This window comes from Lissotriton helveticus, chromosome 7 (genome assembly GCF_964261635.1).
Source record: "Lissotriton helveticus chromosome 7, aLisHel1.1, whole genome shotgun sequence".
In the NCBI taxonomy this organism is placed as follows: domain Eukaryota; kingdom Metazoa; phylum Chordata; class Amphibia; order Caudata; family Salamandridae; genus Lissotriton; species Lissotriton helveticus.
Genome location: NC_136068.1, coordinates 1,633,169,624 through 1,633,241,712, shown reverse-complemented (window position 1 = coordinate 1,633,241,712; position 72,089 = coordinate 1,633,169,624).

Sequence of the window (72,089 nt, the reverse complement as noted above, 5' to 3'; positions counted from 1 at the left end):
GACTTATCCTCAACCCACTAAGTCGGTCGCTGCAACCCAGCTGAGAAACTGGGCTAAACTGAGATCTGAAATCTGTTAGAAGCTCTGCAATCATCAGGCATTAATGCTGGCACAAATATTGACGAATCTTACATTAAATGGGAAGAGTGGGTCCATCAGGCACTGGAGGGAGCCGCTCCCCTCATGAACTCCTGGCGCTTGGCCAGCCCCTCAGTAGAACCGATGCTGACAGTACTTAGGGTAAAACTCATTCACTCCATTACGTATGGCCACATTGCCTACCCTGGTGCACTCGAGAAAATGGTCAAAGCGGCCCAGGCGAAAGCGTATAAGATGGTGCTACAGGCCCCCAGACAGGCCAGGAATAACAGGCTAAGGCTTGAAATAGGCCTGAAACGACCAGAGTTGGTACTACTGGGGGACCAGATAAAATACTACATCAGAGCACTGAAAGCTCCTGAAAACACCCTAAAGCACGCCTTAAAAACTGTATTTGGTGAAGTGGGCTCCCCATGACACTCTAAGGTGGCACAAGGCATTGACCTACTGAAAATCGAGGGTAGGAGTTTGCCCCTTCATGAAATTCCATACTCTGCCTGGGCCCAAGCCATAAAGCGCCAAGTTCAGTCCATCTCGTTCGAGCTTGATCTCTTATCGCTACGGCACAATCCATTAACCTTGGCCCTGGATAAGTCTTACATGCCTGGCAAACCCCAAACATATCTGCAAGACGCAGTAACAACTCATGCGAGAAAGAAAATCCTGTATCTGCGCCTCCTGGCCCTCATGATCACGGACTTCAACCCAAAATGGGCACGAATGGATGCTGCCATCACCTGCCGATTATGCAACTACCGCAGAGAGTCTTGGTTACACCAGCTGTGTTGCTGTACAAAGTTGGCTAGCGACCGCCATCGCTTGTTGCGCCAGGCCTTACGGAACCTAGGCCATAGAACATGCAGAGAGGCCTCGGACTGGTGCTTCTCAGAAACTACGACCTGTCTATTAGCTAGGGTCGGCAAGTTCACCCACCAAGTCAAAAGGGCTCTCAACCTCCATCAAAAGGCCACCGATCCTAAGGGTCCCTACACTGTGTAAGGAGCGCTATCTGGAGCCCTAACGATGTCAGCTTACAGTTAACTCAGGGTGTTCCCGTAAAGTAACTGGACGTATTGGATCCAGGAACTAAATCAGGGTTGGATAAGGGCCAATGAAGAACCCATCTACTGTGATCTGGTGGTGCAATGTGCACAACCACGTGGAATTTCCACACTTCTCCTAGAAGAACCCACTCACTGTCAACTGGCCGTGCAGTGTGAATGACCATGCCGAACTTCCACACTTCCCCCAGTCTCTAGAAGGCGTGAAGTTAAGGAACACATAAAACTTTGTTCTCTTTTAATAGTACTTTGATTGGACAAAAGTGGTAAAAACAGTCAGTACTTTATTTTAATATTGCACATATGGTTTTATTGGCCTGTTTGGGGGGGGGGGGATGTTTCTGTGTTTTATACTGTAAAGATTTTAAGTAATCGCACAGTTTAATAAAACATTTACAACCCCTCATGAACTCCAATTCAACTAATCAGCCCAAAAAGACCCTGTGATTTAATGACCAGCTAGTATTGCTGAAAAGGGTTGCAAAAAATTGGAAAGGGATTTGGGAAAGACCTTTGATCCCTTACTTAAAGAGTTAAGTTTTTAATATTGTGAGTTTTAATTAACTGTACAATAAAGCTATTCTATTCTATTCTTACTGAAAGAGAAATATAGACAGGTGATTAGAAACTACTGTATGAAAATTAGAGAAGGCTCAAGCAGTGTTCTTCGAGAAAAAGATCATGCAGTCGCACAATTCCTCTAAGGAGTTGTTTAGAGTGGTAAAATCTTTAACAACGATTAATCAAGACACTCCTTACCATCAAGCTTCTAAAGATAAATGTAATGCTCTAGCGATTTATTTTCATGATAAGTCTGCAAATATCTATAGCTCTTTTCAAGGAAATTCAACTTGGAATGACCCTTCCATTCCAGAATTTGGTCAGCAGGAGGTCATAAGTCCTGTCTAATTCCCTCTTCCCAGATCTGGACACCGACACTGTACAAATGATTATTAAAGAGATTAGATCAAGCTCCCCTTTAGATCCAACGCCCCCACATATGCTCACAAAAGCCATGGTAGTCCTCCTGCCCTCAGTAGTCGAAATGCTAAATCTCTCTTTTCAGACAGACAGAGTCCCTTTCACTTGGAAGCAAGCAATAGTGAAACCGGTGCTAATGAATCCAAACTGGATGCAGTCTTACCAGAGAATTTTCATCCAAAATAGTTTCTTCGGACAGGAAGCCTTTAAAGTGTGGAGTACCACAGGGCTCGTCACTAAACGCCTAATTGTTTATTGTTTACAAGCAGCTGTTGGGTGATATAGTACGGGAACATGGTATCTCCGTCACGTCATACGCCAACGACACTCAGTTGGTGGTATCATTGGAGGTAGGCAGACAAAATATTGATTCTTTAATATCGATCAACCATAATATCGATGTTTTAATATCAAATGGACAGAATAAAGAAGGTAAGTAATATCGATTTTTTTAATATCGAAGGGACATAATTTCGGAGGAAAGTAATATCAATTTTGTTAATATCGATGTAATTAATATTGATATTAATAATATCGATTTTTATATGATTTTTATGTATATTATTATGTATTTATTATGTTTTTTTTTTAATGTAATTTAGTACCATAGCAGGTTGTGGGTTTATAAGGGAATAGGGTGGGAAGTAATTTAATTAAAGTAAATTAATCATAATTTATTTTAGGAATGATAAACTAATTGTAATTAATTGGTAATTAATTTGTATTAATTGGTAATTTTTTTTCATTCATTGATTAATTGATAATTATGTTCTGTAGTAGGTTGTGGCTTTATAGGGGAATAGGGTGGGAAGTAATTTAATTATACAATTTTTTTTTTAATTTTTTAGGAATTATAAATTAATTTTAATTAACTGGTAATTAATTTTTATTAATTGGTAATTTATTATAATTAATTGATTAATTGATAATTATGTTCTGTAGCGAGTTGTGGGTTTATAGGGGAATAAGGTGGGAAGTAATATAAATGTAATTAAGCAATAATTCATTTTCATTAATCGTTTTTGCTAATTGTATTATTGTTAATTAATTATTAACTGGTAACTCATTTTTATTAATCGGTAATTAATTTTAATTAATTGATTCATTGATAAATATGTTAAGTGTATTATTTTATTATTGGTGTTTGTTGTGCGTTTATAGTGTGTAAAGTATTTGATATGTAATTAAGTAGGTATTACATTTATAGTTGGGTATTGATAATTAATTTATTGGATATTAATTATTAATTGGTATTTGTAAATAATTTAGATTAATTTAATAATTTAAAAAAATATATATTTTAAAATATTAGTTTATTTATAAGTATGTTATTTTTACCCCTACGCTATCCAACACTTTCCCTACTGTTGCACTCTCTGGAGTTGGATTAGTAATTTTTACCCCTACGCTATCCAAAACTTTCCCTACTGTTGCACTCTCTGGAGTTGGAATAGTAATTTTTACCCCTACGCTATCCAACACTTTCCCTACTGTTGCACTCTCTGGAGTGAGAATAGTAATTTTTACCCCTACGCTACCCAACATTTTCCTTACTGTTTTTTGGGGGGGAGTTGGAATAGTATTTTATTCCCTCTGTTACTTAACATTTTTTGTATTGTTTTAGTTAATGTAGTATATACTTAATTTTATATATATATATGTTTTTTAAAATTTGTTTTGCATAATTATTAAATTTTTATTTATGTTAATATTGTATGTTTATAGATGAATTTGTAATATATAAAAATGTTAATTATTTATAAGTTATTACAATAAATATTACATCTGAATATTAAGTATATATATTATATATTATATGTATATGTTTAATTATTTTTTTATTACATTATGTATATTACTGATTAATTTTAAATAATATATTATATTTTGTACTATGTTTATTATATTTTTAAGTATTTTTTAATTAATTTTACATATTATTTTAAGGAAAAAAACGATATTTAAAAAAAAACGATATTTTTGACATCGATATTTGTTTTCGATATTTGTATACTTACCTTATTGTGGATAGGATGTCGATATTGTTGACATCGATAATATTGCTCCGATATTTTTGTAGGTCGATATTTTGTCTTTCTATATTTTGTCATACATCCGGGAGCTGTCTGAAAGTGAACGGGGATAAGACAAAATGATGTTCTTGGTAATGTAGGGATTCCTAGACCCCTATTAAGCTGTCCCAGCTGCCTGGGGCCTGCATCAACCCCCAGCATGGCCATCAAGAACCTTGGCTTGGTTGGACCATGAGCTAACCATGGAGACCCAAGCACACACTGTGGTAGGCACGTGCTTTAGGCTACTAAGAATGCTGTGGAAGAATCTTATGCTTATCTCTGCACAGTTAAGGAAAATGATCACACATTCCATGGTCACCTCACGATTTGATTACGGGAATTCACACTTTTTGGGTTCGCCCAAATGTGTGATTAGGAAGTTACAGGTAGTTCAGAACGCTGAGGTCAGACTCCTGTATCAAATCCTAATGAAAGAATCACTCTCTGCCCTCCGCAGAAACTTACACTGGCTTCCGACCGAGGCCAGAATTAGGTTCAAAGCACTTTGTCTAACCCACAGAGCTATAAATTACAAAGGGCCCAGCAAGATTAGGAAGCTGGTGTGCCAACATCTCCCCAACAGATGTTTGAGGTCAGGCTCTTAGTGCCTGCTAAAAACCATCAGAATAAAAAGGGCCAGATGGGGTGGGAGAGCCTTTTACCACTTGACGCCCAATTTGTGGAACTCACTCCCTTGTGAGTTGAGATTTATCTCCGCAGAGACAACATTTGAAAAAAATTTGAAAACATGGTTGTTCACCAAGGTCAACTAAGTGCCTGATCTCCCGCTGTCATTGCATCAGTCCACTGCTTAGTGCTGGGAAGTCTTTGGGTAGGCACGCACTCTATAAATCCTCTTAACATTTTAACATATAATATTGTCTTAGCCTTGGGTCACTTCATGGTCCTGAAGAAAGTAGTGTTCCTTCACATCATCTGGGCTGGGAAATAGCCTCAGGTTCTCCATGTTTAGCTACCTACTTTAATTATTTCGGTGCTAGAGTTCAATTCAGCACATTCGTCAAAACAATACAAAAGAAACAAAGGTGAGTAAAGCAAGATCCAATGCACATAATATTCCCAGATCAGGTCACCCAAGTGAACTACTCTCATCCACGGTGGTGAGGTGTTTTTAAGCCAGTTATGATGCATGATCGAATATCCCGGTCTGCCAAAAGAATTCTCCCACACCTCTTTACATTTATCATACTGGCCATCGATCCTATAGACAATCCCCTCATAGGATGCCATGCGGTGCATTTTCTGCAGACAGGATTCAATCATCAGGCATTTGCCTGACTTCCACAGTCTCTATATACAGACTTTAGCTTTTGCAAGTGCAGTTGTAAACCACCTGCTTCTTCAGGCCATAATTTAGTGCAGTGGCGTAGCGTGTGCAGAGACACAGGGGCGGTTGCCCAGGGCCCAGAATTCTTAAGAGTGCAACATTTTAAAAGAAAAAAAACATATTAGTTGCTTTCTCTGATTTATACACACCATTGAGGATTTACTAGCGGTTCACAGGTGAGGGGGCGCAATACTTGCCTTGTCCCGGGCACTGGTAGACCACGCTACACCGCTGATTTAGGGGTATGCTGAGGTATTATGTAACAATACAGTCATTATATTAAAAGGAGTGGTTATCGCTAGAGACCTTGCTGCACTGTCTGCCAATAGCTTCTAAGCACTAAACAATCACATAATATGTGCACTATATCACGATTTTAGCCGGGCTTCAAACAAGTTTTCTATACCTTCAATTGGTCATTTAGAAAAATGAGGCTATGTTCAGGATCATGTTTTCACTCTATGAGACAACAAGACAACAGTTCTGAATCAAATTCTTGGAAAATGTAGGACCATGAGAATAATTCCAGAAGCTCTGGTTTTATATGACTTGTCAGAGCCAGCTATAACCCTGCATTGGAGGAGTTTATACCAAAGTGAATGCTTTGGCACATTTTATTGACTTGTTAAATTAACTTATCTATATGTTATTGCTTTATTTGTTATATGCATTTTGCTTTAAAGGATTGGGGGGTCCAAAAAACAGATTTAAAAAAAATTATTCTTTAAGAATTATATTTGAGGAGGGTCGTGATTCTACATTCATAAAATATGCATCACTCCTTAGGGCCCAAACACTGTCAGACTATGAGAGCTTGACAGAAAGTCTATTCAAATGGAGCCAGTGAGGGCTCTCTGTGGACAAATCAGATAAGAACTAGTGCTCCTTAGCAGCAATTGGAATTCACAACCATCCCGTTAAATGTTCCAGCGGAAGCAGCCCAGGATCATGTGGTGCAAAGGGTGATCAGCGCAGAAGAGTACCAAGGAAGGGAACGCTGGAGAGGGTCACCTTCCAATACTGGAGCAAGGCTCTGCATTTAATAACCGTGAAGCAAGAATCAGGGATGTGTCCTGGGTTTACAATTCGCACATCTCAAGAGTCAGAAGGCCTTGGATGTCAGAGCACCAAAAATAGCAGAATTAACATCACACTTCCTTTTAACCCCTGAATGAAATCACAATATTGACACCCTGGCCCACCCCGCAGCATCCTCCTATTTGCAAATGAGAGATTAGAGGGAGACAATGAGTAGAAACTACGATCCTGCTGTCTTGATCTCTGATAATAGGGTTAGCAAGGGCAGTGTCAGGGGTGCCAAAGGGCAGGCCAGAGGGAGCAGCTCTCACCACTGCATGCTGTGACTGTGTAAAAGCATGGAACCAGCAGACACAAGAGCTCTATAGTGTTGTACACATGCTGCAATGAACATTACTGGAGCTACCATAGGTCCTTATCAACAGCACACACAGAAACCCTCTGTATGCATTATTCGTTCTTCTCAACTCATTTATCTTAAACATTAGGCTCCTTTACTGATCTGTGCTGCAGCACCCAGGACAGATTTCAGCCTAATTCATGTCCTAAGAATTTATACTCAGCTACTGCATTAAGAACAGTTTATTCAAGAAACCAAGGAAACTAAACAAGTTTCTTCCCCCAGGCCGCAATCTGAGATGGGAGTTTTGCATTACAATAACTAATAATACACATTTAAACTAGATGCAGGGGTGTGTGCGCTTAATATTTACAGTTGTACTCCCACAATTGTCCCCCAAATTGTATCTCTTTGCCCACAGTAATGCATTTCAAATTTCACCACTGGTTCTCCTCCGTCGACGGTCTCCACCTGCTACAGCAGGTACGAAGGCGGGAATGCCATGGATCAAACTTTGGCTTCTAGACTAGTCAATTTGTTGCTTAACCTAGAACTAATTGCAATACAAATTTGTGACTGGATTCTTATTGAAATTTTTCCGTAGAAAATTATGGTGAAAAGTCTACCACTCTATCATGACGCGTTAATCCAGTAAGGCAGATTTTTCAAAATGGCTGCCCATTATTTGAGATATAGGGTATAACTGTTTATATGCCCATGTGTGGCATCATTTTATATGTTTTTAAGGACGGGAAAGTAAAAAATAACATAAAAAATTGTTTCTGATGACCATAACATCAAATATTTGCGGAATATGTTATATAGACAAAGTTTGTATAATTTTTTCGTTGACTTATATGACAAAGTGTGAAGGAACGTAAATATTACAATTAACTTTTGAAATAAAAAGTTTGCTATTGTTTGTGTTTTGTTTTTTAACTTTGTTATTGTTTGTTTTTTTGTTAATCAAAAATGTTTCATTTATGTGTTACAGTTCTTGCGAGTTGCTGTGAGATACAGTGAAAATGGACATGGAAAAGTTTTTCATTTGTGATGTGGTGTTTCAAGAAGATAACAATGTAGCTGTACTCACTGAAAGAGGAGTGACTGGAATTCAAAAAACATGCAAGGAGAGAAAAATATCTAAGTTCCACTTTTGTGTTGGGCAGAAAGTTCACAAGAAATGTAGAGCACGTTTTGTTAACTTGAAAACTCCGTTCCAGGAGAAAGAATCAAATCCCACAACTTCTCGTGTTCTACGGTCGTGTGAAACCCCGTTTGATTTTAGAAAAAATAGTTTTTTCTGTGGTACTGAGTTAAGTTTAAACTTCAAGGAGAGGAAAAAAAATGTGTGGTTTAATGCACGAACAGTTGAATTCAAATCATCAGTTTTACAAAAATGCAACAAACGCACTGATGAATGGGCAGACAAAGTTAAGAGACGTATCTAAAATGTGTCTGATTTACATGCTGTCGATGCATGCTACCACAAACAGTGTTTCGTCAATTTTTATACTGGAAAATTCATTCCCGGGCGGTTCACTGATAACCCTCCAATAACTTCAGGTCAACTAGAGGACTCAGTTTGCCAGGAAACTTTTCTTCAAGTAGTTAAATATATGGAGGAAAATGATGAAAAACAAACTACTTTTTTTTTTTTTTTTTACTTTTTATTAAATATAAAGTTACAAAAAACAGACACAGAAACAGAAAACAAGCACAAGGCAGTACTATCATCACAGAGTTACAGCGTGTGGGGGGGGAAGTACATGTCAAAGAGGAGGTAGAGACATTTCTTAAGTGCGGGGGGCAGAGGGACCAGAAGCAATCAAATATGTCTAAGTCTGTGTGGAGGAAACATCGGGTTGGGGAGATGGCGGGTCAATATCAAGGTCTGGAAGGGGGGAAGTACATATCTCACCACGATACACATTCCATTGAGTCCATACCTTCCCCCATTTCCGGGGCGTGCCCCGGGAGACATACACCGTTTTTTCCCTGAACATACACCAGTCCAAGTTCTGTTTCCAGAGCTGAACTGTCGGCGATCTCTGGGCACCCCATAGCCAGGCAATGTCTCTCTTGCAATCATATTTCCTAAGGTCACCCAACGAATTTGCGCCACACTATAATCATTCGGTTCCCAAACATTCAGCAAACAACGCCTCGCCTCAGGCATCGACCGCACACCCGTAACCTCACTCATAACTTCATGCACACGAGACCAATATTGCATCACTACAGGACACTCCCAAATGATATGGAGAAACGTTCCCACGAGGCCACAGCCACGCCTGCACAGACCATCAACAGAAAAGCCCATGCGTACTAGACGAGGACCGGTCACATACACCCTGTGTAGAATCTTAAGCTGGACGAACCGGAGACACGCCGGGATCGCCACTTCCTTAGGGGAGGAGATCGCAGCCTGCCAGTCTTCATCATCAAGTTCCAGCCCATCGCTAGTCCACACCTCTCGGAGATGACATAAGAGATCAGCCCTGGAGTTCATCAATTTTTTATATATAAGCGAGATCGTGCTATCAGGAACGTACCCATCCAGTACCCTATCTTCGAGCGGGGACGCCTCTGGTACTTCCGTACCCGAGGGAAAGACTGAGATTACCGCGTGTCGAATTTGCAAGTACCGAAAAAATTCCCTATCATTTAAATCATATTCGGTTCTCAACTCATCAAACGTCTTAACTCTCCCCTTGGTCCACACGTCATTCACCTTGCTAATACCGATGACATCCCACCTGTCAAAACCCTTCGACCGCCAAAGGGACCCAAGTTTACCCGACGTGTACAACGGAGTCGCACGGGTCAACCTATCAGCCCAACCTAGAGCCACCGTAGTGCGATGCCAGACCTGGACTGCCGTCCTAGTCGGGCCCGTGAGGGTCCTACCGGCAGATCTAGAATAGAGAGCCCTATTGTAATCTCCGCCAGGCAGTAGCCACTTATCCATCTCAAAGGCCGGATTCGGCGAAGGAGCATAGGTACAGTGATTAATAGCCCCTAACTGAGACGCCCAGTAGTATCGGTGAATATCAGGGAGTGCGACACCGCCATCGTACCATGGAAGCGTCAATTTAGCAATAGCAATATGAGAGCGGCCCCCCCATACCAATTGTCTCTGAATACTTTCAATCTCTCGGAAATAACTAGCAGGCACGGCGTCTAATGTATTCTGCAACGCGTAGAGGAAACGAGTTAGCGACATCATCTTGAACAACGCCGCCCTTCCGAGGGGAGACAGAGGGAGTCTACCCCAAGCAAGGACATCGGCACGGGGGCGCTGGAGAGGAGGTAGCAAATTGCGTTCATATCGAAGTCCTGGGTCCAGGGTAATAAAGATTCCCAAATATTTAAACCCCTCCCGCACTTCTGTATTGGGACAGCCGCGGGGCAAAATAGGAGCGTCTCCCGAAAGGACATAGACACAAGACTTCGACCAGTTAATGACAAGGCCAGAGTTCTTGCGGAACGAAGTCAAAACGTCAAAGAGGACTATCAGTGATTTTCGCGTGGAAGTAAGATATAGCAGAATATCATCCGCATATAGGGATATGCGACCTTCAAATTCTGGAGTCCATCTAATGCCCTTCAAGGACGGCTCCCACCTCAACCAGGCCGCCAGTGGCTCCAAGGCAAGGGCAAACAAAAGAGGAGACAAAGGACAGCCCTGTCGCGTGCCCCTACCAAGCGCAAAGGAAGCGGAGACTCAACCGTTCACAACCACTTGAGCCAAGGGGTCGGTGTAAAGCAGTTTCACCCAGTCAATGAAGGCCGAACTGAAACCAAATTTAGCAAGGACCGCCCATAAGTATGGCCATTCTAGCGTATCAAACGCCATAGTGGCATCTAAAGATGCCAAAATGGCCGGTTCAAGCAACGTTCCCACTCGCGCGAGAACGCCATGCAATCGCCGGAGGTTAAGCGCAGTGTTGCGACGCGGTATAAAGCCGGATTGGTCCGGATGAACCAGGTCGCTTATAACAGTGACTAATCTATTAGCAAGCAATTTAGCGAGGATCTTCGGTTCAGCGTTGATCAAAGATATAGGTCGGAAGGAGGTGCAGCGATCACGAGGCTTACCTTCCTTGGGAATCACCACTATAGACGCCAGTCTCTGGTCAGGAGGGAGGGAACCTGTCTCTAGTGATTCTAGAAACATCGAGCGTAAATGTGGGGCTATCGTATCTGGGCGGAGTTTGTAGAGCTCAATAGGAAGCCCGTTGGGGCCTGCGGCTTTACCGGAATGAACAGAGCGGATAGCAATCGCAACTTCCTCCACCGTAGGCGGCGCATCAAGAAGTTCCCTTTCGGGATCAGACAGACAGGGCAGCGCAATGTCGCGCAAAAGCAAGCGGGAATCCTGCTCAGGTCTATCGGACACAGGGGAATACACTTCCCGGAAATAATCAGCAAAACATTCAACTATTGCAGCCGGCTCAGTGTGACTCACACCATTCACATCCACAATAACAGGAACCACTCGACTCGCACTCTCCCATTTATCCAGCCAGGCAAGCAGCTTCCCCGCTTTATCACCAACATCATACAGGCGTCCCAGTTGTTCCCTGCTCATCACTTTCGCAGCATCCGTGACCAACGCTCTATATTCAAATTGCTTAAGACCCAATAGGTGTAATCCATCTGGGGTGACCTCGGACTCCAGTTCTCCCTCCAGAGCAGTAATTTCACCCTCAATACAGACGATGTCCTCTCGACTATTCCTCTTAACGTTACTAATCAGGGAGAGGGCCTGGCCCCGGATAACAGCTTTATACGCCTCCCACAATGAGACCGAGGAGGATACAGATCCGACATTCTCCGCAAAATAATGGTCGAGCGTCTTGATCAAGTCTACTCTAACTTTGGGATCACGGAGGTACCAGGGGTTAATCGGGGCCAAATGGCCCTCCGTCCCCAGCTGCGCATCTACCACCAACCAGATCGGGGAGTGATCTGATATACCTCTAGCGAGATGCTTTACCTCCCGTATTGCGGAGGCCTGGGCAGAGGGCATCAGAACATAGTCGAGTCTCGAGAGACTTCTGTGTGCCCCAGAATGAAAGGTGTACTGCGAAGTCCCCGGCTGAAGCAATCGCCAACAATCGGTGAGCCCCAGAGTCTCGAGGAAGTCGCTCAACCATGATTGAGCCTTCGGAAGTTCCCGGGGAGGATAGCGATCACACATCCCGGAAACTACGGAATTAAAATCCCCGCCCACCACCAACAAACCCTCTGGGACTCCCAGGATAACCCTTCCCAGGTCAGCATAGGTAGTAGTCTGTATGCCAGGTGGCATGTAGATAGAGAGCAGGGTTATCACCTTCCCCTCCCAACGCCCAACAACGGCGGCATATCGTCCCCTATCGTCAAGGATGGTCTCATCAATAGCAAGAGGGAGGGAGTTCCGGACCAGAATGCCCGCCCCCCTGGATCCAGAAGTGAAACCCGAGTACGCCAGGAGACGATAGCCACGCCTATTCAGCGCATGGCACGTATTACCAAGCAGGTGCGTCTCCTGGAGCAGAACAACATCAGGGGATAGACGTCTCAACAGTTGCAACACCACTCCCCGTTTAATCCTATCCCCCAACCCGTTAACGTTCCAACACAACAATCGAAGTCCCCTACCCCCCATCCCAGTATGTAGCCCCGCCCACATCCCACACCCAGCGCAACGCTGTACAAGAAAAGCTCGACATTACTGTGCCTTGTGAATAAATATGAAACCTAAACTTCAACCCCCCTTTCCCTAAGAAAACCCCAAACATCTCACCCCCCTCCCCGCACCCCTGCGTGAGACTAAAAAGCCACCCCAACTTGCAGTGTGCCTGTCGCCCAAGTACCCAACTAATCTACGAAAAGAACCCCAGAGGAGGAAGGTTCACCCACCCCCCGCCCACCACCAAAAGGAGAAACATTTGCAAGCAATAATATTGTGGCATCAAACCACAGCTGAAAGTCAAGTCCATGGAAAGGGGGCCGATCTCGATCTCTATTCTTGTTCCACTGGGCCACCTTCTGCACCACCGGAATGTCCAAAGTCCCCAGAATGTTCCTGCCCCGTAGGCAGGGAGTCCAGCCAGTCACTTGCGGCCTCAGGATGGTCGAAGAAAAATGTCCGCTCTTTATACACCACACGTAGACGGGCCGGGAAAAGCATAGCATATTTCATATCTCTGTCTCTCAGCCTCTTCTTCACTCCTTGGAAACCAAGTCGCTGTTTCTGGACCTGCTGGGTAAAGTCCGGGTAGAAACTGACTGTAGTATTCTCGAAAGCAGTCGGACTCGACTGGCGTGATGCTTGCAGGATCGCGTCCCTGTCCCGAAAATTAAAAATCTGTACGATGATGGGACGCGGAGCGGCACCCGGCTTAGGCATGCCTCCAGGGATCCTGTGCGCACGTTCCACAGCAAAGAACTTACTAAGGCCCTTGGGTGCTAGATGGTTCAATACAACGTCTTCCACCAGTAAGTCCACCGGAGAGGCCCCCAACGTTTCCGGGACACCAATCAGGCGAACGTTGTTCCGCCGGGCCCTGCTCTCGAAATCCTCCAGGCGTCGAGAAAAGTAGGCCTGGGCAGTCCGTAGGCTACCGACCTCAGCCTGTAGATCGGAGACGTCGGTCGTGAGGCTAGATGTCTTAAGATCAAGGGACTTAACCCTTTCATTGGTCTTTGCAAGGTCAGCCCTGATCAAGTTAACAACAATAGCGACAGTGTCCAGTTTGTGACACCGGGCCTCATATTGTTGTCCCACTGTGGCCTTCATCGCAGATATGGCGCCCATGACGTCCCGTAGCGACAGGTCCTCACCAGTCGAGGAGTCGTCTGCAGCAATAGTCGGGGATTTAGTCGGTCCTCCAGGAGAGCCCTTAGTGAGGGTGTATCTATCCATGATATTCGATTGCACGGAATTCCCCCGGACACCCGGCTTGGTCTTGCGTTTCTCACCCTCAGGCTTGGTGGCCATTTTAGATCTGGAGCCCCGGAGGGAAGCCTGATACTGGGTAAAAATGGCTACAACCAAGTCGCCCGCAGCAGTGAGAAACAGGAAATACAGGCCTCTCACCAGGCAGTGAGCCAAATGAACCAGAGGCACCGTTCCGAGAAGTAATAAGGTGGGAGGCAGTCGGAACAGGCCACGCAGGCGGAGTCAATGAGGCCCCTGGGTGAGAAACGAAACCGAAAGTAGACGACCGAGCCGAGATGACTCGGGTGGTCCGTTGTTGTTCAATTGCAGTCCGGCTGGCAGAGAAACAGAGCCTGGGGCAGTGCCATGGAGCAGGCCTGAAAAAGTCAGAGATCCATATCTTCGGCTTCCAAAGTCCAAATCAAATTCTGTAAACGGATAATTGATCAGCGGGGCTGTGCCAGTAACAACCCGTCGTCCAAATCAGGATAAAACTCAGGATAGTCGGTGGAGGTGGCGAGGGTCCGGGAGCCCTGTGCTCATGCGACCATCTTGGTTGCGCGCGAAGCTCCTCCTCCGAACAAACTACTGTTAAAGAACTTGTTAATAAAATGCGAGAATTACTGCCAGAAAATAGAGAACCATACAGTTCGAAGTATATGAAACAAAAACTCAAAGAGCATTTTGAAGATGAAATCTTCATAGGAACAGTTGCAGGGACTGCTGATGTCATTAATTTTAAAAGTACAGCTCCTCATGTATTGAAAGAGTACCACAGTCATAGCCATGAAGATGTTGAAGAGGATCGAAACAAACTCCTTATGGTAGCTGCTGAAATAATAATAAATGATATTAAAGACATCCCTGTAGAACCAGAAATATATCCACCCATTGAAAACATGAGTAGTGTTGACTATAATGTGAGCTATATTCCTGATTCGTTAAGGCTCTTATTATCAGTTTTTGTTACTGATAAAACCAACAAAGAGAGAAAAGTAGCTTCTATAGGACAGGCAATCATGCAAGCTGTGCACCCACGAGTCTTAGTTGCACCTTTGCAGTTAGGGCTGGCAGTTCAATTACTTGACAATACAAGCTTGAGATTTGTAGTTGAAGCAGTAAATCATATGGGATTCTGCAGCTCCTATTCAGAAGTTCTTTGTTTTCAACGTTCAGCTGCAGCAGAAAGAGGAAATACTATACCTGTCCTTGTGGAACCTTCTGAAAGTCCTCGGAGATTCGTTCAATATGCAGCTGATAATATTGATCACAATATTATTACAATAGATGGCCATGGTACTTTTCATGGGATGGGCATTATCGCCACTGTGACTCCAACTGGAAAAATGTTAACGGTCATTAAGACGGGGTTTCACACAACCATAAAACACGAGAAGTTGTGGGATCTGATTCTTTCTCCTGGAAAGGAGTTTTCAAGTTAACAAAAAGCGCTCTACATTTCTTGTGATTTTTCTGCCCAACACAAACGTGAAACTTCGATATTTTTCTCTCCTTGTATGTTTTTTTTAATTCCAGTCACTCCTCTTTTAGTGAGTACAGATAATCGTCATCTTCTTGAAACACCACATCACAAATGAAACACTTTTCTACGTCAATTTTCATTGTATCTCACAGCAACTCGCAAGAACCTGTAACACATAAATGAAACATTTTTGATTAACAAAAAAACAAACAATAACAACAAAGTTACAAAACAAAACGCAAACAATAGCAAACTTTTTATTTCGAAAGTTAATTGTAATATTTACGTTCCTTCACACTTTGTCATATAAGTCAACGAAAAAATTATATAAAATTTGTCTATCTGACATATTCCGCGATTATTTGATATTATGGTCATCATAAACATTTTTTGATGTTATTTTTGACTTTCCCGTCCCTAAAAAACATATAAAATGATACCACACATGGGCATATAAACAGTTATGGATGTACGTCGTTACAACGCATGCTTTTACAATGCATGCCTTTACGACGCAAGTTTTACAACGCAAGTCGTTAAAACGACTTGCGTTGGGGGGCGCTGGATAGTGAATAGTTTATTTACTATTCCAACTCCAGTCCCCATGGATAGTAGGGAAGGTGTTGGATAGTAAATTAAAACTATTCCCGATCCTAGAGCGCCCCCCAGCGCAAGTCGTTGTAAAAGTTGCGTTGTAATGGTTGCGTCGTAAAGGTACTTATTTGTAAAAGTTGAGTTGTAAACGCTGTTCCCCACAGTTATATCCTATATCTCAAATAATGGGCAGCCATTTTGAAAAATGCGCCATATTGGATTAATGTGTCATGATAGAGTGGTAGACTTTTCACCATCGTTTTCTACGGAAAATTTTCAATAAGAATCCACTCACAGAAATTGTATTTCAATTAGTTCTAGGTTAGCCTATTTTTTAAAGTAATTTGACTAGACTATTCTTTCAGTGAGTGTAGGAAGAGAACCCACGGTTAATGATCATAGATGGCCTAAGGTTCTGCTTGTATTCGGAGCCTGAAAAAACAACGCCTTAACTCTTTTATGTTCATTTTTATGTATTATAGGCAAGGTAAAATACAGTCAATGATTCATCAAAATCTTTAAACCCTCATTAAAGAATAGACAACAGTTAAAAATATCCTTGCCTGATCCACTCCAGAAAGTACAGAACACATGGTTTCTTTTTCTGGGAAATACTGCATTTGATTTAGGTGCCAATGTAGTTAATGTTCATAGATCTCCCTAAGCAACAGACAGTAAAGTATCACATGTGATAAGAGTTAAAAATGGCACTTTCTGCAGGGTCACCCCTAAACATTTTGCCTCCTCCTCCCCTTTTTCTGCTGAATTTGTTTTTGTTAGCTTTCGGATTCTGGGCACTTTACCACAGCTAACCAGTACTAAAGTGCATGTGCTCTCTGCTTTAAGCATGGTAGCATTGGTTTATAATCGATTGTCATATTTAATTTACTTGTAAGTCCCTACTAAAGTGCCACTACATGTGATCAGGTCCTGTAAATTAAATGGTACTAGTGGGTTCATAGCACTGTTTGTGCCACCCACTTAAGTAGCCCTTTAAACATGTCTCAGGCCTGCAATTGCCGCACCTGTGTGTGCAGTTTTAAGCTGCCATGTTGACCTGGCAAGATAAACCTCTTGCCAGGCCCAAACCTACCTTTCTAATACATATAAGTCACCCCTGGAATAGGCCCTGGACAGCCTAGAGGGCAGTGTGCAAATTATTTACAAAGCAGTGCATGTATTTTTGAGTTTTACATGTCCTGGTAATGAAATATTCTTATATTCGTTTTTATCTACTGCAACCCTAGATCAATCAATCAATTGGGGAACTGTGAAGCCGCTACTCACCCGTGAAGGTCTCATGGTGCTGGTTGGGGGTGGGGGGGGGAGGTTCAGCTCTGAGTCAGCTCAAGAGCCAGGTCTTGAGGCTCTTTCTGAAGGTGTGCAGAGTGGGGGAGTGTCTGATGTTGATTGGGAGCTAGATCCAGGTCTTTGACACAATGTAGGAGAAGGCTCTTCCATCCGCTCTGGCTCTGCGGGTGCGTGCGGTTTCACCGAGGGCGAGGTTGGCAGAGCAGAGGTTTAACTTGGGTACATGGAAGGAGACTCTTTTGTTGAGGTATTTGGGCCTGGTGTTGTGGAGAGATTTTTAGGCATGGGTGAGTAGCTTGAAGGTTACTCTCTTCTTGACGGGGAGCCAATGGAGGTCTCGCGGGTGTTGGGTAATGTGTTCATGTCATTGGATACCTAGGACAAGTCTGGCCAAGGTGTTCTGGATGGTATGGAATCTGCGTAGCAGGGATTTGTTCAGTCCGGGGTAGAGGGTGTTTCCGTAGTCCAGTATGCTTGTTATGAGTGCATGGGTGACGGTCTTTCTGGATTTAGGGGGGATCCATTTGAAGGTCCTGCAAAGGATGCGAGGGGTGTTGAAGCAGGTGGAAGCGACGGCGTTGATCTGTCGGGTCATGTGGAGGGAGGAGTTGAGTATTATGCAGAGGTTCTGGGCGTGGTTCGTGGGGGGTTGTGGGGGTTGCCGAGGGCAGTGGGCCACCAGGTGTTGTCCCATGCTGAGGGGGTGGAACCAAGGATGAGGACTTCAGTCTTCTCCGAGTTGAGTTTCAGACAACTGCTGCTCATCCAGGATGTGACATCTTTCTTTCCTTCCTGGAAGCTGGGTCTGGTGGTGTTGGGTTCCTTCGTGAGGGAGAAGATGAGCTGGGTATAGTTGGCGTAGGATACTATGCTGTCCATGCTGTCTGACGATGGTGTTGAGGGGGGCCATGTAGATGTTGAAGAGCTTAGACTCAGTGATGATCCTTGAGGTTCTCCGCAGTTGATCACTGTGGGTTCGGAGAGGAAGGGCAGAAGTCTGATTCTTTGCCAGTGAGGAAGGAGCAGAGCCAGTCGAGGGCGGATCCCTGTACGCTGGCGCGAGGAGTCTGGTGGTGAGAGTGCGATGGGAGACGGTGCCTAAGGCAGTGGAGAGGTGTAGTAGGATAAGGACCGCATTGTGGCTGTGGTTGAGGAGTGTGCGGATGTCATCTGTGGCAGTGAGGAGGACGTTCTCACTGCTGTGGTTGCAGCGGAATCTGGATTGGGAGGGGTTAAGGATAGAGTTCTTTTCAATGTGGCGTTGATGATCTTCTCAGTGACTTTGGCCACAAAGGGGATGAGAGAGAGAGATAGGTCGGTAGTTTTTAGAGGTCTGTCGGGTCTGCAGAGGGTTTCTTCAGGAGGGCCTGACTTCTGCATGTTTCCTGTCATCGGAGAATGTGCCGGATTCGAAGGTGGCGTTGATGGTGCATCAAAGCTCAGGTGCGATGGCGGCAGTGGCTCTGTGGAAGATGTGCGGCGGGCAGGTGTCCATGGGGGCTCCTGAGGGAATGCTTTTGAAGGTTGTCACGGTGTCTTCAGTGGTTACAGGGGCCCAGGCAGAGATGGTCGATTAGTTGTTGTTGTTGGAAGGGGTGGTTTCGGTGTCTGGTGTCTGTTCACTAAAGTTGTCGTAGAGGGGCTTGATTTTCAGATGGAAGTAGGAGCCAAGTTTGCTGCAGAGGTCCTGAGAGGGTGAAATGTTTGTGGCTTTGCTGGGGGGTTTGGTGAATTCCTGGACACTGCTTGAGAGTTCTTTTGAGTTGATGGATTTAGCGAGGATTTTGCTCTGGATGAAGTTCCTTTTGGTGATCTGATGAGTTGGTGGTATTCTGCCATGGCGTTCTTGTAGGTCGTCTGGTCTTCCATGGTTTTTCTGTTTCTCCATTGCTTCTCGAGACCTCTGCAGGTGCTTCTGGATTCTTGGAGGTCAGTGGTGAACCAGGTGTCCTTCATGGAGCGCTGTCTGTCGGGCTTGCGGATCGGGATGAGCTTGTCTGTGCAGTTGGTGATCCATATGTGTAGTTCTGTGGCTGCAGAGTTGGCGTCAATCGAGGGTGGAGTTGAGGTGCTCCTCTGTGACCTTGCTCAAGTTCCTTCACAATGGTCATGGTGTAGGTTTGTGAGAGGTGGCTATGTTCAAAGAGAAATGTACGCATTGGTGGTCATTTTAGGGGGTTGCGTGGTGGGGCTGAAGTGGATGTTGTTGTTACCTCCTGCGAAGATGGGGTCAATGGTGTCTCCTGCCTTGTGGGTGGGGGTGGTGAAGACCTATCTGTGTCCGATGTTGACGAGGTCGTCTAGGAGGGCGGAGGTGTTGGGGTTGCTGAGGTTGTCGAGATGGAAGTTGAGTTCTCCGAGCAGTATGAAGTCTATGGTCGCGATGGCGAGGGGAGCGATGCAGTTGGTGATGGATGTGGCAAACGTGGCTCGAGGTCCTGGAGGTCTGTAGGCGAGGGTACCGCGTAGGGTCATTTTGGGGAAATGGAGGTGTTCTGTGGGGGATGAGGAGTCGTTTGTGCTGGAGGTGGTGAGTTGGAGGACGTTTTTGTACGCAATGGTGAGTCCTCCTCCTGGGTGGTTGGGGCAGGCCTTCCTCTGGATCTTGTATTTATCGGGGATGGCGGTGGCAATGTCGGGGCAGAGGTGGGGTTGGTCCAGGTTCCTGTGAAGAAGGCGACGTCTGGCTAGAGGGTGTCAAGGAGGTCCCAGATTTCTACTTCATGTGCAGGGAGCGCACATTGAAGAAGATGCATTTCAGGGTTTCGGGTGTGCAGGCGTCCGGCGGTAGGGCGCTGGCCGTGGGGGTGAGGAGGTTGGTGAAGATTTGTCGGCAAGAGAACTCGCCGTGGAAGCTGTTTGGCTTAGAAAGTGGCAGGTATTGTTCCTTCTGGGATTAAGTGCATGGAGGGCAACTGAGTTGTAGCAGTGGGTGGTCGGACAGCCAGGTTCTTTGGTGCTGGTAGCGGACAGGTGAAGATGGGCTGGCCTTTGGCACCCCAGTGGGGCGCGGCTGCCATTAAATAGGGAACATGAAATGCAGCTGGGAGGAGGAGTGGGAAGCAGCCCGGTGGAAGGGCCGCAGGGGCAACAGCGGCAGGAAAAATTACAGCGAAAATAGGTACAGCTACACAACAAAGGCAAAAAATGCAAAAACCAGGAAAAAGGCACAATAACAGTGACAACAGAAAAGTCAGACAAAAGACAGTAAACAAACAGGCTCAAATACAAGACAAAAAAACAGTCAACAGAGACGGCTGGCCGAGCGGACCAGCAGAACAGCAAGGCTCTCCAACTGGACCACCAGGGATGAGGCGCAGGCAGGAGCCTGCGGCGGGAGAAGGGCCTTAAACACCTACCTGATCAGAGAGATGTAGGGGGCAGCGGCTGCGAGGCAACAGCCGAGCTGCATGGGCGGAGAGCAGAGGTCCCTGACCAGGAGGTCAGAGGTCTTGCTCACTCGCACGGGCAGCGGCTGCCATACGGGGAGGTAAATGCAGCTGGGAGGCGAGAGTGGGAACCGGCAGGGGCCCGGACACAGCAGCGACAGGTAAAAAGGCAGTGAAAACGGGCACAGAGACACAACAAAGGTCCAAATACAAATGGAGGAAAAAAGGCGCAATAACAGTGACAACAGAAAAGACAGAGAAAAGACAGTAAACAGGCACAAATACAAGACAAAAAGACAGTAAACAGAGAAGGCTGGCCGAGCGGACCAGCAGAAGAGCAAGGCTCTCCTACTGGACCACCAGGGGTGAGGCATCAGCAGGTGCCTGCAGGTGGAGGAGGGCCTTGCACACCTACCTGATCAGAGAGGTGTAGGGGGCAGCGGCGCAACAATGGAGCTGCTGGGGCGGGGAGCAGAGTTCCCTGACCAGGATAACTTTGGGATTGCCTTATTACCTTTTATAAGTGTAATTTCATAATGGGAAGTCATGACTGGTTCATGCTTGGTGTATCTGGAATCCTAATTTACAATCCTCACTTATTGTGAAGTCATATTTTAAATTACAATCACATAAATGTCCCTCTTAGGAAGTCAAACAAACACATATGAGAGTAAATAATGACACAATTGCAGGTTTTTGAAAAACAACTTTGTATTGTAATTTTTTATCATGTAAATGTTGTAATAATTTTATTTAATTATGCAAATAAAATTTCTGATTCTGAGTAAATAATGAAATTGAAAAACAACGGCATCGAGGTTTACTGTGGAGTACCTGGTTGAACTTGATATTTGGGGAACGATTTCCCATTTTTTTGCAGTGCGACAGTGAGGAGCGCGAGAGAAGTGCCCCTTTTTTTAATACTTTTAGGAAGTCATTATTTTCTTGCCTAAGCTATCTGGTGCCTGCAGCCTGTCTCTGGTCACATGACTGGGTCTAGTTGGCTAGTTGGGCTTTAGGTATTCCACCTAGACAACTACACACAATGGGAGCTTAGGTGTGACTTGATGAGCCATCCTGACTGGATGGTAGGGAGGAGATGGACGAAGACTCACTTACACTTGAATAGGCTAAGTCCTGTACACACACATTGGGCTGTACTGAGTCTGTAGCCAGGCCAGGAAGGGAGGAAATCTGTACACATCAAAGGCATATCTTTGAAGTATCCCCCACCTCACTAGGTATAAGTACTGGACCTCAGACACCACCACTTCAGTACACTTCTGGACTTTTAGATACTCTGACAGGAAGAAGGACAGCTGTGCTGATCAAGTAATATGTTGTGCCTAAATAAGGCATATTAACATGGTGGTAATTGGACTATATTGAGGTAATTCCCCACAGCATAGTAGGTCATGCAGAACGTTCCATGAATGTCAGTTGGTTCGTCTCCGATGAGGTTACAACAGTGGTGGCTTCTTGTTAAGAGTGTGACTTAAATAAACCTGTGTTTGCTTCAGTTTATGACTGAAAATGAAATTGGTGAGGGGGATAGGACCACACCTTGTTCATTTTCTCTACCAGTCCATTGGTTTGGGATGATAGAGAGAACGGGTCAACCATTTGAAGGGCTCCCTCTATCATCCTCAAAGCGATGGACTGGTAGACAGAACGAAAAGGGTTTTGTTGGACTGCATTAATTGGGCTAAGAACAACAATTGGAGTGTGGAAAGAGCCGATTCTGTGACTCATGTGTCTCCGTTTATGTTATTAAAGGGTCGACATTCTACCTTGGTATTTATTGTGCTAGGTTATTTAGGTCCATTAGACATAACGTTATTAAGACTGGTGCAGGAAACTGTTATGTTGGAATCTTACCTGTGTTAAGTCCAGTGCACGCTCTGTTGGTTCTGTATTCTTTACTAGAATGTCAGGCGTACAACGCTCGATAGTCGGCAGTTGTACTGCGCTGTCGAGGTGATCGGATGCCAGGTTGCTTCCTTACAATAAACTTAACCTGGAAAAGGCCTATATCGTCAGCATCGATTCTTACCTGCTCCTAGAAGCAACACAACATTTTTGGCAACGAGGATGAGATAATGAGATCCGAGGTTGGGTGGAAAACTGTAAATGTTGTAAGGAGAGTGAGAAGAGGTTAAGAGTTGGCCTTCAAAGTAGTAAGGGACATATTACAGATCCGGGGAAACCATGGTATAATTTATATTTGGACTCAAGCTGAGAGGAATTACTCGGTCATAGAGCGAGAAGCGTTGGCTGCTGCATGGAGTGTTGAGTATTTTCGTGTATATTTGTGGGGTGTGAAGTTTGTTTTGAGGACTGATCATAAACCCTTGTTAAAGATTTTGTCAGGTGGTGGTGCTGGCAAGGGTTCAGCACGACTTGCTAGGTTTGCTGCCAGAATGCAGGAGTATTTATATGATATTGTTTTTATTCAAGGCTGGAAAAATGTTCAGGCAGATTGCTTATCTCGTTTGTCTGTTGATTGGAAATTAGTTGATCAAGATCTGGAGAAATCTAATACTGATGAGGCTGTAGCTGCGGTTGGTGATGTGTGTGAGTCTTCACTAGGTGCGTTTTCTAAAGATCAGTGGTTGATTGAAATGGAGAAGGATTCAACGTTGAAAGAAGTGGTTCTTTTAATAAAGAGAGGTGCTGCCAGAGAGAGTATGTTGCCTGTTCCTATCAGACCTTATTGGAAACTGTTGGACGAATTGTCACTTTCTGGATCTGAAGTGATAATGAGAGGAGATCGCTTTGTACCACCATTTGGGTTAAGGTTGCATATTTTCAAATTAGCTCATGAGGGACATCTGGGTCAGGGTATGACCATTAGGAGAATAAAACAAGAATTTTGGTGGCCAGGGATGGATAATGAGATCCGAGGTTGGGTGGAAAACTGTAAATGTTGTAAGGAGAGTGAGAAGAGGTTAAGAGCTGGCCTTCAAAGTAGTAAGGGACATATTACAGATCCGGGGAAACCTTGGTATAATTTATGTTTGGATTTCATTGGCCCTCTTTCTGGTGTATCGGTGGATATGCGTTTTGCTGCAGTTGTTGTTGATGTACATTCGAAGTGGCTTTGTGTTGAATTTCTTAAAGATATTACCACTAAGTCTACTATAGAGGTGTTAGAGGGGCTCTTTTCGCAAGAAGGTCTTCCTAATATGATTTTATTGGCACTCAGTTAACTTCTAATGAAATGAAATGGGTTTTTTTGAGAAATGTGGTGTCAGGCATTCGTGTACTTCATTGTACAATCCAATGGGCAATGGTATGGTCGAAAGGTCCAATAGACTCATTAAAGGTACCATCCAACTTGCTTTGGCCAATGACTTAAATCCAAAACGGTTGGTTGAGGACATGATTCGGTCGTACAGGACCACTCTCCACAGTGTCACTCGTCAATCTCCTTTTCAGATCATGCGTGGGCGTTCTCTGGTTCTAGAATGGTTCCAGCTTGGTTAAAAGATTGGGTACTGTCTGATGGTGAGATTTTTCCGGAGGTTGTTGCTGGCAAAATTGTGGTTGGTGATTGGGTCAAAATAAAGTCTGGTGGAACTAAAACTGGTTAGCATAAGTTTAGAGGGCCATTCCGTGTTATTGCTGTTAGTAAGTTCTCCCTGATTATTGAAGGTGGTGAGATGTGGAATTTGAGGAATGTTGCTCTTTATCAGAAAGGTGGTTCACTCGATGTTCAAGCTTCCAAGCTTGATGGTTGTTCGGGTGCTATGTTTATGCCTGACTCAGCTTTCAAAGATTCTAGTACTCAACAATCTGTTTTTGAACACGATGTTCTTCCTTCTCGTGTTATGCATGAAGTTGAGAAGGTGAGTGATGAGAGTTTGTGTGCTGAACGTAGGGTTTGTAAACCTCCAATGTATCTTAAAGATTATGTTACTTTTTAGTTTTCTTTTCTGTTAGAAATAGGATGGATCCTGTGTTCTTTTATTTCACTTTGTTTTTCAAAATTTATGTTTTGTTATATTTTGTTCTCTAGGAAGGAGGATGTGTTATGTTGGAATCTTACCTGTGTTAAGATCCAGTGCACGCTCTGTTGGTTCTGTATTCTTTACTAGAATGTCAGGCGTACGACGCTCGATAGTCGGCAGTTGTACTGCACCGTCGAGGTGATCGGATGCCAGGTTGCTTCCTTACAATAAACTTAACCTGGAAAAGGCCTATATCGTCAGCATCGTTTCTTACCTGCTCCTAGAAGCAACACAACAGAAACCATATTCCAAAGAGTTGTGGAGAGTCAAAGAAAACAAAACGATTGGTATAATGTCAGGAAGTGAGCTAAGTAGATAATGTTCCAAGTAGATGACTTGATGTGACTGAAAAAACCTGCTTTTGTGAAGAAAGGAGATGCCTGGCATAGGAAGCCTTTAAGGGTTGAATGAGTGTGGCAGTACAGTGTGTGTGAAGGGGGGTATTGGTAGAATGTGAGTAAAATTGTCAAAGGTCCAAGTGTGAAGTAGTCAAATCAAGGCTGGGGGGGTCACTGTTCGTAAGAGGAAATAGTAGGTTGTGGGCAGATCTGAAGGAGGACAGTCAACAAGACTGTTTCTTGTTGCCCTCACACACCCCTAGGGGTGTCATGCTTCATCATTGGGCGGGTGCTCCTCGTCGGGCCGGCGCTGCAATGCCCTATGGGTCTCCTGAAGAGTCACTGTGGCAGGGATCTTTTGGGTTTGGTTGCCGTCTGATGAGGGTGAGGGTGTCCAAAATGGGGTGATCAGTGAAGTGTGATAATAGTGAGCTAAAACTGGCTAGGAGATGTCAGAGTCAACTTTATTTTGCCGACCACCCTGTCAGGTTTAAAACAAAAAAACGTAGTGCTACTTATACGGTCAATAATGTGCCCAAGTAGCTAGTGCGATAAAGTGCGGGTCAACATGTTTCGTGCCTCTATGGGCTATGCAAGATCTGTGACTCTTCTTCAGAACCAAGAACGGAGGTGAATTAACTAACCCATTTTAATTATCATGTTTTGTCACCTATATGCGGATGGTTACGGTACCAGTTTGTTTTGTGGTAAAAGTGATTATCTAACCAGGTGGATGGTCAGCTTTGCCATATCGGTCGGGGCAGACGACGCGCACTGTGTGCGGGGTTAAAGTCAACTGCTACCTCTTCGGTAAACCTACCCAGTCCCTCTGCTTGTCCAGGTTAACATTGATGACTGGCTTTTGTGCTGATCAGTGGTGTAACAAAGTCCCCCGCAGCCCCCACGAAGTGGGAGGCTCTGAGCTCCAGGGCCCCTCCTCTTGCAGTGGCAGGAGGGGGCACCTTGTAGGCCGGTCTCAATCCCCCTCCGATGGTGGTCGGACGCTGGTCCGCCCACCATCATAATGAGCTCCTACGTGTTGTTGTAGTCATCTCTAAATAAGCCAGGCAGTGCCACCTTGTGTTGCAAGTGCTAGTGTTGACAATTTAGTGCCGGTGCTGAGCACCAGAAAACACAGGCTCAAATTAAGCACCCAATCAATCAATCAATCAATCAATCAATGCATTTGTATAGCGCACTACTCACCCGGTTGGGGGAGGGGGGTCCGCTACTGCTCGAACAGCCAGGTCTTGAGTTGCTTCCTGAAGGAGAGGTGGTCTTGGGTCAGACGGAGGTGGATGGGGAGGGAGTTCCACATCTTGGCCGCCAGGTAGGAGAAGAATCTTCCTCCCGTTGTGGCTCTTCGGATGCGGGGGACGGCGGCGAGGGCGTGGCTGGTCGATCGAAGCTGGCGGGTGGGAGTGTAGAAGGTCAGGGGGTTGTTGAGGTAGCTTGGGCCTTGGTTGTGAAGAGCTTTGTGTGCGTGGGTGAGGAGTCGGAACGTGATTCTCTTGCTGACGAGGAGCCAGTGCAGGTCTCTCAGGTGTCCGGCGATGTGGCTGTGTCGGGGAATGTCCAGGATGAGGCGTGCTGAGGTGTTCTGAATGCGTTGGAGTCTTTTCTGGAGCTTGGCTGTGGTTCCGGCGTAGAGGGAGTTGCCGTAGTCCAGTCGGCTGGTGACGAGGGCCTGGGTGACCTTCTTTCTGGTTTCGGCGGGGATCCACCGGAAGATCTTACGTAGCATGCGTAGGATGTTGAAGCATGACGAGGAGATGGCGTTGACTTGTCTGGTCATGGAGAGGGACGAGTCCAGGATGAAGCCCAGGTTGCGTGCGTGGTCTGTTGGTTTGGGTGCGCTGCCCAGGGCAGGGGGCCACCAGGAGTCGTCCAAGGCGGAGGGCGAAGATCGCAGGATGAGGACTTCCGTCTTGTCTGAATTCAGTTTCAGGCGGCTGTTCATCATCCACTCGGCTACGTCTTTCATCCCTTCGTGTAGGTTGGTTCTGGAGGTGGCGGGGTCGTTGGTGAGGGAGAGGATCAGCTGGGTGTCGTCGGCATAGGAGATGATGTTGAGGTTGTGTTGGCGTGCGATGGCCACAAGGGGGCTCATGTAGATGTTGAACAGCGTGGGGATGGGAGTGATGATCCTTGTGGTACGCCGCAGATGACTTCGGTGGCCTCGGATCTAAACGGGGGGAGGCGGACTCTCTGTGTTCCTCCGGCAAGGAAGGAGATGAGCCATTCCAGTGCTTTCTCCTGGATTCCGATGTTGTTGAAGCGCTGTACTAGGGTGCGGTGGCAGACCGTGTCGAACGCCGCGGAGAGGTCCAGGAGGATGAGGGCCGCTGTTTCCCCGTTGTCGAGCAGGGTTCGGATGTCGTCGGTGGCTGCGATGAGGGCGGTCTCGGTGCTGGGGTTGGCTCGGACGCCGGACTGCGAGTGGTCGAGGGATCCATTCGTCTCGAGGAAGGCGGCCAGCTGTCTGTTGACGGTCTTCTTGATGACTTTCGCAGGAAAAGGAAGGAGCGAGATGGGGCGGTAGTTTTTGAGGTCGGAGGGGTCCGTTGATGGTTTCTTCAGTAGGGCGCTGAGTTCGGCGTGCTTCCAGTTCTCTGGGAAGGTGGCGTTGTCGAAGGAGGCATTGATGATGTCCCGTAGATGGGGTGCGATGACGGAGTCGGCCTTGTTGAAGACGTGGTGAGGGCAGGGGTCGGTTGGTGATCCGGAGTGGATGGAGTTCATCGTGCGGATGGTTTCTTCGGTGCTGACCGGGGTCCAGGCGCGGAGGGTGGTGGTGGGGGGTGTTGGTACGGTCGTAGGGTGCGTCGGCTGTGTGCTGGAACTGTTGTGTATGTCTGCTATCTTGCTGTGGAAGAACGAGGCGAGCAAGTTGCAGAGGTCTTGCGAGGGAGTGATGTCGTTGTTACCGGCGCTAGGGTTCGAGAGCTCTTTGACGATGTTGAAGAGTTCCTTGCTGTTGTGGGCGTTGTTGTCCAGTTGTTCCTTGAATGCGGTTTTCTTGGTGGTGTGGATCAGCTGGTGACGTTTTCGAGTGGCGAGCTTGAGGGCGGTCATGTTGTCTGCAGTTGGGTCTCTGCGCCAGGCTTTCTCGAGGGCCCGGCAGTCCTTCTTGGAGCTCTTGAGTTCGTCGGTGAACCAGGATGCTCTCTTGGTGCCGGGTCTGGCGGGGGGGTCTTCAGTGGGGCAAGGATGTCTGCGCAGTTGCTGATCCACCTCGTGAGGTTGATTGCGGCTTGGTTGGGGTTCGCTGAGCTGGTGGGAGGGTTCTGGCTCAGGGATGTGGCGAGCTGGTCGGCTGTGATCTTGTTCCAGCTTCTGCGGGGGACCTGTTGCGGGTGGTGGTGGAGCGTGGTCCTTCTGAAGCTGAAGTGGACGCAGCTGTGGTCTGTCCAGTGGAGTCCGGTGGTGTGGCTGAAGGAGATGTCCTTGCTAGAGGAGAAGACGGGGTCAAGCGTGTGGCCGGCGTAGTGGGTGGGGGTGGTCACTAGTTGCTTGAGTCCGAGGTTGGCGAGGTTGTCCAGCAGGGTGGTGGTGTTGCGGTCGTTGTTGTTCTCCAGGTGGAAGTTGAGGTCCCCGAGGAGGATGTAGTCAGCGGAGGGGAGGGCGTGCGGGCTGATGAAGTCGGCGATGTCTTCGCTGAATTGTGTGCATGGTCCCGGGAGTCTGTAGATGAGGGTGCCGCTGAGGGTGGTCTTGGGGTCGGTGTGGATCTGGAAGTGCAGGTGTTCGGCGGCTGTGAGGGTGTCGTCGGAGTTGGTCGTGATGCGGATGGTTTTCTTGTGGACGATGGCGATGCCTCCTTCAGTCTGATTGACGCGGTCTCTCCGGGTGATCTTGTATGCGTCCGGATTGGCGATGGTGATGTCGGGTGCTGAGGAGGCGTTCATCCAGGTTACCGTGAGGTAGGCGACGTCTGGAGATGTGGTGTCAAGGAGGTTCCAGAGATCTACGGCGTGCCTGTGGACGGAGCGTGTGTTGAGCAGGATGCACTTCAGGTGGTTGCTGCTTGTGCTCCTCTTGGCGGGTGCGGTGCAGGTCCGGATGCAGGAGAGCTTGCAGGATTGGCAGGTGAAGAGTCCGTGGGTGCGTCCTGGGGTGGCTCGGTGACAGCCGGGGGTTCGGCCGATGTTGAGTGCGTTGAGGGTGGCGTGCTCGTAAGTCTGTCGGGTGGACTGGCATTTTCGGGGGCCAGGGGTCTGGCGCTGGGCGCGGTCCAGGCGCGGACGGGAGCAGATGGGCTTACCTTTGGCGCGCCTTCGGTACGCATTTGGCGCGCCCGCTGCGGGTACGCGTGCACTCTGCCATAAATGGAGATTGGAGGGGGAGGGGCGAGGGAGGAGCAGCTGGGAGGCGGGAGCGGGGTGGCGAATGGGAAGGGAAGAGGTCCTGCGAGAGGGGGGTTCAGGGCCACAGGGGAGCAGCGGCAGGGAGCGGGGAGCGGGGTGCGACGGCAGAAAGGCGGGAAAAACGGCGGCAGTACAAGGTCACTACAGGGGGGAAGGAAAACGACAGGCACAGAAGCAAAGCAGAGAAAGGCACAGGGGAAAATACCACAACAGGCAGAGGAACAAAAGCAGAGGAGGCACAGGGGCTGATAGCACAACAGCAGTAATAGCAGAGAACGGGCACAGGGGAAATAGCACAACAGCACTAAAGCAGATAAAGGCACAGTGATCACGCCTTCAGGAGCGGCGGCGAGCGGAGAGAGCAGGGAGACCGGGTGAACTCAAGGAGGAGACACGCGGCGGGTGGAGCGACCGCACTGATGTTAGTGCACTCTTAAACAAGTTATAACGTAAGGTAACATCTCATAACACTGCTCCTTCCCAAAATACTGCCCGCTCCCATAGCTCTTACTGCACCTGCTACATCACACAACCCTTGCCTACAAACCCGGGCCTTGCACCACCTTGTTCTGGCATTTACCCCATGCACTGACCTTGCACCCACACTGCCATTCCCCATTCACCCCTGAATGCACTTATTCATTCATCCAACCATCTGTCCATGCACTTACTCATATTTCTGCGCATACAGCCATTTACCTATTCAGTTTTCACATTCACATTTCGCTCGTTTTGTCTATGTTTGCCTGTATGGACACGTGCTGCCCATGCAGAAAATGCAAACTCCGGGCTTCCGAGCCAGTGTTTCTACTAGACCCCCTAGGCCATTTGCCCTCTCAGCAGCATTCATTATTCTGTTCTTGGAGGAGCAATTGTATTCAGGCTGCCGTATGCTGTCAGAATAACGAAAGCGCGCACGTTCAGCACGTGAGCGGTTTGGCTCTGACCCGCTCTGGCAGGCAAAGGCCTGGAAATCACAGCCTTATTAGCCGAGAGCCGAACCTCTGAGGAGAGACGACATTACAAACCGACAGACCTACCCATGATGATGGACAGCAGCGCGAATGAGATTTGTGGCGGTAGAACCAGAGAGCGCGGGCTCTCCCGGCTCAGGGGTAATCCAGCACCTGCAGCGTTCACATATCCATGTCCCGGTAATTGGGGGGGGGCACGAATGAGGGACAGTGTGTCAGAGAGAGAGAGAAGGGCAGCCAGAAGCGGCCTGCTACACTTCACCCCGAAAACGCATCCATTTATCCAAAGCCAGTCATATGACATAAGGACAAGTGTTGTGTATTAATTATAGTTTGATAGGAAACGTCATACATTAAGAAGAGGTGTCCCGCATTGCGCCACAAAGGATGGATAGATGACAGACAGTAGGAAGACCACATTCGATAGGCTTACATTTACTAATAATTTACCTTCAAGCCCTGAAACCACAACATTTCAGTACTAAAAAATCAGGCGAAAAAACCTTTGTATAAAAAAGATGGTTTGTGCGGTGTTAGAAGTCTGACTGGAATTTGAATGTTGAAAGAAGAAAATTGAGGGGATTCTTTGATGCAATAGCTGTTACACAGATGTATTTCAGGCATCTTATGTAATTATAAGCAGAGACCTCATTAATATTCACCTCGAGTTCCCAGTTGTTAGTGAAAGGCTTATTTAAATTGTTAATTTTTCAGGCTTTTTCCAACGTGGTTGCAATCTGGAATGCAAAAATACTGCCCCCTATGGCCAGTAACATATCCCTATTGCTATAAACTTCTGGTGGCCAATGGTCCGTGTGCAGGAGTAGTAGAGAATTCTAGGTAGGACAAGCCATCATCAAGATCGCACGTTCATTCATTAAAAATAGTCTCAAGATGAGGCTCCAGAGTGATTGTGATAAGACCTGCTCTGGTAGATTTGGGCGACATTAGGGACGCCCGCCATTCATGGTTGAATGCAGGAAAAATGATCAGCTCATGTTTAGATGAAATAACAAAACTCAGAGAGGTGCCCAAATACTGGTCAGGTGACATGCTATGTGAGCACAGGGTTTTAGGTTATATGTTTTAGAGCTATGCCCTTAATTAAATGGGTCACACCTCTTGGAAAGGATTTCTATTTATGCTTCTTTGGCCACTCCCTCTTTAGAGAAGCCCCACCTTTTTCATTCAACTTAAAACACTGTCAAATCTCTTTTTGGCCCGGAGAACCAAATAGGGCTGAACAAGTGTAATTTTTTTGGTTTCATATTTTCAAAGGCCAGAAGCCTGGGGAAGGCTTAATCTTGTCAGACATGTGCAGACACTGAACAACCAGAGAAAATAGTTGGCTACAGTGGCTGTATAATTTACCTTTAGGATAGGGAAGCTAGATCCTCAGGGGGGTCACTAGTGTATATACACAAATTATGGCGCTGGCTTCCATATCTACTTTTACTAAAATAATTGTGCGCCTTAGAGCGCTTGTGTAACAGTCATTTGCTTTATTCAATAACAGCTATCTTTTGGTAGCGAACAGCATGTTTTGTGAGCTGCAGAAACAAAAATTATCTGATTGTCAAGATTCCGAATTTCAGCAAGGTAGACTCAGCCTTTCATCCTTTCGAAGTTGTTTAATTGAGTACCATAAATTAGGTAATATGAACATCTATTATGTAAATCGAAGAAATGCTGAATGAATAGCAATTCACCACAAGCGACCAAGTACTTGTCTGGCACAGAGACAGGTTGTCACAATTTGTTGCCAAAATCCTTCTTGTTGCTACAATATGCTATTATAGACAGTTTTGGATTGTAGCATTGGTCACTTATCATACCACATGCTGTCTGCTCTTTATGTTTCAGTAGCAAAGTACTTTTGAAATGAATACTACATTGATTTGACATGCCAAGAGTAAAGAACTAGTTTGTTAAGGAAAAGCGATTACTGAAGTGATGCCCTGACTGTCAGCTGGTCCGACCACTAAAATACAAGTTTTCTGCAAAAGATGCGAAAGGGTCTGAACTAATGGTAAATTACACAAAATATATCTTAATGGTGTAATTTAGTCTCTTCGTATTAGCTATAATTCTACCTTGTTGGTAATATCACACAAGCACTGCTGATAATGGTATGTCTCCTGACTGGAACGTGTGGTAATGTATGCTTGAAGTCACCCGTGGCACCTTTCTGTCTACCAGGCAGCAGCTTCTCTGTCTTCCATTAGCAGAGCTTGGTGGAGGGGTTTAAGTAAAAGGTGGTACCAAGGCCGTTTTATATCATTAAAGTTGTGCTATCATCAAAAATAAAAATGACGTGCTGCTGTGCATTACAGTGGAGACGACAGTGCTTATTAATCAAGTTGGAGTGGTGTTGCAAACAAGCTGTCGCTAGTGCAACAATAATGAATAAATGATAAGATTTATACCGTGCACAGCTAATCCTATGAGTGTCCCGCCGCTAACGTCAAACAACTACCATACTCAAAAAACAACGGGGCATATTATCAAGACAGGCGATAAAATTATTGCAGTTTTAGCGGCAGAAAACTGCCGCTAAAACAGCGATAATGGGCTTGATAATATGTTCTATGGAATTCCAATAGTAGCCTATTTTAAATGTGAAGGACATCTAACATGGGCTTCAATTGGAATTCCATAGAGCATATTATCAAGCCCATTATCGCCGTTTTAGCGGCAGTGTTCTGCCGTTAAAACGGCGATAATTGTATCGCCTGTCTTGATAATATGCCCCAACATATTTTAAGAAGCTTACAGAGCTGACGTTCCTTGGGTAGGAGGCGGCTCTAAGCTTGCACTGGCAGAAAGGAAAAGGAAGCTTTTCCTTTCCTGATCCATTTAATTTTAGGAATCGATGCAAGCACAGCATCCGATGAACGTAGTGCACGAGAGGGACCAGAGCCATGAATGGCACAATGAGCAAGCACCAAACTCTTTTACAAGACCTTTTTCTTAATTGGACATTACTCAGGCAAAAACTCATTATTAGTAAGGGCAAAATGCTGAGAGGACATATTAGTTCACAAATTGTAAGAAACTGGGTTAGTGGTTGGGGGCTCTGGGGGGGGCACTTCTCAAGCAGCAACCACTACTCTTCTAAGGGTGAAGTCCCGAGCAAACCCTAAATTAACCTATGTTCTACCCTTGGGTAACTTGGCACATGGCAGTCAGGTTTAACTCAGAGGCAATGTGTAAAGTATGTGTGCAAAACTTCAAACAGTAACACAGTGAAAACACACCACAAAAGGATCTTACTCTAGGGTAGAAAAATAGAGTAATTTTAATATATAAAACAAGCTCAAAATGAAAAAAAAATCCAATCAGTAGAACCGGAGATATGCATGTTTAAAGATTTCAATAAAAATAGCACCAAAAAGCACAAAACGCTAACTGTGGATATCTGGTTTCTCCGGACTGGGCAAAGTCAGAAGTTCAGGTCAACCGCCAACCGCGATGGAGCATGGGCCTGCTACAGGGATACAAGTAGGTCTGCTGAACAAAATACATTAAATCCTGGTTTGTAGAGTGTTGCAAGGATCCATGCTGAGGATGCGTTGCACAACTGAGAATATGTGTTTGTTCCGAGGTGATGTGGAGCTGCGATAAGAGGTCCTGCGTCATTGTCGAGGACCCTGTTGATGAGGGCTTGCGGTGTGAGGTCGGCATTACCCTTACTACCCTATACTCCCTCCCACACCTGGACCATAAAAATACCCTTACCTCCCAATACCCCTACCCACTTCTGAACCCTAAAAATACCCTTACCACTGTATGCGCTTACCCACCCAAAGCCCTAAAAATACCCTTACTATCCTATATCCCTACCCATCCCTAAACCCTAAAATTACACTCACCACCCTATGCCCCTACCCACCCCTAATCCCAATAACTTATCACTCTATAATCCTACCGACCCCTAGACCCTGCCATTACCCATACCATTCTATACCCCTACACACCCCTAATCTCTAATACCCTGACTACCCTATACTCTTACCCACCCCTATTACAATTGAATACCATTATGACCCTTTAGTCTTATCCATCTCTAACCCTAACGTTACCCTTAGCACCATATACCACTACCCACCCCTAAACCCTAGAAGCACCCTCACCACACAAATAGTTTTACCCACCCCATAAACCATAAAATACCCTTACCACCTACTCCCTTACCCATGTCAAAAACCTGATAAATACCCTTATCACCCTATAAACCTACCCAACACTGAACATTAAAAATAACCTTACTACCTTATACCCCTACCCATCTCTAAACACTGAAATTATCCTTACCACCTTATACCCTTACACATCCCTAACCTCAAAATTATCTGTCTTTCTGTCTGTCCGTCCATCCATCCATGCAGATATAGCTATAAATCACTAAGGTTTTGTGACTAATAACTAAAAAAAATGGCTGAACAGATTTTCAGGAAATGCCAAAAAAGATTCCTTCCAGACCATAATTCATATTCCTGGCAAATTTCATGTAAATCTGTTGTTTTTCAGCTACGTCTGTCTAAACAGTCTATTGAAAATGCATTGGTGGTAAAACACATTTTGGGACCCCCTCCTTTTGCTTTGCACACTTTTGACGAATCACCGCAAAACTTAGCATCATCCGCAAATGTAAAAAAAACAATAGGTCTGCAAAGTTTTGTGGAGATTCATCAAATGGCGGCAAAGGTACTACTTGTCTAAAATCCAAGAGATTCCTATCTCTGGGTACCCTAACTATAGCTACCGAGTGGTTACTGCCACTCTCTAATACATACATATATATATATATCCACAAAACGTGCTAAGTTCATTAGGAACAAAACACACTGTGGCTCAACTGCTATTCAAAGCGTGCTTCATTATTTGTGCAACAACAGACATTCCTATATGTATATATATATATTACCTACTGGCGGTCGCCAGTAGGTATATATAGTTAGGATTTTTTCCCTATGGGATTTTTGAAAATTCTATGTCTAATAACTTTGGCGTTTGTGGACGGAATTGGCTGAAATTTTCTGGAAAATGGAACATTTTGTTTCTGAGCAGCTCCTGGAAATTTGGGGGGGGTTCGTCAAGGGGGGGCCGAGAAAAAAGGGGGGTCCCAAAACGTGTTTTTAACATTGAGTTTTCCATAGGGCGGTTGGCCTCACTTTTAGCCCGAACGGCTGAATGGATTTGCATGAAACTTGGCAAAATTGTAGGGACTGGTAGCCCGATGTGCCTTTTCTAGGTCTCAATATATGTGCTCCAGTGGATTTTGAGAAATTAACGTTTAAAAAAAGATATATATCTGTAAGCGCGCTCCGGGCAGGGCTCCGGTGTCTGTCAACATTCTAAACAGTCCGGAGCGGCCGCCATCTTGTCTCTCGGTAGGATTGAGAGACAAGAGGAGGCCAAAACAAAGGCGAAAATGACCATAAGGGGGCATACTAGATCCTCCCTGACCCCCTAGGTTTAATGTGGAGGTTTTAAAAGGGCCCCGCGGGGCAAAAAAAACAAAACATTTTTTTTTTTTTTTTTGCGTGGGGAGTGCCCGGTCCGCGAACCGGGAAGCGTTCTGGGCAGCGTACTGCAATGAAAAATGAATGATAGACTTTTCAAATGCTGTATGTTAATTGATTGTTGTTTTTGTTGATTATTTTTTATTTTCTTTATTTTTTAAGCATTTTTTTTAATGTGATTGTGTTTCATAATTTATTAAACTTTCTAACATTTCATTGTCAGAAATTTCATAATTATCATGGAATATACATTGTAGTCTCTGAGGGTGTAAAATGTCCTCATTTGCAAGGAGGTTATCTACTGCTTGTACACATTGCAGTAGTTCATTGTCCCAAGTTTCATCGAAAAATTCAATGTCAATTTGATTAATTGTATCAATCAATTCTTGGCTGCTGTCTTGCAGGTCCATTTCAAAAGAAACTTGGTTTTCGCCTTCCATTTTGCCTGAAATTTGAATTAAAAAAATATATATTAGTAGAGATAGGGCAATGTTGGGAATAATTTTAGATAGGCATTTTTTATCAGTGAATTTATCTTTGGGCAGTGTATAGTATCAGAGTGGAAGTAGGAATATAAAAATGTGTATGTGATTTAACGTAAGTAAATTCATAATTATACAAGAGAAGCCTAACTCCATCCTTAACTATAACAGAGAAGTCTCTCTAAATCTATAACTACTACAGAGGGATAGTATATATCTATCAGAAAAAGTTTACCATATTAACTTATAGTGCACAATATACTTCAGTTTTAAAAATAAAAACTTACCTTTAGAAAGAAGTTGAAGGAATTAGTGAAAATACTATTGGAATGTACAGCAAGAAGTAGTAGTCAAAATGGCTGTGTTTTCTTCTCTTCCTTTATATATATTCAGGTATATAACCAATGAAATGTCAGGTAAAAAAAATAGAAAATGAAAGTAACATTTTCATTGGTTGTCAATTCCAACACTTCAGATGTGTTTTGTGAAGTAATTTACCTCAGGGTATTTAGAGAGGTCTACAGGCTAAATGACTAAATGGAATTCCAATCAAATTTGTGAAAATGGTAGGGATTGGTATGTAGTATGAGCTAATCTATATTTGGTGAAATTGTCTCCAGTGGCTTTTCTGTGAACTACTTTCCCACCTTTTTTGATGGTGCGCTTCCCAGGGAGCGACCCGGTACGCGAACCGTTGAGCGCCCCGGTTCGCGAACCTTAAGCGTTCCGGGAGTCCACTATTTTGTGTTTCGGTCGAATTTAGATACAAGATGGAGGGCAAATAATGTTCAGAATGGGTAGAAGGGGGCACGGTAGACTTATCTTGACCCCCTAGGTTTTGTGAGGGTGGCTGAGGAGGCCCATATGTGCGAAAAAAAACCATTTTTTAAAAAAAATTCGCGAGGTTAGCTCCCGGTTCGCGTACCGGGTAGCGCCCCGGGGAGCGTACTTTGTTGAAAATTAGTGAAAATGTTAGAGTAAAATAATAATTGTGAGTGATTAGATGTAGGGTAGCTCTGAGAAGAGCTTTTGGGTTTATGGTACATTTAGGTACTTATAAGTAGGTACCAATGCACATTCTTAAATTCAGAGTGAAAACTCTGTTGCCCTCATCTGAGAAGTGAACTCCATCTCCTCTGTAGATATCTTGCATGTAGTAACGCAAGTTATTGTTGTACAGGGAGCCCATTCCATGGTCTCTCATGTAAGCTGAAACAGATTTGTTTACATGCTTCCTCGACTTCTCAATTTGTGGACAAAATTGGTTTGACCACCTCCATTTCTGTCTTTGGCATATATTTGAATATACCAAGGCAGTCTGAGGAAAAAGTGCCATTAATTGCTCAAAGGTGTCCTTTAAAAGCATTTCCAGACCTACACCAGTCAAAGTGCCCAAGTCATTACCTCCACAGTGCACAATTAACAGGTCAGGTTTGGGCAAATGCATAAAGGTTTTCACCAATGGTATCAATTGGTGACATTTTAATCCTCTGTGGCCAAACCACTTAATTTCCACATCTTGTAAATTGAGGTTAGGTAATTTCCTGTTTTCAACGTACCTTTGAGCCCAGTGAATATAACTATGTCCAACAATCCAGACAGAAAACATGGTGAGAGAAGGTTCTCCTGCAGTCAGATGAAGTGTGGCAATGAAATGGCAGTTGAAAAAATGAGAGTTTAAAATGAAAAAAACTGTGGAGTTTCTGTGTTCATGAAGCAGTAACAGTGATTGGTGGATTTTGATTGCTGAAAACAGAAAGTTAGGGTGCACGGATGTGTTCTTTGAAAGATGTATTTTGAATGGTCAATAAAAAATCATTAAATGAAAGAATGCACTGGATATGCAGGTGCACTGAGAGTTCAGAGTTCAATTGCAACAAAGTTGTGTGAACTTGCAAACACCAGAAGTCTTCCAAGAGGTGGTTGCCATGCAGAAAAGACAGAAAGGGCAGAGGGGGGAAGGGTTTTCATTTGAAAAAAAGTGAGGGAAGAGTTTTGATTGGGTGACATGAGAAATATGTGTGAAGAATTACAGCATTTCTGTGCTTTTGATAGCTGCAGACTCTGGAGTGCATACCTTTTGCTCTGCTGAAGACAAATTGGTGTGTTTCTGAGACTGTTTTCAAACTCAAAGTATTTGCTAAGGTGAGAAAATATTTCTTTAATTTAGATAGAGAATATTGTGCTTTAAGGAGAAAATTATGAATTATGTGGCGCAAATTGCTTGTAAATATGCTCCCACCTGTGCATGGAAAATTTAGATTTTGAATGTTTGTGTTACATAGCCATGTTAAAAGTGACCCAACCATGCAGGAAAGGCAATCAAAAAACGCTTTTATGTGTCTTAAGGACATTTTAAGTAATTTTCCCATGTGCAGTGTTTTGAAATTATGAATTGAAAATCGTTTTTGAGGTAAAGGAATTGTTTTTAAATTTATGACAAGGACATAATGGTGTATGCTTCTTTATAAGGCAATTGACTGTCCCTGATGTTATTTTTCCCATTTTAATGTAAGACTTTTCTCTGTGGCGCAAATTGCTTGTAAATATGCTCCCACCTGTGCATGGTAATTTTAAATTTTAAATGTTTGTGTTACATAGCCATGTTAAAAGTGACCCAACCATGCTGGAAAGGCAATCAAAAAACGCTTTCATGTGTCTTAATGACATTTTAAGTCATTTTCCCATGTGCAGTGTTTTGAAATTATGATTTGAAAATCGTTTTTGGGGTAAAGGAATTGTTTTTAAATTCATGACAAGGACATAATGGTGTATGCTTCTTTATAAGGCAATTGACTGTCCCTGATGTTATTTTTCTCATTTTAGTGTAAGACCTTTCTCTGTGGCGCAAATTGCTTGTAAATATGCTCCCACATGTGCATGGAAAATTTAGATTTTGAATGTTTGTGTTACATAGCCATGTTAAAAGTGACCCAACCATGCAGGAAAGGCAATCAAAAAACGCTTTTATGTGTCTTAAGGACATTTTAAGTAATTTTCCCATGTGTAGTGTTTTGAAATTATGATTTGAAAATCGTTTTTGAGGTAAAGGAATGTTGTTAAAATTTATGTGCGCCATATGCCCCCAAATTTCTTTTTCAGGGGTGCAGCAGGGTGTTATTGAGACACCCCTGCAGCTTTGGAAAAATTCCTAATTTGTGATGAGCACTTTGTTAATCGCAAATTGCACCTTCATTTATATGAGCCTCCTAGCCCATGGAAATGAATGGGTAATTTGCAATTAGCAATTTTCTCATCGCAAATTTGGAATGGTAAAGAATCGCTATTTATTCCCTAAAATTCGCTTTTTTGGAAATGCAATATAGTTATATGATACATATGGCGGTTGATGTCTAACAAGATAAGAAGCTTAGGCATACATTTATGATGACTGGCGCAATGAAGTAGAAATCACTTACTTCATTGGTAGAGCTTTACATGTATTATCTCCTCTGTATTCTTCATCAAGCGTAACTTTAATCTGCAATCCTGAGTAGGCCTCACTTTAAACAAACCTCTGGATAGGCCACATCTTATTGTTATCTTGATTTAATCATTTAAAATGCTAGGGACAGATTTATGATAGGTGTATGCCTCTTTTGCGCCACTTAGAAAACATTGTCCATGGGGAAATGACTTAAAATGTCCTTAAGACACATGAATGTGTTTTTTTAAAACGTTTGCAATTTTTTTGGGTCACTTTTAACATGGCTATGTGACTCAAACAGTCAAAATCTAAATTCGCCATGCACAGGTGGGAGCATATTTACAAGGAATGTGCTCCATGGGGAAAGGTCTTATAATGTAATATGGGAAAAATGACATCAGAGACACTGAAATGCCTTATAGAGAAGCATACACCATTATGTCCTTGTCATAAATTTGCAAACCATTACTTTTCCCCAAAAACGATTTTCAAATCATAATTTGAAAACACTGCACATGTGGAAATGACTTAAAATGTCCTTAATTCAAAATGTGCGATTCCTTAAATGCAATGTATCAAACAAAAAATATGTAAAAAATGATATTAAGGATTTGGAAACTACCACCAACTTCTAGTTTGTGGTAATTTGCGAATTCTTTTCAAAAAGCATTTTTTTCCAAAAAACAAAAGGTCCCATATGACGCCCATACATGCCCTTAGGGCATGTAGGTGTGCCATATGCCCCCAAATTTATTTTTCAGGGGTGCAGCAGGGTGTTCTTGAGATACCCCTGCACGCTTGAAAAAATTCCTATTTTGTGATGAGCTAATTGCTAATCGCAAATTGCAACCTTCATTCCTATGAGTCTCCTAGCCCATGGAAATGAATGGGTAATTTGCAATTAGCAATTTGCTCATTGCAAATTAGGAATAGTAAAGAATTCCTATTTATTCCTTAAAATTTGCTATTTAGGAAATGCAAAATAGTTTGATGGTAGATATGGTGGTTGATCTGTAACAAGATAAGAAGCTTAGGGATACATTTATGATGACTGGCGCAATAAAGTGCACATTACTTACTTCATTGGTAGGCCTTTACATGTATTATCTCCTCTGTATTCTTCATCAAGCGTAACTTTAATCTGCAATCCTGAGTAGGCCTCACCTTAAACAAACCTCTGGATAGGCCACACTTTATCGTCATCCTGGATTAATCATTTAAAATGCTAGGGACAGATTTATGATAGGTGTATGCCTCTTTTGTGCCACTGTGCGTCACTTTTATGATGCAGCGGTGGTGCAAAAGATTTGCTATGAGGCGACAACATTACAAATTGATGCATTTAGGCAGATATGTCATGGTGTAAAAAAAACGTACCACATGAAACCGATGCAGCAGTGATGCAAAAGATGCACCATGTCGTAAGACAGGCCTCACTTGGGGCCATATGTATCAAGCTAATTAGCATTCGCAAAGATCAAAATTCTACGAATTTTGGCCTTTGCGAATGTTAATTAGACAAATGGTATGTATCAAACAAGTTTGATGCAAAATAAGGAGTAGCAAAATTTGCTATTCCTTATTTTGCAATTGCACTGAAGGATTTGCAAATTTTGTGACTACTTAAATGCAATGTATCAAACAAAAAATATGTAAAAAATGACATTAAGGATTTGGAAACTATTGTGGTAAATTGGTGGTAATTTGTGAATTCTTTTCAAAAAGCTTTTTTTTAAAAAAACAAAAGGTCCCATATGACGCCAACACATGCCCTTAGGGCATGTATGTGTGCCATATGCCCCCAAATTTCTTTTTCAGGGGTGCAGCAGGGTGTTCTTGAGACACCCCTGCACCCTTGGAAAAATTCCTAATTTGTGATGAGCAAATTGCTAATCGCAAATTAAACCTTCATTCCTATGAGCCTCCTAGCCCATGGAAATGAATGGGTAACTTGCAATTAGCAATTTGCTCATCGCAAATTAGGAATGGTAAAGAATCGCTATTTATTCCTTAAAATTCGCTATTTAGGAAATGCAAAATATTTTGATGATACATATGGCAGTTCATCTCTAACAAGATAAGAAGCTTAGGGATAGATTTATGATGACTGGTGCATCACCAGGGATGTGCCAGTCATCTTGCGCCGCTGTTCCGCCACCCATGGTGTGCTGCATTTACAATGCGGCGCAGCATGGGGCAAAAACGGCACAGATGATTGACGCATCTGTGCCGTTAAGGTGGCGCATTGCTGGAGTTGTATCGCAAGTGCGATGCAGCTCCAGCAAGGCTCAGGGGTGCACCATCTCCACAATGTTGCGTCAAGACCTATGCCTGCTTCAAGCAGGCGCAGGGTTTTGACACAGGTTTCTCCTATCTGATTGTAAATGCGGCACACCATGGGTGGCAGAGCAGTGGTGCACGTTAACTGGTGCATGCCTGGGGATGTGCCATTTAACATAAATCTGCCCCTTTACATTTAAGTATGTGCAGGGGACACAGAGTCGGTGAGGCTTATCCAAGGTTAAGAACAGATGAGTCCTGTTCAGTGAAAAATTAGACATAGGCTTCACCTGCTCAGCATCGCTGGACATGGCTAAATAATAGCTGCAAAATGTTACTCTTGTTAAACAATTTTACTATTATAATCTGTGAGATTTGTCTCTTACTCTGCAACATCTCATTGTTGTTATCTTTCTTTAAAGATAAAGACAACCTCAACATGAGCGACAATCTGCAATCAGTTGATTTTGACCTCATCATTGAACTTGTAATTGAAACATCAGTGGATGTTGATCCATTGGATGATTTAAATCCTGAGGATGAAGAAGAGCGTGATGAGGATGCAGATTTGTCCGAATTATATGATATAGGATGGGAAGCTGACCTGCTTGAGCCTTTGGAAATATAAACATTTATTTTTAAAATTTATAATTAATAAAAAGTAAAAAGGTAAACCGTTTAATTTAAAAATAAAGACACCTTCAAAAGCAGGTTATGTGTAGTGTCTTCAATAAAATATTAAAATATGCTCATAAAATTAGATCAGATTCACATATAAAATAGCATAGGTAACATAAATATAAATGTCATTTCTTTTCTGGTATTTCTGTATTGTAAATTTGCCAACGACTAAAAAATCTTCTAATTAAAATGTCAAGTAGTGTGTTAAGTTTTTTATCACTGTTACTGATTTACTGTTTGGTAATAATGGTTAATAACATTATTTATTATATTTTTCCACAGATTCAACTGCAGATCATTTCAAGATTTCACCATGCCTACAATAGAAAGACAGAGAAAGGCTGCAAAACGTCAAAGACAGCAGGTGAAAAATAATACGCAGCAGTCATCTAACAAAAAGATTTGTCAAGTCACGAAGAAAGCACCGGGTAAGAGCACAAAACACTTTATAAGAAATATGTGTAATAAAAAAAATATTACTACAGAAAATGTTTCAGTCCATAAAACGAGAAGGAAATCAAATGGAAAAGAAAGGCCAATGAAAAATGTTACTGCTAGAGCAAGAGATAACTCTGTGCATGATAGTAGAAGGAAACAACAGTTTAGGGAGATTCGTAAACGAATGTTCCGGAACAGGATAATTGGCAATTTGTTAAAAAATATTAAGAAAGGTCAACATAAACTAGTTTTTTATAAGACAAAAAAAAAAGTTGAGAAAGTTATTGATCAGGCATTTGAAATTAAACGTAAGTTATTTATTTTGATAATCAATAGAATGAGGAAGCTAAACAAGGCAATTTTTGATTTCAAAAGAAATAGTAGATGGAAGAGAATAGTTAATCGTAGTAATTTTTGTGAAGTTTTTTCTGGAGAATGGATGCATAGTTCAAGCTGTGAGGCATTTTTTAATGAGGAGAGTTATTTCCAGGATAATGATTTGGTGCATGCAGTTGACACCAGTGGTCGTGCTTATGAAGTGAAAGATGGTTGTCCAGTTGAAAAAGAAAAACTTGTGACAACAGAGGCAGAAGAGGTGTTAGGTAATGAGGTTTTAGGAAGACGTGCTAAGGGTCCTGTGTACACCTGGAAGTGTAGTAGTATTTGCAGTGTGCGACAGGATTCCATCAATTTGCTTTGTGATTTTGTACGGTCATTTAATAAGAAAAGTTTGAAGCAGAAAATGATGTTGTTGCAAGAATTAGATCCTTGCAGAGTAAGAGAAGTGACAGGTTTGCATGGACATTCACTGGCTTGTCTTTCCAGGAGAGTATGCCAGAGTGTTTTTCATCATTTCAGGATGCTAGCAGTGCATCATAACAAAGTGAGGAAATTAGTTAGAATGTTGTATTATGCTAAGAGTCCAGCAATTATGCTTAAACAATTATGCGCTGCTCTTTTGCATGGTTCTGAAATAGATGTGAAGAATATATGTGAAGAAATTGAGTTTTGTTACTTTGGAAGTAAAGAGGAGAATGTTGAAATTGAGCAAGAAGAAGAGGGTCTTGTGGAAGATAGTGTACAGGTTTCCAGTACAGATAATTTCCAGAGGGAAATTGCGACGTTTGAGGTGAAATCAAGTGAGAGGCCGAATTTCACTTGTGTGTGTTGTCGACGCACTTATTATAAGAATCAGACTAAGTTAGTGGATTTATATGCAAAAAGTGAAAGGGAAAATAATAGTGAATGGAATGATTTTGCAACATACTTGATGGTAGAAAATTGTTTTGATTTGGGATTGGATCAACGTGTGTGTACTTATTGTTCTTGCAAATTAAATCAAAACCAGATGCCTGCTAGAGCAGTTCATAATAATCTGGAATTGGTTGAGATTCCTTCTGAATTGAAGGATTTAAATACTTATGAATCTATTTTGATTCAAAGTATCCATCCCTTTCAGGCTATTGTAAGAATGGAGCCAAAGACAGGGAAATTGCCTCCATCAGATTTACAGAGAGGATTAAAGGAAGAGTTGTTTATTTGCCTCTAGATTTGAAGAAAAACATTAACACAATTGGAGTAGAAAAAGTGGAAGAGGAACCTCTGGTTATCTTAGTTAATGGGGTTCCGACAAAGAATAAGAAAATATGGCAAGATTTAGTAGATGTTAGGAAAGTTAAAAAGGCAACATTGTATTTGAAAAAAAATAATAAATACTATAAGAATGTATATGTTGCAGAAGAGGAAGTAAGTGAGGAAGAGGATAGCGATTTGTGTGCTGGTCAAATTGAGAAAGTAGAACCCTCTACTAGTGAAGAAATATATGAACATTATAGTGTTCATCCTTTGCATTCCAAGGAAGTCATGGGGAATGCTATTGAGTTGTTTCAAATGAAACAAGCCAAAGGGAGTCCCATTAGTGTTTGGGAGGAAAGTTTGGAAGCTCGGTGTTTCCCACAGCTTTTTCCAACAGGTCAGGGAGGAAGATATGATGAGCGACCTCATCAAATTCCTGCTTCTGAATACCGGACTTTGCGATTGTATGCAGGAGATGCTAGGTTTCGACAATGCATTCCTTATTTGTTTCATCTCCTGTTTGAAAGCGATCTGTCTGGACTGTCATATGCAGTGAACCACATCTTGAAAAGTGGTATACACATGCAAAACATCTCGGCAAGTGACTTTATGGATAAAGTCAATGTCCAAGATAGTATTTTGGATTCTCACCTGATTAATCTCATGGCGTGTCAGCGTGGTACTAATGAGTACTGGTACCGTCGTCATGGTGATTTAAAATGTATGCTGAGGAACTTAGGTACTCCCACATGGTTCCTCACTCTGAGCTGTGCCGAGTATGGCTGGGAAGACTTACTTGAATTTCTACGAGAGGCAAATGCTAACGTAGATAACATCGAATTCAAGACACCCGGAGAACTGTGCTCTTTTTATCCAGTCAATGTATGTAGGTACTTCAATCATAGATTTGAAGCTATGATGTCTTTCATCATGAATAAGAAGAATCCACCTCTTGGAGAGGTGTTGGATTTCTTCTGGAGAAAAGAGTACCAAGCAAGAGGTGCTCCTCATATACATATGTTGCTGTGGATCAAGGATGCACCTAAATTTGGAACGGATCCAGAAGACTCAGTGATGAGTTTCATCCAACAGTATTCTACGTGTGCTGTTCCAAATGCAAAGGAGAAGAAAAGCCTAAGAGAAAAAGTTCTGCGTTTCCAAAGCCATCGATGTGGAAAGTACTGCCGTCGTAAATTCCGAAACAAGGACAAGTTCTACACTAAATGTCGTTTCGGCTTTCCACGACCGGTGATTTATAAAGGAAGAGTAAACAGTTTGATGTCTTCGCTGCGACACAATGTCATGAAGAAATCACCTAAAAACACTTACAATTTGAAGAGGAACGAAGAGTCCAAGTACATCAACGACTACAACCCGGTGATTTTGTCCATGTGGAATGCTAACATGGATATACAGTTTGTGGCTGATAACTGTATGGCTGTGGCTCGGTATGTGACGTCTTACATCACCAAAAAAGAGAAGACAGAATTGAAGGATATGTGGGAGGACATTTCCCATGAAAAGAGCCTCAGCAAGAAGTTGTACAGTTTCAGTCTGAAGATGTTGTCGCATCGAGAAATCGGAGCGTACGAATGTTCTGACCGGTTGTCTTCAGCAAGTCTCTATGCCAAGTCCAGGAGTATCGTTTGGGCGAGTCTTGGTCTTGCTGCAACGCGTAATCGAGTTCTCAAACCTGTGCGGGAAATTGAGTATTTGGCGGAAAAGGAGCCAAACAGTACCGACATTTTGAAGACAAACATGTTGGATACATATTATCCAAATCGAAGCAGTCACCTCGAGAATGTTTGTCTGTATGAGGTTCTGCAAAATTACATATTCAAGAGGAACATCAAAGAAGATACTGAGAAAGGAGTGTATGCTGTAATAGGAAGTGAGGGATGTCTGGTCAAGCAAAGAAAATGCCACTTGGTAAACCATCGAAAATTGAGTGGCGAATCTCCTGAAAAAAAGGAGTTTTTCTATTTAGCACTTTTGCAACTTTTCAAGCCTTGGCGTGCAGAAGAGGAACTGCTTGGAGATTTCCTCTGTTACGAAGACTCTTTCAATGCCGCCAAGGAGACCATAGAATGTCCTGCTTTTCCCAAATATGTAGAAATGTTGAATGCGGAAATTGAGCAGGAAGCAACGATTGCAGCCGAGATTGCCAGAGACAGTTCTCAGGACAGTCAGAGTTCTGCTTCATTGAGTCAGGATCCACTAGGAGGACCTGTTATTGAAAATGAAGCTGCCACTGCTATGAATGAAGTGGAAAGAGCCATGGCACATGCTCAGGAGGATGCGGTTAACTTAGAAGAGTTGGAAAGACAACTTAACGTTGAGCAGAGGAAAATATATGACGAAGTTACCATGCAAATTGATCATGGATTAAGTCATGATAAGAAAGAGTGCTCATGTACGTCGTTGAAGCCTGTCCGACTGTACGTGAGTGGAGAAGCGGGAACTGGAAAAAGTTTCCTCATTAAAGCAATTTCATGCTATTTGCAGGAAAGGACAGAGTCATCGGTGTCTTGTGTTGTCACTGCTCCAACTGGACTGGCAGCACATAATATTAAAGGGATTACTTTACATCGTTTACTGATGCTGCCAGTGGAGCATGACAACAAATTACAATATCACAAGCTATCTGGAGATGCTTGTTTTGAAGTTTCAAGAATCTTGAGGAAAATGAAACTTCTTATCATTGACGAAGTAAGCATGGTTTCCAATGTCATGCTTGCCTTTGTGCATTTGAGGATGCAAGAAGTTCTCAAAACAGAGTATGATGTGTTATTTGGTGGCAAACACATCATTGTTTTCGGAGATCTTTTGCAGCTGACACCAGTGAAAGGGCAACCTGTGTTCAAAATGCTCACGCATGAAGATACCAGGAAGTGCCTAGGCAGCATTGGCAACGTCAATATATGGTTAAACTTCAATTATGCTGAACTGCATGAAAATATGCGTCAGGCGAAGGATGAAGTTTACAAGACTATTCTACAAGATGTTAGAATTGGAAAAGTGACCGAGCATGGGAAAGAAGCTTTACATGCACGATTACTGTCAAATTTATATCCAGAACAAGATGTTGTGCCTGAGAATATTTTTCAGAAAATTACTGAGAAGAAATCTGGAATATGTTTGATGCCAACTCTTGCAGAATGTGCCAAATTTAACAACAAAATGTTGCATTTAGAAAAGCAAGAGATTGTGAAACTGGAAGCTATTGATAGAGTAGAGCATATGGGATCAACAATTATTTTGTCTGAGAATCTGAAAACAAAATTGGATTCATTAGAGAAGAGTATATCTAAAACTGCAGGTTTTGAAAAGACTCTGAATGTGTGCTTGAACTGCCGTATAATTTTAAGAAGGAATTTACATGTTGAAAGAGGTCTGGTAAATGGATCAATGGGTAATGTTGTTGATTTTGTGAAATACAGAAATAGAGATGGAATTGAATTTTTAAAAATTAAATTTGATGGCATTGAGGAAGTACAGCTAATTGCTCGTTGTTCTGCTAGATTTTTGCTTGTAAAAGACTTATATGTTCGCCGTAAGCAGTTTCCTGTTTGCTTGGCATATGCGGTGACAATACATAAATCGCAAGGTTTAAGCGTAGACAGTGCATTGGTGAATATTGGCAGTTCTGTGTTCAAGGAGGGTATGGCATATGTGGCATTGTCATGAGTTAGAACTTTATCGGGATTGTACTTGATTGAGTGTGATGTCACAAACATTTGTGCGGATCTAGATTGTGTTAAGGAATACAATAGGTTAAGAAGAGAGTATGCGCCACATTTGCCTCAGTATCCTTTGTTTGAGAAACGTGTGGTAGGCCGGAAACGAAGAAATGAGAACAATACTGGGGAGGTTGTAGCAAAAAGACAAAAAGTCAATGAACCTAAAATTACAAGCAGAAACAAAAAGGATTCTGTTGAAGATGTTGTTGGTTTTCAGTTTGAAAACAGTTCTGGTGTCAACTGCTATGCTAATGTAGTGGTTAATGTTTTATTTTCTCTAAAAAATGTAAAAGAAGAGATTGTGGTCAATTCTGATCAAAGATTTTGCAGTTTGTTAAATTCTGTGTTAGAGAAATGTACCACTGATAGAAGAAACATAGAAAGTGTGTCTGAAATTCGAAATCTGTTAGACAGATGTTCAGGCCAAACACAATTCTCTCAAAATATTCAGCAAGATTGTCAGGAGTTTTTAATGTATATGCTTGATGTATTACATGCTGAAGGTGTAGATGTAGATCAGCTGTTTGGGCTTTCTTATCAATGGCAGCATGACTGCGAGAACTGTATGGTATCAAGTACTACTAGTGTAGACTCAGAAAGATTTATATATTTAACTTTGCCAGACAGTAAATCAGTCTCCTTTAATAAGCTAGTAAAAACAGCTGATCACAACATGGAGTGTAGCCAATGTAAATCTGAAATGATGTCCACATTATTTATACGAACATATGGCCAGTATGTCATTTTAATGTTCCAACGATGTAGGCCTGATGGAACAAAATTGACAACTTTAATTAAAAATTTTGTAGCTTCGCAGTTGTCAATATCAGGAAGGACTTTTGTAACTGCAGCAATTATATATCATGACGGCCCTTCAATAACATCAGGACATTACACAGCTTATTTAAAGTCTAGAAATGGCTGGTCATTCTGCAATGATTCTGTTTTAATTTTCAAAACAAAATTGCCGTATGACCTTAAAAACTCTTACCTGGTGTTTTTAAAACCAAAATTTTAGGGAAAGAATCTCGGGATGTGCTCTGTGGAATTTCAAGAAGTTCTAATGGCTCCTACACAATTTGGCCTTGAGGATAAGTGTAGTTCAGAGACATAACTTCTAACCATAGGACTGGACATTATGGAGAAATACGTGCACTTTGAATGAGTTCAGAAAAACTGTTTCTTTTTATAAACTAATTGAAGCAGCCAATCAAAACATGGAGTAGAGGGAATGTAAGTCTGCAATGCTGTCTACTGTTTTACATTGCTTTGTGATTAAAAGTGATGTAGAGAATTAAATAATTGTAGTAGTCATAGAGGTAGTGTAAGTCTGCTTGTATCAGTGTCATAGGAAAAGTAGAACATGACTGAGCAAGAAGGGGAAGATATTACTATTCCAGGATTGTGAAAATGATCTTCAACATTTTAATTCTGAAAGTTGCGGAAATGCCAAATGACGGGATTGGCTTACAAGAAATCCAAGAGTTATAAATGGCTCTGACAAGATTTGGCCTTCTGGAAAATTGTGGTAGAGAGCAAGAAGTCATTTATTGCATGTAACGTGTTTTTAAAAACGATGGAGATTTTCTTTCAGAAAGTGGCGGGCTGAAAGTAATAACAGCACAAAAGAGTGTAAGCTGTTCATAGGACATCCTTGGACGTCATGGAAAGTAAGTTAACTTTAAGGAGTTCTGAATTTTGATTTCTGATGTTGTATGGGTTTTTTAAACACAATCATTTTGATTGTGTTTTTTTTTCCCCGCTGTTACATGATGAATACCTTCAAGTCACTGTTTTTAGTGAATTTTGATACATTCTGAGAACAGCAAAAATAAACCATTTAACATGTATAATTAATTCTGTACTGTTTGCATTTATGATGTATATGTAGAACTGTGTAGGAGGCATGGAGAAGGTGAGGCTTCTGTAAGTGTCAAAGTTGTTGCATGCAGTGCTGCACTTCTGCGTATTCTTTCATATGCTAGACTACATCTGCACAATGAGATACCTAAGCAAAGGAAACGCAAGTGATGTGATTGAGAAATGAGCAAAATAAATTGCACGTATTTCAATTACATCACCTGTGTTTCCTATCATTACGAATCACATTGTGCAGATCAAGTTTAGGTCTGTCCAGGGAAACATAGGAGGTTTCTACTTTGTTGAAGAGTGCAGTGGACATGACTCACTTCATTGGTAGACTTTCACAGATATTATCTCCTCTGTACACTTCAACAAGTGTAAATCTCATCTTGAACTCTGAGTAGGCCTCACCTCAAACAAACCTCTGGATAGGAGACATGTTATTGGCATCCTGAAGCGACACTTTTCTGAAACAAGAGCAATGCAAAAGATGCACCATGTTTTAAGATAGGCCTCACTTCATCTGTATCATGATACTGTTAGTTTAAAATGTATATCTTTAGGACTGTGTAGGGGACCTGGAGAAGCAGAAGCTTCTGTCAGTGTCAAAGTTGTTGAAAAACTATTTGTCCTTCAATCTTTTCCCTTGTCTTTTGTAATTTTTAAATACATGTTTTAATATTTTTCAAATGTTGGTTCTCTCTTTCACAGATTGAAAGTATAAAAATAAAAAGTGAGTAATTTAACGGCAATTATAAGGTAAATAGTTGTACTCTTTTCGTTACATTTCTATCACATTCACCTACTATTAGATCCACTGCTTCACTTCTTTAACCCTCAGTTTCCTGCCTTTGCTACTTTCCTCATTCCTTTCTCTATTACCTACTTACTCAACTCCTTCCACTCTTTTTCTCAGTCCCTCTGTTCTCATAGTTCCTCAGTCTTGTTCACTCACTCCGTCTCTATTACTCTTAGTGTCTGTGAATTACTTTCCCACCTTTTTTTTTGGACCGCTTCCCGGGAAGTGGCCCGGTTCGCAAACCAGCAGCGTTACGGGAGTCCACCATTTTGTGTTTCGGTCGAATCAAGATACAAGATGGAGGGCAAATAATGTTCAGAATGGGTAGAAGGGGGCACGGTAGATGTATCTTGACCCCCTTGGTTTTCTGAGGGTGGCTGAGGAGGACCATAGTTCTTCACTCTTGTTCACTCTCTCTGTTTCTATTAATGTCACTGTTTCTGACTGATCAAAAATTTTTTTTTTTTAAAAGAACAGTAACTATAAGGGAAGGAAACAGACAGTTATGTTAAAAGAAAGACAGCTATAGGGAGTAAACTAAGGATACTGTTACCCGCAATCCACTGCTGATGATGTTACTGACCATGTCATGAATGATGTAATATGTGACATCATCAGCAGTGGATTGTAGGTAACAGTATCTCTTGTTTACTCCCTAGAGCTGTCTTTCTTTTCACATAACTGTCTGTTTGCTTACCTTATACTTACTGTTCTTTTTTAAAAAAAATATTTTTTTTGGTTAGCTTCCGGTACGCGTACCGGGTAGCGCTCCGGGGAGCGAACTAAGAGAAATAGAGGTTGGCAGAGTTCCAAATATTCTACCAATTTTTTTATAACGGGGAGGTAGTTCTGAAAAGAACTTTTTTTTAATGTTTTTGTTGTTTTATATTTTTTTTATTATTTTTTGAACATTTTTTTACTTTTTTTGTATTTTCTGAACGTTTTTATATTTTTTTTGTTTTTTTTTGGGGGGGGGGGAAACAAAAACGATCCATTGTAAAGGGCTCAACAGGAGCAACAAAAAAAAAAGAATTTATTTTTAGGGGCGTTTCGGACAAACATTAACATGATTCTGAATAGCTCTCATAATCAAAATGATGCTACTTTCCCTGTAGCAGATGAAATCGCCGCAGTGCACGCACACTTGCTTCACGTGCCCAAACAACATTTGAATGTTTGGGATCATCTCCCTCGCCTCTGGTCCCGACACCTCTGGAACAACCGATCTTCTTGCCATTGGAAGGGGATTTTGTTGCTCATCACGTAGCTGGGCAGCACTATAATTATTTGGGTGCCACCTACTCATATGCCGATGCATAGTGTGGTTGCCGTAACTGTATTTTTTTTCAGTTCCCCTTGACAATCTATCACCGCATATACGGCAAAACACGTAGCGTGCATTCACTTTTTTTTGCCCCTCAGGAAATTTATAGAATTGCCAAATGTAATTCTCTTTTCGATTGTACCTCCTGGGCTCCTCTGGCAAAAACCTTGGCTCTTCCTCCTCTTCCTCCTCTTCCTGTTCTTCCTCTTCTTGCAAAATTACTTCAGCAGGTGGTCCTCTCTTCTTTGGATTTGGTGGAGGTGGTGGGTTAGAACCAGCTGAAGCTACTAATGAAGCCATGTCAAAGTGTAAATAAAGGGTCTTTCTCTCACCAAGATGAAAGTCAGAGTGACGAAAGAAGGAGGGGTTTTCATCATTTGGGAAAAGCAAAAGTTCTAAACCAATGAAAAGTGTTCATTTTAGATCACATGACCTAGTATTACATCATTAGGAAACCAAAAGTGAAATGAACCAATGAAAAGTGTTATTACCGAGTCACATGACGTGCTGTGTTTACGTTACGCGGTCGGCGCCGCGCCGCGGATCGCTTCCGGTTCGCGTACCGCTGCGCTTCCGGGTACGCTAACGTAGCACGTCATATGACGTATCACGCGAGAACGCGAAACGTCATGCTGACGCGATGCGTCACGATGTTGTTTTCTAACGCGACAGTTGCGCAAACGGAACGTTTACCGGTTCGCGGACCGGGTCGCGGCTCCAAATTGAGCTAACGGGAGGCTAACCGGTTCGCGTACCGGGAGCGAAACAATAAAAATAATAAAAAAAAATTGTATTAAAAACATGTAAAAAATATTTTTCGATTTAAAGAAGAATACATTGTAAAGGTTTTGATATTTGCTATTAAAAAACCATTGAAATTCACTGAAAAAACCATAGGTTATAGACCATATATAGTTAGGAATTAGCATTTACAAAACCTTGAAAATTCACTGAAAAAACCATAGGTTATAGACCATATATAGTTAGGGATTAGCATTTACAAAACCTTATTTTACTCACACAAAACCATTGAAATTCCATATATAGTTAGTTGTACTAACTATATATCGCGCACCCGCAATCCACTGCTGATCATGTCACATATTACATCATTCATGACATGGTCAGTGACATCACTGATGACATCTCAAATGACATCACTGATGACATCACTGATGACATCTCAATGACATGACTGATGACATCACTGATGACATCTCAAATGACATCACTGATGACATAACTGATGACATCTCATTTGACATTACTGATGACATCACTGATGACATCATTCATGTGATAATACGATGAACTTCTTCAGACTCTAAAATAACCTTAGATACACTCAGTGTAAACAGACACTCACAGACTGTCACTCATCCATGGAGTTACTCACACACCTACTCAGTCATGCAAAGAATCAATTACACCTCCATTTCCTCAACTATACAGTTATACATACCTTACTTATTCAAACATATACTAACACATATTTACTCTCTTTTACAATCCCTGATAAAAGTTCACAATGATCAATACAGCCACTCACACATTCACGGACTCTTATGCACAGTTATTTATATATGTCAACTCTCACATGTACTGTGTTTTACATATGTTCTTACTTTGACATGCAGCACTCAGATATCCATTCACTCACCAATGCACTCAGTCAACCGCCCATACACCTGTTTCCACATGCACTTTTGAATCCATATATCTAGTGAATCAACTGCTTACACATCTATGCACAGAGTCATTCACCTCCCAGCCACCCATACACACTCTCAGTCTCCCATACAAATACTTGGGCAACCAATAAATAACCCATATAGTTAATCATATAGCTAATGATCAACACATGCAGCAGTTTACAGAACAACAGACATAATGATGCACAAATTGAGACAGTTTAGTCACTAACCCATGCACTCAGTGAGACACATTTAATCACTCACTCATACAGTCAGTCATGCACCTACTAAATCCTTCATCCAGACACTTATACATCCACTCATTCTTCAATATGTTAGACATATTTTAACTTTACAGAAACATACAGTCACTGGATGTTGTCATCAGTGATGTCATCAGTGATGTCATTTGAGATGTCATCAGTGATGTCATCAGTGATGTCACTGACCATGTCATGAATGATGTAATATGTGACATGATCAGCAGTGGATTGCGGGTGCGCGATATATAGTTAGTACAACTAACTATATATGGAATTTCAATGGTTTTGTGTGAGTAAAATAAGGTTTTGTAAATGCTAATCCCTAACTATATATGGTCTATAACCTATGGTTTTTTCAGTGAATTTTCAAGGTTTTGTAAATGCTAATTCCTAACTATATATGGTCTATAACCTATGGTTTTTTCAGTGAATATATATAAATGCCGTCGACAGTTTATGTAGTTTCACGCTAGTTTTCCATTGTGTTACCCAACTGTGTTTACTACATGTGGTCAGCTTGGTCAAACTCTAACTCATTTCGAGCGCCTCCTTATTTTAGAATTGCCTGCCAATTACCCCTTTATGTATTTTTCTTGGTTTGTCCTCCTTGTGTTATATGTACTGGATACAGGATTGTATCCCACTGTATAATTGGTCACCTTATTTTGTCAAATCATTAACATTGATTAAATCATTGTCCGGCTGGACAAGTTTTCTTATAGCACACATTGTTGTCTATAATTCATTAATTGCCCCGTATGTATTTTGCTAAGTTAAGGACCTTTGTTGCCTGTTATAACTGATGGTAGATGTAGTACAGCTTTCTTACTCTAGTGAGTTGCCCAGTTTCAGTCCTGTATACTTCAAATAAAATCCAAGTGGATGTGCACAACTAAATGTCGGCCGGCTGAGATGCCATTTGTTTAGCTTCAATCGCACTCGCCTGTTCCTAGGGCTAAAATGTCGGTTGACACCTTAGCAGGACTGCGCACGGCGCAGCGGGGTCATTGTCGCAGCTCAGGCTGGGCCGCATATATCCACCAACAAAGTTGCCTGTGAAGAGATGACCACTCTCAGGTAAGTTTCTTTCTTGCCACCATTTATTGAGCAAAAACCAGAACAGCGGCGGACATTGTTGCACCAAATCGTCCTTCCTGACACGTTTCGTGCATGTGAGCATTTCTTCATGGGGTTCCGTACTTGTAGTGAATGAAACAGGGAGTTTCCCGCTTGACTCATTTGTGATAATTACCCCACCCAGGTGGTCGTGGCCACCCATGTGGCCTGATGGTAGATGTAGTACAGCTTTCTTATTATAGTGAGTTGCCCAGTTTCAGTACTGTATACTTCAAATTAAATGCAAGTGGATGTCCACAACTAAAAGTCGGTCAACTGAGATGCCAACTGCGATGCCATTTGTTTCGCTTCAATCACACTCGCCTGTTCCGAAAATGTCGGTCGACACCTTAGCAGGACTGCGCACTGTGCAGCTGGGTCAATCTCGCGGCTCAGGTGGGGCCGAAAATATACCTACCAACAAAGTTGCCTGTGAAGAGATGACCACACTCAGGTGAGTTTCTTTCTTGCCACCATTTATTGAGCGAAAACAAGAACAGCGGCGGACATCGTTTCACCAAATCGTCCCTCCCGACACGTTTCGTGCATGTGAGCACTTCTTCATGGGGTTCCAGACTTGTAGTGAATGAAACCGGCAGTTTCCCGCTTGACTCAGTTGTGATATTTACCCCGCACGGATGGGCGTGGCCACCCATGTGGCCTGATGGTAGATGTAGTACAGCTTTCTTACTCTAGTGAGTTGCCCAGTTTCAGTCCTGTATACTTCAAATAAAATCCAAGTGGATGTGCAGAACTGAATGTCGGCCAACTGAGATGCCATTTGTTTCGCATCAATTTCACTCGCCTGTTCCTGGGGCTAAAATGTCGGTTGACACCTTAGCAGGACTGCGCACAGTGCAGCGGGGTCATTCTCGCGGCTCAGGCAGGCCGCATATATCCACCAACAAAGTTGCCTGTGAAGAGATGACCACACTCAGGAAAGTTTATTTCTTGCCACCATTTATTGAGCGAAAACCAGAACAGCGACGGACATCGTTGCACCAAATCGTCCCTCCCGACGCGTTTCGTGCATGTGAGCACTTCTCCATGGGGTGCCGGACTTGTAGTAAATGAAACAGGCAGTTTACCCCGTTGACTCATTTGTGATAATTACCCCGCCCTGATGGGCGTGGCCACCCATGTGGCCTGATGGTAGATGTATTGCAGATTTTTTACTCTAGTGAGTTGCCCAGTTTCAGTACTGTGTACTTCAAATAAAATCCAAGTGGATGTGCACAACTAAATGTCGGCCAACTGAGATGCCATTTGTTTCGCTTCAATCGCACTCGCCTGTTCCTGGGGCTAAAATGTCGGTTGACACCTTAGCAGGACTGCGCACGGCGCAGTGGGCTCATTCTCGCGGCTCAGGCAGGCCGCATATATCCACCAACAACGTTGCCTGTGAAGAGATGACCACTCTCAGGTAAGTTTCTTTCTTGCCACCATTTATTGAGCGAAAACAAGAACAGCGGTGGACATCGTTGCACCAAATCGACTCTCCCGACGCGTTTCGTGCATGTCAGCACTTCTTCATGGGGTTCCGGACTTGTAGTGAATAAAACCGGCAGTTTCCTGCTTGAGTCAGTTGTGATAATTACCCCGCCCGGATGGGCGTGGCCACCCATATGGCCTGATGGTAGATGTAGTACAGCTTTCTTACTCTAGTGAGTTGCCCAGTTTCAGTACTGTATACTTCAAATTAAATGCAACTGGATGTGCACAACTAAAAGTCGGCCAATTGAGATGCCATTTCTTTTGCTTCAATCGCACTCGCCTGTTCCTGGGGCTAAAATAATGGTTGACACCTTAGCAGGACTGCCCACGGCGCAGCGGGGTCATTCTCGCGGCTCAGGTGTGGCCACATATATATCTACCAACAAAGTTGCCTGTGAAGAGATGACCACACTCAGGTAAGTTTCTTTCTTGCCACCATTTATTGAGCGAAAAAAAGAACAGCGGCGGACATCGTTGCACCAAATCGTCCCTCCCGACACGTTTCGTGCATGTGAGCACTTCTTCGTGTGGTTCCGGACTTCTAGTGAATGAAACCGGCAGTTTCCCGCTGGACTCAGTTATGATATTTACCCCGCCCAGATGGCCGTGGCCACCCATGTGGCCTGATGGTAGATGTAGTACAGCTTTCTTACTCTAGTGAGTTGCCCAGTTTCAGTCCTGTATAATTCAAATAAAATCCAAGTGGATGTGCACAACTAAATGTCGGCTAACTGAGATGCCATTTATTTCGCTTCAATCGCACTCGCCTGTTCCTGGGGCTAAAATGTCGGCTGACACCTTAGCAGGACTGCGCACAGCGCAGTAGGGTCATTCTCGCGGTTCAGGCGGGCCGCATATATCCACCAACAAAGTTGCCTGTGTAGAAATGACCACTCTCAGGTAAGTTTCCTTCTTGCCACCATTTATTGAGCGAAAACAAGAACAGCGGTGGACATCGTTGCACCAAATCGTCCCTCCTGATGCGTTTCGTGCATGTGAGCACTTCTTCATGGGGTTCCGGACTTGTTGTGAAAGAAACCGGCAGTTTCCTGCTTGACTCAGTTGAGATAATTACCCCGTCCGAATGGGCGTGGCCATCCATGTGTCCTGATGGTAGATGTAGTAGAGCTTTCTTACTCTAGTGAGTTGCCCAGTTTCAGTCCTGTATACTTCAAATAAAATCCAAGTGGATGTACACAACTAAATGTCGTCCAACTGAAATGCCATTTGTTTCGCTTCAATCGCACTCACCTGTTCCTGGAGCTAAAATGTCGGTTAACACCTTAGCAGGACAGCGCACGGCGCAGCGGGGTCATTCTCGCGGCTCAGGCCGGGCCGCATATATCCACCAACAAAGTTGCCTGTGAAGAGATGACCAGACTCAGGTAAGTTTCTTTCTTGCCACTATTTATCGAGCGAAAACAAGAACAGCGGTGGACATCGTTGCACCAAATCGACCCTCCGGACGCGTTTCATGCATGTGAGCACTTGTTCATGGGGTTCCGGACTTGTAGTGAATGAAACCAGCAGTTTCCCGCTTGACTCAGGTGTGATAATTAACCCGCCCGGATGGGCGTGGCCCCCTGTGGCCTGATGGTAGATGTAGTACAGCTTTCTTACTCTAGTGAGTTGCCCAGTTTCAGTACTGTATACTTCAAATTTAATGCAAGTGGATGTGCACAACTAAAAGTCGGCCAACTGAGATGCCAACTGCGATGCCATTTGTTTCGCTTCAATCACACTTGCCTGTTCCTGGGGCGAAATTGTCGGTCGACACCTTAGCAGGACTGCGCACTGTGCAGCTGGGTCAATCTCGCGGCTCAGGTGGGCCCGAAAATATATCTACCAACAAAGTTGCCTGTGAAGAGATGACCACACTCAGGTAAGTTTCTGTCTTGCCACCATTTATTGAGCGAAAACAAGAACAGCGGCGGACATCGTTGCACCAAATCGTCCCTCCCGACACGTTTCGTGCATGTGAGCACTTGTTTATGGGGTTCCAGACTTGTAGTGAATGAAACCGGCAGTTTCCCGCTTGACTCAGTTGTGATATTTACCCCGCACAGATGGGCGTGGCCACCCATGTGGCCTGATGGTACATGTAGTACAGTTTTCTTACTCTAGTGAGTTGCCCAGTTTCAGTCCTGTATACTTCAAATAAAATCCAAGTGGATGTGCACAACTAAATGTCGGCCAACTGAGATGCCATTTGTTTCACTTCAATCGCACTCGCCTGTTCCTGGTGCTAAAATGTTGGTTGACACCTTAGCAGGACTGTGCACAGCGCAGCAGGGTCATTCTCGCGGTTCAGGCAGGGCCGCATATAACCACTAACAAAGGTGCCTGTGAAAAGATGACTACACTCAGGTAAGTTTCTTTCTTGCCACCATTTATTGAGCGAAAACAAAAACAGCGGCGGACATCGTTGCACCAAATTGTCCCTCCCGACGCGTTTCGTGCATGTGAGCACTTCTTCATGGTGTTCCGGACTTGTAGTGAATGAATTAGGCAGTTTCCCCCCTTGACTCATTTGTGATAATCACCTCGCCCTGATGGGCGTGGCCACCCATGTGGCCTGATGGTAGATGTAGTACAGCTTTCTTACTCTAGTGAGTTGCCCAGTTTCAGTACTGTATACTTCAAATTTAATGCAAGTGGATGTGCACAACTAAAAGTCGGCCAACTGAGATGCCAACTGCGATGCCATTTGTTTCGCTTCAATCACACTTGCCTGTTCCTGGGGCGAAAATGTCGGTCGACACCTTAGCAGGACTGCGCACTGTGCAGCTGGGTCAATCTCGCCGCTCAGGTGGGCCCGAAAATATATCTACCAACAAAGTTGCCTGTGAAGAGATGACCACACTCAGGTAAGTTTCTTTCTTGCCACCATTTATTGAGCGAAAACAAGAACAGCGGCGGACATCGTTGCACCAAATCGTCCCTCCCGACACGTTTCGTGCATGTGAGCACTTGTTTATGGGGTTCCAGACTTGTAGTGAATGAAACCGGCAGTTTCCCGCTTGACTCCGTTGTGATATTTACCCCGCACGGATGGGCGTGGCCACCCATGTGGCCTGATGGTACATGTAGTACAGTTTTCTTACTCTAGTGAGTTGCCCAGTTTCAGTCCTGTATACTTCAAATAAAATCCAAGTGGATGTGCACAACTAAATGTCGGCCAACTGAGATGCCATTTGTTTCACTTCAATCGCACTCGCCTGTTCCTGGTGCTAAAATGTTGGTTGACACCTTAGCAGGACTGTGCACAGCGCAGCAGGGTCATTCTCGCGGCTCAGGCAGGGCCGCATATAACCACTAACAAAGGTGCCTGTGAAAAGATGACTACACTCAGGTAAGTTTCTTTCTTGCCACCATTTATTGAGCGAAAACAAAAACAGGGGCGGACATCGTTGCACCAAATTGTCCCTCCCGACGCGTTTCGTGCATGTGAGCATTTCTTCATGGGGTTCCGGACTTGTAGTGAATGAAACAGGCAGTTTCCCCCCTTGACTCATTTGTGATAATTACCCCGCCCTGATGGGCGTGGCCACCCATGTGGCCTGATGGTAGATGTAGTGCAGCTTTTTTACTCTAGTGAGTTGCCCAGTTTCAGTACTGTATACTTCAAATAAAATCCAAGTGGATGTGCACAACTAAATGTCGGCCAACTGAGATGCCATTTGTTTTGCTTCAATCGCACTCGCCTGTTCCTGGGGCTAAAATGTCGGTTGACACCTTAGCAGGACTGCGCACGGTGCAGTGGGCTCATTCTCGCGGCTCAGGCGGGTCGCATATATCCACCAACAAAGTTGCCTGTGAAGAGATGACCACTCTCAGGTAAGTTTCTTTCTTGCCACCATTTATTGAGCAAAAACAAGAACAGCGGTGGACATCGTTGCACCAAATCAACCCTCCCGACGCGTTTCGTGCATGTCAGCACTTCTTCATGGGGTTCCGGACTTGTAGTGAATGAAACCGGCAGTTTCCCACTTGAGTCAGTTGTGATAATTACCCCGCCCGGATGCGCGTGGCCACCCATGTGGCCTGATGGTAGATGTAGTACAGCTTTCTTACTCTAGTGAGTTGCCCAGTTTCAGTACTGTATACTTCAAATTAAATGCAACTGGATGTGCACAACTAAAAGTGGGCCAACTGAGATGCCATTTCTTTTGCTTCAATTGCACTCGCCTATTCCTGGGGCTAAAATGTCGGTTGACACCTTAGCAGGACTGCGCACGGCGCAGTGGGCTCATTCTCGTGGCTCAGGCGGGCCGCTTATATCCACCAACAAAGTTGGCTGTGAAGAGATGACCACTCTTAGGTAAGTTTCTTTCTTGCCACTATTTATTGTGCTAAAACAAGATCAGCTGTGGACATCGTTGCACTAAATCGTCCCTCCCGACGCGTTTCGTGCAGGTGAGCACTTCTTCATGGGGTTCCGGACTTGTAGTGAATGAAACCGGCAGTTTCCTTCTTGCCTCATTTGTGATAATTACCCCGCCCGGATGGGCGTGGCCACCTATGTGGCGTGATGGTAGATGTAGTACAGCTTTCTTACTTTAGTCAGTTGCCCAGTTTGAGTCTTGTATACTTCAAATAAATATATATATCTATCAAAACAATACCCTTGCAGGCATAGAGTGATGCATAAAGAATGCAAAAAAGAAGGAGAGAACTCTGGGTAGTCCCCAAGTTTAGGTGGAAGGCAGCACCTGTATAGAGCACCCTCAACACCAGTGACACTCTAAATTTGCTCACCTCAAATGTCTGCTTTTTTATCAAAGTTTTTAAGCATTGGATTAGCATAGTGCTATCCATTCCAAGATAGAAATGGACAAAGTCTTTTGCCATTTGTACAGCAAAGTCTTTAAGCGTAGGATTAGCACAGCGCTATCCACGCCGAGCTGTAAAATGACAAAAGCCATTTACCACTCCAGGCACAATATTACAGCTTTGTATTGCTAAAATACCTTCCAAGTCAACCTGAAATGAATAAAAGCAAACCCTGACACGTGTTTCGCTGTCATTACAGCTGTTCAGAGAGGTTTAGCTTTGTCCAGACACAAGGGAGCACCCAGTATAAGTCAAAATATATATATATATGTATCATCCAAGATTGTCTAGAAAAGCGAAGACGCACACAATGACAAGAAAACAAAGCCTTGTGGCAAGGTTCTTTATTCTAGCAGACACAACAGTGCTTCCGTATACTTCCATGGCCTTTTCCTTACGTGTTTCAGAGATTCGTGCTCCTTGATCGCGGGACAGCTGATTTCTGACCACATGCACTCAGGTGAGTCTCATTTAAGATGTTGCCACCCTCTCTTTGGCTCTTGTTATTTAAATGCTTGATGGGACTCATAATGCTAAAATATTACCTGTTGGACTTGGCCTTTTTCGGCATGTTCACCCATGAACATTTTGCCTTAAGCGCTGACATGGTGGTAGTGATTTTAGGCCTCTGGGCACTTTAGCACTGTGGCCTAGTGTAAAGTGCGTGCGCGCTCAGAGTGCGTGAGGTGAGATTGGCCTGCCCTCCTATAGAAATGCATGGGGGATATGTGTGTCCATGGTAATTCCTGATATGAGAGGAGTGCAGGGGCTAGTTTAGTATGTATGAACTCATGAGGATAAATGCTGCGCAATGGTGTGCGCAGATTTATGGTGACTGGTGGGGAAATAACACTTTTAGAATTTGGCATTTCTGTGTACTATGTGTCTGCCTGCCTGATGTGAAATGCATGTCTGGCTTGTGAGTGACAGGAGCTGAGAGAAGTGGGTGGCTCCAGGAGCCAGGGGGAGTCAGCCCAGTGGTGACTAGACAGATCTGCATGCAGATGGGAGGGAGGAGTTGCATCTGGGACCTGAATAGGACCATGCCTTCCCTCCACAATGCTGGCTCCGCCCCCTGTGGTGCGTCCGATCCCTGGGCCCCCACCTGACAAAGGACAGAGGAACTGAGCAAAACAAAGTGCTCCAAAGCTCCCCTGAACCAGTTGCATCTGGTTCCCCCATGCCCTGCACCTTTACACGAAGGGAAATGTAGTATAAATATAAGGGCTGTGACCCCATGAAAATGTGCAGTTCTTTGTGTGCTGTTCCTGCTGGGGGCATGCTGCTGCTGGGGCCCAGGAGGGGGGCCTCCAATGAGGGCTTGCCTCCTTGGGCCCTGCCTTACCCCTGGACCTGGAAGATCTTTTATTTGGGACCCTCTTTGCTTTTCTTGATACCTAAGGACTTACTCTCCCACAAGCAGAACTCTTGCTTCTAGCGCTCTGGGAGCGCTATATTTTTAATTTGACCAAAGAAAAGGAGCCTGGGGGATGCGCAGCGCTGGGCTGCAGCCCTTGGGGAGGGAATCCCCATCGTAGGGATTCCCCCATTATGCCTTTATGGCGGGTGCCTATCCCGCGTTTGGAGTTATTTGCGGGTGCCTAACCCGCATTTCTGATGAGTTCTGCTTTTAACATGGAGGCGGGTGGCCACCCCGCATTGTGGTGCCTTTCGCGGGTGCCCACCCCGCTTCATGTTTTATTTTCATGGCGGGTGCCCACCCCGCATCGTGGTGCCTTTCATGGGTGCCCACCCCACTTCATGCCTGTTTTTCATGGCGGGTGCCCGCCTGCACCCGGGGTGCCTTTCGCGGGTGCCCACTCTGCTTCATGCTTTATTTTCATGGCGGGGCCCACCCTGCTTATGGCACCAAAAAGAAATCACCGCCACGGCCCGAGTGCAGAAGGAAATCTCCGGGCCGCTGCAAAGCGCAAACCGGATTACAGGCCTAGTTGCCTGGTTGTGGGCGGGACTTCCTGCGGACGGCCTGGGATGGTGGAAGTCCGGAGATGCCCGGCGGGGCTCCCGTGAAGCTGAGGGTAGCCTCGCCGAAACCGCCAGAGAAGAGGATGAAGACAGGCGGGAGCCCACCCCACCTGCATGGTAGCTGCAGAAGTGGCCGGATTCCCAGCGGGGCTCTCATCAGTGGAGAGAGCCCCTCGTGTGGCTGACCCAGTGAAGAGGAGACCGGGAAGAGAGTCCCCACGCAAGCCCTGGTGAGTAGGGGCTTCATCCATGTTGTGGTGCCTTGTGAGGCACAGTGTTAGGTCCCATGTCCCGGCCTGTTTCCTGAGCGTACCCCGCCTGACAGGGGGTCGCTACAACAATGGGGGATATTTTTTCTTTCCCTGTGTTGTGACCAGTTTTGCTTATAGCGCCAATGTGCTCCAACGTGGACATGTTTATTTTAAAGCGCCACTACGCTCCATTGGGGCCTATTTGTTTAGGAGAGCCCGTGCGCTCCAACGTGGGAAATATTTTGTTTAAGGGCACAGATGTGCCAGGGCCCCTTTCCATGATTCTCAGCTGCACCGCACCAGCAGTGCATTGCGGGGGCGGGAGTTATAGTAAGTTGAACTAACTAAAACTGCGGAATTTCTCTGGTTTGGTAGGAGTGAAATGTCCAACTAACTATAACTTCAATGAAACCTGCGTTTTTTTCAGTTAATTTCTAAGGTTTTTTAAATGTGAATTTCTAACTATAACGTGCCTGAAACCTATGATTTTTTCAGTGAATTTCAAAGGTTTTTTAAATGCTAATTTCTAACTATAATGTACCCTGATCTAACTATAATGTACCCTGAAACCTATGTTTTTTTCAGTGAATTTCAAAGGTTTTTTAAATGCTAATTTCTAACTATAACATATCAACCGCGTTTCCAGAGTTGTGGAGAAAGGTGAGCGCGGCCTCAGAAACACCTCTTAGCAATCCCACTGTGTGGGATGTACTGCAGCACACTTTTTTTTGTGATACTTACATTGCATTTAAGGAATCGCAATTTCCGATTTCTTAAATGCAAGAGCAAAATAAAGAATCACAATTTTGCGATTCCTTATTTTGCTAGTAGGTTTAAACTCACCTACATTGCGCTCAGCCAAATACCGATCGCAAACGCTGAAATTCTGCGAATTTCAGTGTTAGCGATCAGTATTTGGCCACCTACATCTGGCCCTAACTCGCTTAACCCAACACCCACTCAACCACTCACTCACCTATACAGCCACTTACACACCCAGTCACTCACTCGTCCATCCATTCAGACACCCACTCACTCACCCATACAGTCACTACACACCCAGTTACCCAGCCATAGAGCAACTCACACCACCACTCACTCACCATACAGCCACTGACACACCCACTCACCAATACAGCCACTCACACAGCATCTCACTCACCCACATACATACATCCTCACCCACTTATACACCCATATAGCCATTCACAACACCCATAAACTCTCAAAAATACTTACACTCATTTGGTGAAAACATTTAGGTTTTTTAACTGAAGAAAGTTAGAAAAGAAGAAAAAATAATATATATATATATACATATTTATTTATTTATTTGTTTATTTATTTGTTTTTAGGTACTGTGTGTCATGGTAAGTTTGTCGGAGCTCTGTGCAGTTGAACCTAGAGCATGAGCCGCTGGAAGGAATTACACTAAATTTGGCAGAAAGTTAGATCTTATTACGCAGATTGTTCTTTTTGTTATTTGGTGCAAATTCATTCAGTAGTTGTTGAGAAATGTAAGTTTAAAATTATAGTGATATCTCTGGTCACGAAGCCTTCGCAAAAAAGACGAGCTCTTGCAGGGAAATTAACTACTCTGATTGGCTCCCAAAACTTAAACCAGGAAGTATTGGCAGCCATCATGGGACTCAGCTTCACAGACTCCCCCCTGAAAATAAAGAAAAGGGGGTGGGGTAGGAATACCCTGACCCCAAAGCCATTCTCTTGGGGTTAGCCTAGGACTACACCACAGTATAAAAGCATATTTTTAAAAAGAACTTGCAGCGATTTCATGAATACCAACCTGCAAACATGCCACTCGGTGCACTGCTGATGGAGGGGATGAGGTTCACTTGCCTCCCGAGGGCCTGAGGACTAAAGTGGACCTCATGCCTCAAGCAGTAGTGCACCAGGAGTTGCATTTGCAGAGTGGTGGAGAAAGGGGTTGTCACTTCTTAGAACCTCTCAGCAATGCAGCTGTGTGGGTCTTACTGGAGGTAACATTAGAGCTAGTTGGCCCCCAAAGACCCTGAAGAGCTAAGGGGACTTCATCCTCCAACTAGTAGTGTGCTAGGAGATGCGTTTGCAGAGTGGTGGAGAAAGGGGGTATGGCCATTGAAAACCTCTCAGCAAATCCTTAAGGGCCAATAACCCCTCCTGTTACCTCCAGTAAATCCCACCCAGTGGAATTGCTAAGAAGTGTTCGGAGGCCATGCCCCTTTCCCCACCACTCTGCAAACGCGGCTTCTGGTGCACTACTGGTTGGAGGATGAAGGTCACTTTACTCCTGAGGGACCTTGGGGGCCAAGCAGCCCTCCTGGTACCTCCTGTAAGTCCTACACAGCAGTATTCTTGAGAGCTGGTTGGGCGGTATTCTTGAGAGCTGGTTGGAGGGCCGCCCCCTTTCTCCACCACTCTGCAAACGTGACAACTAGTTAAAAAAACATAGAAATTCACTGAAAAAAACAACGGTTACAGGGATTTTATAGTTAGGAATTAGCATTTAAAAAACCTTAGAAATTCATTGAAAAAACAAAGGTTATAGGGACATTATATTTAGGAAATATAATTTAAAAATATCTTAGAAATTCACTGAAAAAAAACAAAGGTTACAGGGACATTATAGTTAGGCTGACATTTCACTTGTACAAGACCAGAGAAATTCAGTAGTTGTAGTTAGCGGAGCTAACTATAACTTGAGCCGGCGCAATGCACTGCTTATGACCTCACATATTACATTACTCATGATGAGGTCAGTGACATCACTGATGACTTCTCAAATTACATCACTGATGACATCATCCACAGAATCTCCGACACACCCACTCATACCCCAATATAAACTTTCCTAAACACACTCCAACTTCCACACTCCCATTCTCAAAACCATTAAGACACACTCATACTCGTAGTTACACTCACTGCTTCATAGGACAACACACACTTCCATTCAGTCACCCATACAGCCACACATACTCAAACTCACTCACTAATACAGCCACTGATATATCCACTCAGACACCCATACAGCCACTCACACACTGTCAGTCACCCATAGAGCTACTCACACACCTACTCACTCACCCACAGAGTCAATTACACAGCCACTTACCTATACAATTTTACACATACATACTCATATATTCATATAGATACTAACACATACTCACTCACCAATACAGTCACTGGCACAAGCACATGCTCACCCATACGGCCATTCTCGCAATCACTCAGTCACACATACAGTCACTCGTATACTCTAACATTCAATTATAATGCTTTTCACATATGTAGTTACTCACCCATATACCACTGACACATCCATTTACTCACCGCCACATCCATATACAGACTCGGTCACCCATATTGCCTCTCACAGATGCACTCACTAACCCATACAGCCACTGACTTATCCACTCTTTCATTCTTGCAGGCAGTCACACACACCCTCACCCACCCACACGTACACTAATACAGGTACTAAAACAACCAATCACTCATGCAGCCACTCATGTACCCACTAACCAACACATACAGCCACTTAGACACCAACTGACAGACTTATACAGGCATTCACACAACCTAGTCACTCACCCATACATTCACTGAGACACATAATCACTCACTTATACAGTCAGTCACACACCCACTGACTCAGCCATACAGGCACTTATACACCCACTGATTCACCAAAACACCTTGGTATATATATTTAACACTCACAAACTTTTTTTAAAACACTCAGTCATTGGATGATGTCATCAGTGATGTCATTTGAGATGTCATCAGTGATGTCACGGACCATGTAATGAGTCATATAATATGTGAGGTCATAAGCAGTGCATTACGGGGGCGTGAACTATAGTTAGCTGAGCTAACTATAACTGCTGAATTTCTCTATTTTTTATGAGTGAAACGGCAGCCTAACTATACCGTCCCTTCTTTTTTAGTGGTATGTATCGTACTGCCCTCATATTGTCACTGTAACCTTTGTTTTCTCATTGAATATATATATTCACTGATATATATATATATATATATGTTCCCAAAACACACAAAAATGAATGCACGCTCTCAGGACAAAAGAGGAAAGTCGCCAAATCCAGAAAGTGCTGTTTATTCACAATGCGTTTCATCAACAAGTGGCTTGATCACGTGAATAGCGCTTGTAGTTCATTGGTTAAATACCACGAACAATTTTATAAACATAAACATAGGACTTCGCATGGGGTTTTGCGTGAACATAAATGTACATACTTCATGTTAAATGCACAAGATACGTATTATTGAACAACCAAAATAAATGCATAATGTAAGCAGATTATATCAGATACAAACATATGCTAAATGCTAAAAATTCATAACGTAAATGGAAATGTTGAATCCCACTGAGTTCTCACTCCAAATAACTCATAAATTGTTCTGTCAGTCTGACATGAAAATAAACACTCGATAATAATAATATGGCCAGTAAAGTTAAATGACCGTACTCTCCCCCGATCAGTGTAACGGGACTTCGCCCTGGCGGCACATGTGTCCATCTAAGTTGCCTACGTCATGCCCCCATGGGGCGGAACAACCCGGGAGGAAGGGAGGAGTGAAACAATATCACGGGTGATATAGATTTCTATATAACATAAGTGACAAGAAAGTCCGATATGTGTAATCCGGACCAAACACTGATTTGATATGTTCAAATGGCAAACACTCACGGAGAAACGCTGTCTCCGGTGTTGTTGTTCTCACTCCAAATAACTCATAAATTGTTCTGTCAGTCTGACATGAAAATAAACACTCGATAATAATAATATGGCCAGTAAAGTTAAATGACCGTACTCTCCCCGATCAGTGTAACAGGACTCCGCCCTGGCGGCACATGTGTCCATCTAAGTTGCCTACGTCATGCCCCCATGGGGCGGAACAACCCGGGAGGAAGGGAGGAGTGAAACAATATCACGGGTGATATAGATTTCTATATAACATAAGTGACAAGAAAGTCCGATATGTGTAATCCGGACCAAACACTGATTTGATATGTTCAAATGGCAAACACTCACGGAGAAACGCTGTCTCCGGTGTTGTCCTTAAGTACTGTGATTCTTTTTGATTTTACATGAACTTTTTTGGCACTTGCCAGTACTTAAGGACAACACCGGAGACAGCGTTCACAATTACCCTGTCGCACGCCACTTTGAGAAGGAACATGACAGTAATAGTAGCCTTCTCACTTTCTTCTGCTTAGATCAGATTGTGAAATCTGAGAGAGGGGGAGATAATGTAAGAAAACTAGGTACATTAGAGTCAAGATACATCATCAGATTGCAAACTAAAGTACCTCAAGGGCTTACCAATGAGGAAGAAATGATGGTCCACGTTGATTGATCACTGTAGATTGCTTTACACTGGAGTAAGAATTTTTTAGACCCTTAAATGCTTCTGACAATACCATCATACCTCTAAAAAGCTGTTTTTTTACTTTTCCTGTCTCACTGAGAATATCACTTAGATATAAAATGTGTTTTCCTAGAACCAAGATTTGCTGATAAGCACATCAGCCCATTAAGGGCGCAATTAAGACAAAGCGGCAAGCATCTTAAATAGTGACGGTGTAAATAGACTATAAGTTGCTCTATGATTTTACTAATGAGAATGATTATATATTTTCATTTGTGTTTTTTTTAAATTAGCGCAAAATAATGTCGATTCAATATTCCATATATCATACGCGCTCGACATAAGATGAATTAAATCTGTGTTAAAGCAGCACTGAGAAACCTAACATACATTAGAATACCTTTGAGTCCACTATAAGATTGCCGCTGAAGTGAAGTCCATTGTTTCTTTTGATTATATGCACAGGCGCTTTCTATGTTTATGAATTTTGAGCACTGTTTTATTTAAGCACTGAAGAGTAAAGTTGTGGTTGACACTGACGAAGACTTTTGCTGAAACAATTGAATAAATGAAATTTACACTTTGACCCAGTATATGGCTCCTGAGTGCACTCGTTGAAGCAGTTCTTGGGATTGCGGAACTGCCGCTGTGTAATATATATATATATATATATATATATATATATATATATATATATATATTACCTACTGGCGGTCGCCAGTAGGTATATATAGTTAGGATTTTTTCCCTATGGGATTTTTGAAAATTCTATGTCTAATAACTTTGGCGTTTGTGGACGGAATTGGCTGAAATTTTCAGGAAAATGGAACATTTTGTTTCTGAGCTGCCCCTGAAAATTTGGGGGGGGTTCGTCAAGGGGGGGCCGAGAAAAAAGGGGGGTCCCAAAACATGTTTTTCCAATGTTAATTTCCATAGGGCGGTTGGCCTCACTTTTAGCCCGAACGGCTGAATGGATTTGCACGAAACTTGGCAAAAATGTAGGGACTGTTAGCCCGATGTGCCTTTGCTAGGTCTCAATATATGTGCTCCAGTGGATTTTGAGAAATTAATGTTCAAAAAAAGATATATATCTGTAAGCGCGCTCTGGGCAGCGCTCCGGTTCGCGTACTTTACGCGTAACGGAACTTCGCGAAGCGAAGCTGATTGGCTCTCCGGTGTCTGTCAACATTCTAAACAGTCCGGAGCGGCCGCCATCTTGTCTCTCGGTAGGATCGAGAGACAAGAGGAGGCCAAAACAAAGGGGGAAATGACCATAAGGGGGCATAGTAGATCCTCCCTGACCCCCTAGGGTTGATGTGGAGGCTTTAAAAGGGCCCCGCAGGGCAAAAAAAAAAAAAAAAAACATTTTTTTTTTGCGTGGGGAGCGCCCGGTTCGCGAACCGGGAAGCGTTCTGGGGAGCGTACTATAAGGAAAAAAGAATGATAGACTTTTCAAATACTGTATGTTAATTGATTGTTGGTTTTGTTCATTATTTTTTAATTTCTTAATTTTTTAAGCAATTATTTATTATTGTGATTGTGTTTCAAAATTTAACAACATTTCTAACATTTCACTGTCTGAAATGTCGTCATTTTCATTGAACATAGTTTGTAATCTCTGAGGGTGTAAAATGTCCTCATTTTGAAGGAGGTTATCTACTGCTTGCACACATTGCAGTAGTTCTTGGTCCCAAGTTTCATCCATAAATTCTATATAATTTGGATCAATTAATTCTTGGCTGCTCTCTTGCAGGACAATTTGAAATGAAACTTTCTGTTCGCCTTCCATGTTGCCTGAAATTTGGATAAAAAAAATATATATTAGTAGAGATAGGGCAGTGTTGGGATTAATTTTAGATAGGCAGTTTTTATCAGTGAATTTATCTTTGGGCAGTGTATAGTATCAGAGTGGAAGTAGGAATATAAAAAAGTGTATGTTATTTAACGTAAGTAATTTCATAATTATACAAGAGAAACCTAACTCCATCCATAACTATAACAGAGAAGTCTATCTAAATCTATAACTACTACAGAGGGATAGTATATAACTATCAGAAAAAGTTTACCATATTAACTTTTGGTGCACAATATACTTCAGTTTTAAAAATAACAACTTACCTTTACAAAGAAGTTGAAGTGATTAGTGAAAATCCAATTGAAATGTACACCAGGAAGTAGTAGTCAAAATGGCTGTGTTTCCTTCTCTTCCTTTATATATATTCAGGTATATAACCAATCAAATGTCAGGTAATAAAAGTAGAAAATGAAAGTAACATTTTCATTGGTTGTCAATTCCAACACTTCAGATGTGTTTTGAGAAGTAATTTACCTCACGGTATTTAGAGAGGTCTACAGGCTAAATGGCTAAATGGAATTTCAATCAAATTTGTGAAAATGATAGGGATTGGTATGTAGTATGAGCTAATCTATATTTGGTGAGAGTGTCTCCAGTCGTTTTTCTGTAAATTACTTTCCCACCTTTTTTGATGGTGCGCTTCCCGGGGAGCGCCCCGGTACGCGAACTGGCGAGCGCCCCGGTACGCGAACCTGAAGCGTTACGGGAGTCCACCATTTTGTGTTTCGGT